At 43.8% G+C, this 66,250-nt stretch overlaps 5 protein-coding genes across 6 annotated transcripts in view; all 5 read right to left on the bottom strand.

The window, feature by feature from the left end:
• The window catches only part of LOC114447005 (TBC1 domain family member 12-like), a 19,977-nt gene extending 9,338 nt beyond the window's left edge, over window positions 1-10,639 (bottom strand). Inside the window, exon 1 of one of the 2 annotated variants that reach the window (XM_028422959.1) lies at window positions 10,544-10,639. Coding sequence is in view for 1 of the 2 variants with exons in the window: in XM_028422958.1 (XP_028278759.1) it covers window positions 4,977-6,334 (1,358 nt within the window). In the remaining variant the exon portion in view is untranslated. Of the gene's footprint in view, window positions 1-4,976; window positions 6,646-10,543 lie in introns of those variants that run through there. The other variant, XM_028422958.1, reaches the window with a different exon arrangement.
• A 643-nt stretch (window positions 10,640-11,282) lies between these two features.
• LOC114447015 (solute carrier family 22 member 15-like) lies at window positions 11,283-20,101 on the bottom strand. The gene is made up of 13 exons (XM_028422973.1): window positions 19,941-20,101; window positions 19,038-19,187; window positions 18,818-18,950; window positions 17,363-17,527; window positions 17,096-17,225; window positions 15,875-15,935; window positions 15,582-15,748; window positions 15,205-15,345; window positions 14,958-15,043; window positions 14,428-14,536; window positions 14,253-14,325; window positions 12,795-12,953; window positions 11,283-12,577 (listed from the first exon to the last, which is right to left on the bottom strand). The coding sequence occupies exons 1-13, from the start codon at window positions 20,022-20,024 to the stop codon at window positions 12,530-12,532; spliced, it is 1,506 nt and encodes a 501-aa protein (XP_028278774.1). The 5' UTR covers window positions 20,025-20,101; the 3' UTR covers window positions 11,283-12,529.
• Window positions 20,102-21,225: 1,124 nt separating this feature from the next.
• On the bottom strand, window positions 21,226-39,982 carry LOC114447019 (solute carrier family 22 member 15-like). Its single transcript, XM_028422981.1, has 13 exons — window positions 39,899-39,982; window positions 39,467-39,616; window positions 39,247-39,379; window positions 38,044-38,208; window positions 37,775-37,904; window positions 32,126-32,186; window positions 28,796-28,962; window positions 28,318-28,458; window positions 28,077-28,153; window positions 27,705-27,819; window positions 27,527-27,599; window positions 22,118-22,276; window positions 21,226-21,480 (listed from the first exon to the last, which is right to left on the bottom strand). The coding sequence occupies exons 1-13, from the start codon at window positions 39,980-39,982 to the stop codon at window positions 21,433-21,435; spliced, it is 1,503 nt and encodes a 500-aa protein (XP_028278782.1). The 3' UTR covers window positions 21,226-21,432.
• A 7,087-nt stretch (window positions 39,983-47,069) lies between these two features.
• Window positions 47,070-48,155, bottom strand: LOC114447016 (trace amine-associated receptor 6-like). Its single transcript, XM_028422974.1, has 2 exons — window positions 48,045-48,155; window positions 47,070-47,880 (listed from the first exon to the last, which is right to left on the bottom strand). Exons 1-2 carry the CDS (start codon window positions 48,107-48,109, stop codon window positions 47,070-47,072), a joined length of 876 nt encoding a protein of 291 aa, XP_028278775.1. The 5' UTR covers window positions 48,110-48,155.
• Window positions 48,156-65,502: 17,347 nt separating this feature from the next.
• LOC114447014 (piggyBac transposable element-derived protein 4-like) overlaps window positions 65,503-66,250 on the bottom strand; it is a 2,399-nt gene continuing 1,651 nt past the window's right edge. The window contains exon 2 of the mRNA XM_028422972.1: window positions 65,503-66,250. This exon is cut by the window's right edge and continues 557 nt beyond it. Coding sequence (XP_028278773.1) covers window positions 65,840-66,250 — 411 coding nt within the window. The 3' untranslated portion in view covers window positions 65,503-65,839.

The following is a 66,250-nucleotide window of genomic DNA, read 5'->3' on the forward strand; positions in this document are numbered from 1 at the left end:
TGGTCTGAGGAGGCACACCTGTAGCTGTAAGAGACGGTACAATGTGGCTCTTGTTTTGTTTGGAACTGGTTCTATGTGTGGCAGGATCTAACCTACAGGACAGGATGTGTGTGTACATAACTACACACAGATGTTATCAAAAAATGTGTTCCTAAAAAGTGACGGGAACAAAAAGCAACAGAACTGCGAATATGAAAACTGCTGCTTCCATCTGAGATGTGGATTAAATAAAGTAGCATTCTGGACTGTGTTTGTTATGCTACCCTCCCTGACCTGCCCTCAGCACTGTGAACCAAACAGCCAACATGGAGGTTTTCCAGCAGAGCTGTTTTCTCATCTGCGTTCCTCTCCGTCTGTCTGGATTTCCTCTGAGACGCTGTGACATTCAAGCCAGCTGCTGAGGCTCACATCCAAACCGAACCAGGCCAGACACAGACAGAGATTTAACAAACACATTGTCCTACACCTGCCAGTCAGATGAGATTTTCCTGCACCGATTATCAAACAGGCAAGACCCCTTTGGCCCAGAAATGCCCTGGTTCCTCTATTAAATTCTATCATCCATCATAAACTGTGTGTGGTGCTCGGAATGCTGCCTGTGTGCTCCTGATTACCAGTAATACATGAAAAACAAAAGATTTCCTCTGCTCTCAGGCTCACTGTAAATCACACTGGATGAAATCATCCTCAAATAAAAGTCCTACTAAGAAAAAAAGACACAAATCTAAAGCTCCTTTTACAAAGCAATGGAGGAGCTAGACTCTTGCACACAAACTCATTCCCCAAGCTGTGTGCCTCTTGTTAAACCACATGTGGTGTAGATCAGTCAGCATCTTAGGTAAACACCCCATAAATGGTTTTTAAGCGTTTATGTTAGAAGGTGAGAACTAAGGTGATGCTGAGGTAGTCCTACAAATAAGCATCATTCAGCTGCACTCAATAAAAAAACGAGCGTCCGATTGTTCTACAATGTACTCCTTTCTGTGTTTAGGCCTCATCAAATTCGTATAGCATTATTTGTTTTGCAAGTTGGTACAGTTCTTGTGTAAAAACATATTACAAAATCATCTGATGTAGTGGGTGATAGTATTCGGCAAATACAACTTCAGATGAATAACAACATATGACCTCCACCACCGTGCTTGACAGTGTGCATGAGGTGTTTCTGTGTTTGGTTTCCAGCAGACATGGTGGTGAACATTAAGACCAAACACCTCCACTGTGGTCTCATGTGTCCATAGGACATTGTTCCACCAGTGTTGTTCTTTGTTCAGATGCAGTTCAGTGAACCTCAGTCCTGCTTCCATGTGCTTTTTAGACAGAAGAGTCTTTCTCCTGGTAACCCTTCAAACAACCTGTACTTGTTCAGTCTTCTTCTAACTGTGCTGTCACATTAACTCTGAGCATGCTCAGTGAGGTCTGTAGCTCTGACATGTAGCTCTTGGGTTTTTATGTACTTCTCTGATCTTGGGGTGAATAATCTGGACGTCCACTCCTGTGTAGACTGACAGCTGTCTTGAATGTTTCCACTTAAATAATCTTTCTCACTGTAGAACACTGAACTCCAAATAGTTTGAAATGGTTTTAGAAGTCTTTTCAGACTGATGTGCAGCAGCTGCTTCTCTAACACCATTGTTTATGTCTTCCTCTCTTGTCATGTTAACACACACCTGAATGCTTCATAGCTTGGCTGTCAAAACATCTGTCGTTACAGAGGTCTGTACACCTACTGATGATCACTTCATCAAGGACTGATGATCAGCAGCACCTGCTGCAGCTCACACAAATCCTATGGAAGCATTGAACATGTTTTTTTCCTTCATTTTTGCTAAACAAATAATGGCACAGTGAAAAAATGTATGTTATTGTTCATCTAAGTTGTATTTCCCCAAAACTAAGACCAAAAGCTGCAGTGGGATGGACAAGAGGAACCTCTACTGAGTCCGTTTATGGCACAGGAAGATGACAGCCCCCATTCTTACTCCAGCAGACATCAATGAGCACAACACCAGATGTACTGCTAACTACAACACAACTGGAAACCAAATGAATGTGACCTGGACATCCCAGTGTTGTGGTTACAGTCAAAAACACAAAACTGACCTCAGGTCCACATGGCAACCAAAATCTAATTAGACAATTTTCACCACATCAGTTTTAGCCAGATACAGTTTTAACTTTTATAGTCATGTCCAGAGTTATAAACATGGTGCCGCTGCTTTTCTTCATGCCGTCCTGTCTGTCAGACAGTGCTGTGTTGTTTGGTGTTGATGTGGCAGAGAACTGTGAAAGCAGACTGAGCTCTCACACTGCTGCAGTTTCTGAGGATTGAACAACAGACCTGAAGTGATCAGCCTCTGTGCCACTGACAACAACGCTTTAATCTTCTCACCCAACCTGCTCAGCACTCCTCTAATTTGTGAAAAGGCTGTGTATATTTCCTGGTGTCGGTCAGAAACAGTCCTTAGCGTTGTTTCTCCACTATCTGTGGATTCCAACCACAGTGCTGTGAAGTAGCTAGGCTGAAATGTGCACAGTTGATTGAGGCTGGGTTAAAATAGTTTAGTTTAAGATTAACATATGGAATCAATATTTTCTCTAAGATTAATTTAAGGTGAAGGAACAACTGACACAGACGAGTACCTGAGAATACTTAAGAGGTCAAACTGTAATTCTAAACCTTTTATTTTAAGCACCTGTGTGAATGGCAGTTTAAAGCTGTAGTGAGAAACATCAGGTGATAATACCACGGCTGAAAGATAAGCTTTTCAGGAGCTGAAACGTTATGAAAAATGCTCACCAGACCAACAGTGACACCTGTGACACCCACTCAGCAGTGTCACATGGAGGTTAAAAGGTGAATCAGCCTCAATCGTAAAAACAAGAGCACAAGAGCGGAGGGAACTGTGAATGTGGGCTAAGCCCTGAGGCAAGAGCCTGAGTCAGTGCTCACTGAGCCCTGATGTATCCCTTACTGATACACACATACATAACTGGGGCATGATTAACATGCAGACTATCACACAGCTATAAGCTCCAGACTGTAAAGGCAAAGATCTATGTCAAATGGCGACGTCGCCTGGACAACATCCTCTTTGGGGTGACTGTAGATGGTGTTTTTAAATCAGATCAGCAGGTGAGCTCAGTGGTCAAGTCTAGCTTCTTTCAACTAAGGCTTATTGCTAAGGTAAAGCCAAACCTTAGTCAGAGTGACTTAGAGAAAGTCATCCACGCTTTATAACCTGGCTTAGACTACTGTAACTCCCTGTACATTGGAATTGGACAGTCAGAGCTTCACCGTCTGCAGCTGGTCCAAACACAGCGGCTCGGCTTCTCACCGGGACAAAAAAGTGCGAGCACATCACGCCAGTGCTTTCCCCACTGCACTGGCTACCGCTGAAGCACAGAATTGACTTTAAGATTCTTTTATTCGTTTTGAAGTGCTTGCATGGGCTGGCCCCGGATTATTTATCAGACCTTGTGGTAGTGCATCGGCCCTCCAGAGCTCTTAGGTCTGCTAACCAAATGGCTCTGGAGGTCCCCCGATCTGTTTTAAAAAGAGGTGACCGGGCCTTCTCAGTCAGGGCTCCCACTAGCTGTGCTTTTAAATCTCTACTTAAGACTCACTTGTTCACCTTGGCCTCTGCCTGAGTATTGGAACTATTATCTTTTACTGTATAAGGTGTGTCATTTCTTTGTTTACCTACTTTTGATCTAGATATTTTGTTCATTTTATTATTAACATAATATAGTTTTATGCCTGTTGCTTTACTGTGGTGAAACACTGATGAGTTTTACCTCTTCGGGTCAACAAAATGTGTTTTTCAGGGGCAGTGAGTGTCACACTGTGACACTGAAAGCTGACAGTAGACTATTGTATAGCTTTATCATTTCAATAGTATCTAGCATAACTTAGCAAAGTAGTTAGCAGCTATTTAAAGTAACGTAGGACTAAGTCATTGCGAGTAGCTGTAAACATAAACTATCCCAAACCCAATCCAAACCTACATGCAGCTGCTCAACTAAAGCCAGATCCTCACAACAACTGGGGATCTGCTAGTTTAATGACGTCCGGACCAGACGGAGGAGGTTACAGGCCGAAAGTGGGCGGACATGAAGAAAGAGCTACAAATAAACAGCCCAGAGGACTTGCATGGCTGCACTGTATGTCAGAGCCCAATGAGATTTGCTTATCTTGCAAATATGTGCCACTACTTATATGACTAACCAGAAGACTACTTTAAATCCACGTTAGTGACCAAATATCAGCAGCGGATTAAGAAGGATGATGATGGTGGGATTGATGCAGTCAAGAAAAACTGATACACATCAATAAAATGATTTATTCAAAGTTTAAAGAATTTCCCCTCTGGGATAAATAAGGGAATTCTGATTCATAATTTAACTTAATATTTTTAATATTGCCTCTAATCACAGCGCTGCACAAACACAGGAAGGTTTCTGTCAAACATTACTGGCCACTTACCAGACTCAATGCAGCTGAGATATATGCGGATTTGAATAAGTGAGTGACTTACATTTTAAACTGCAACTTAAGAAAACACATGAAATAGACAAAATAAGAGCAAAAGGTGTCTGAAGATACTGAACCCTGACTGCTGTTTACGTTCTTTTTAATTAAGCCTTAAATATGTGTTTATTCTTGCAGCATCATTTGCCTGTGCTGTGCAGTGGACTGTTTTATTGTGCTTAAGTACTCAGGTCTTTATTCTGGTGACTGGATGATGATGATGATGATGATGATGATGATGATGATGGTGACTGATGATCAGATATGATCAGGTGCACACAGAAAAGTGAAGCAGTGTTTATAAGTGAATTACCTTGGGTGTCTGTATGGTCAACAGTCTAGCTGACAGGGGCCAGATTAAATAAAACCCGTTTCTGGGAGTTGGCGCTGGGGCTTATCATCTCTACATTTTCACAGACCCGTTTCTTTGCTGTTGGTGTTTTACCTGGTGAAGAACTCTGCGATGCCGAACCTCTTTGGCATCAGCTTGTGCTCCGAGCTGTCCGTCTGCTCGGTCAGGTCCGGCAGCTTGTCCGGGGCGCTCTGCCTGCGTCCCGCCTCCAAAACGTTCCTGAAGTCTTCCTCGTACCCCTCGTCCCCAAAATAAAAGCCTCCGTCATCATCCGGGGACAACGGAGTGGCATCACAGCTTAGTGACACAGCGAGGTTGGGGTTAGTCCTCAGACTCTGTGGCCTGACGGGTAAACATAGGTCACTGCAATCCTCCTCCTCCTCCTCCTCTTCCTCCTCTTCCCTGGTGGGCTCAGAGAGTGGGCTGTCACTATTCAGATTGGAGAGGGTTGAAGGGCAAGGTGACGGTTGTTTGGCACTTGATCCCGGGATGGAGGAGTCTTTTGAGGGATCGAGGCGCTGACAGACCAGCTGCCCCGACCCGGAACCTTTTACTGGCTCCACGTCCAGACAAGTGTCAGTGCTGCTTTTAGGACAACAGTTCGACTCGACCCAGTCACGTGTTGATCCGGCGCTCCCGATGTGGAAACCGCCGTTAGACACTTTCACTCCCTCACAGTCCACGTCGCATAAACCGTGTGTGTGGCCCGGCGGCAGGCCGGAACACAGCTCGGTCCCTTCAGGACAGCCATGCCCCGGGTCGTCAACAGTCCCGTTAGGCATGTTTACATCCGGTTCAGAGAGAGTTACCAACTTGCAAGTACAGTTCCTTTGGTGCATCCCAGAGCATGGCAGCCGTCCAGGGGGGTGTGGAGTCCTGATACAGCCGGGTCCTGTCGCCTCTTCTACCGAGATAACGTCGTCGGACTCCGGGGTTCCCCCTTCGTTTTCTCTCGCGGGGTGCTGCCGCATCTCTTGGGCTGTCTCTGCTGAAACCCGACCCCCGAGCACAGCTGGACAGGAAGCGGCTGCGGTCCCGGCGAACCCTCCTCCTAGCCCGACCATCGGCAACTCCTCCTGACCGAGTGACTCGGTGAATCCGTTCAGGTCTCCGTGTTCGCCACAAACACCCGAACTCACACCGCTGTCAGTCAGCTGAGCGGGGAGGAACGTCCCCGCCGCGACCAAATCCAACATTAGCTCCTTGTTGTGTGTGTGCGACTGTACCGAGGAGTCCCTGTTTACACTCCTCCCGTTCCCGGTCACATAAATATGACCCTTCCCGGCTTCCTGACCCCCGCTGACACCGGCTAGCAGGGCTATGCTGCGGTCTTTGAGTGCGGCGTAGGATTTGTTACAAGATTTTCCGACCCCCCTTTCTTCTGCTTCTGCTTCTTCGTTCTCGTTCAAGTCGACAGCAAACGAGCCTCCGTTCTCCCTTGTCGTCTCCATGACCTCTCAGTCCACCAAGCGAGCCTCGGCCCCGGGCATAAATTCCTGCAACGAATCCTCCTGCCCCGTCGGCCGAGCTCCGCAGCAGCAGGTTCTGTTGTTCTTGGAGGAAGGGGCTACCATTTTAGCCGGGGATACTTCAGCGTTACCTGACACGCAGCACTTCCATATCCTGTTCTTCAAAAAAATTAAATATGTCTACCTGCCCTGCGAAGTTGACGTCACCGCCGAGTAGAAGATTAATTAAATCCCTTTACGTTTTAGCTGGTTGCAGCAGCGGCATTCCGGCTACAGTCCAGCGCCATCTTGAAAATACCCCAACAATGACGTCATTCCTCCCCCAACTCGCTCTCCTTGTTATGATTTGCTGAGAGTTCTACCTTGCCACCTAGTGGCCATTTTCTGTAACTGCGCAAATAAGCCAAATCCATTTTGAAACGACACAAATGAAAGCCATGCAGTTTAACCCTCATGCATTGTTCGCAAACACTACCCTAATGTGTTGTTCGGGGACAAAAACGTCCTCTAACTTTAACGGTTTTAAAAATATATTAGATAAATATTTTTTTGAAATTTTTTTGCATAGACCTTTTAATTAACTTCAGTTCTAATCAACAGTAGTGAAAAAATCATTTTCCCCCAGGATTTTAACCCTTTAATCACCAATTTTATAAGGGGTGGTGCTGAAAATTGAAAAAAAAAAACACAAAATGGCTCATTTTTAATAGAAAAGGTGAATGTGGACTGGATTCTTTTGAACCTTTATTACAGTCTTGGTCATGTCAAACATCAGTAAAAAAATTGACTTGATTGCATTATTAGTTTTTGCACAGCACTGGATTTTCTTTTTTTCTCCCTAATGTGTTGTTCGGGGACAAAAACGTCCCCTAACTTTAACGGTTTTAAAAATATATTAGATAAATATATTTTTGAATTTTTTTTGCATAGACCTTTTCATTAACTTCAGTTCTAATCAACAGTAGTGAAAAAATCATTTTCCCCCAGGATTTTAACCCTTTAATCACCAATTTTATAAGGGGTGGTGCTGAAGATTGAAAAAAAAACACACAAAATGGCTCATTTTTAATAGAAAAGGTGAATGTGGACTGGATTCTTTTGAACCTTTATTACAGTCTTGGTCATGTCAAACATCAGTAAAAAAATTGACTTGATTGCATTATTAGTTTTTGCACAGCACTGGATTTTCTTTTTTTCTCCCTAATGTGTTGTTCGGGGACAAAAACGTCCCCTAACTTTAACGGTTTTAAAAATATATTAGATAAATATTTTTTTGAAATTTTTTTGCATAGACCTTTTAATTAACTTCAGTTCTAATCAACAGTAGTGAAAAAATCATTTTCCCCCAGGATTTTAACCCTTTAATCACCAATTTTATAAGGGGTGGTGCTGAAAATTGAAAAAAAACCACACAAAATGGCTCATTTTTAATAGAAAAGGTGAATGTGGACTGGATTCTTTTGAACCTTTATTACAGTCTTGGTCATGTCAAACATCAGTAAAAAAATTGACTTTATTGCATTATTAGTTTTTGCACAGCACTGGATTTTCTTTTTTTCTCCCATTTTGTCCCATAGACTTACATTATAAACACACTTTTTTTGACTGCACAGCCATGGCACTACATAATCATGCATTCTTGATTGTTGGTGGTTTACCCTGTTGGTAGGAGGTAAAATTTGTGATTTTTACAGTTAACAACTTAATTACCATATTAACCCTTTACCTGCAGGCCTGTGCTCATGTAGTGTAGTTTCTGGCTTGTATATGGAGTTATAGGGAGTATTTTAGCACATAATTGTGTGTCTACACACTGTGTGTGTATGTTAGAGAGGAAGAGAGCCATTTGCACACTGATCTTGTTGTCTGTGAGTACACACAACCACAGAGTCTTCATAGTAAACAAAAACAAAGAAAGTGTTGCTATGCACGTGTGGCCCTTTGATGTCTACAGGTGCAGACTAAACAAAACAAAAAGGCAAGTGGTCTTACATGTGACCTTGTGGTCATTTGATGGTGAGAAGAGCAGAAAGCAACATGAAGAGAGGATTCACTTGTGCACAATCTCTGGAAATGATTGTGCAGCCTGGCTCTATGAAGGGCCAGGCTGTGAAGCTGTGAAGGCTGCACAAGTAGATCCGTCACTTGTTCACAAGCGAATCCTTCATTCGTTCACAAGTGAATCCTTCACTCATGCACAGGTGAATCCTCTCTTCATGCTGCTTGCTGCTCTTGTCACCATTAAATGACCAGGAGGATGCATGCAAGTCCACTAGTGTTTTTGTTTTGTTTAGTCTGAACCTCTCAGCATCAAAGGGCCCGGCACTTACTTTTAGGGCTGCAACAAATTTACTTTACTTTACTTTACTAAACTACTTTTAATACTAATTTTAGTAGGGGACTAAACTGTAGATTAGATTTGGTTAGTCAATGATTATTTATTATGTTATCAAGTTATCTATCTATGGTGTCTATTTAGTAACATGCACATGTACGTATGGTCGTGTGGAGCGCAACACACCATGGAAAAGGGGCACTTAGACTTCACTTAGACTAATTCAGTGATCTCAACTGAGACACTAACCTAAAAGTAAAGTCACTCTACTGGAGGACGTGTTTTCCGAAAGCTAAAAAAAAAAAAAAAAACAGCTATTTTACCCATCCACAACTTCAGACGCCAGAACTCCTGGATGTTTTCATTTTACATGCTTATGCATTGCCGTTGTACGTCTGAATTAGGTACACTTCACTTACTTAGTAACTTTATTTTCCTGACTTTCCTTCCCTGACAGTGTGCAAATGGCTCTCTTCCTCTCTAACATACACACACAGTGTGTAGACACACAATTATGTGCTAAAATACTCCCTATAACTCCATATACTTAAGCCAGAAACTACAGTACATGAGCACAGGCCTGCAGGTAAAGGGTTAATATGGTAATTAAGTTGTTAACTGTAAAAATCACAAATGTTACCTCCTACCAACAGGGTAAACCACCAACAATCAAGAATGCATGATTATTTAGTGCCATGGCTGTGCAGTCAAAAAAAGTGTGTTTATAATGTAAGTCTATGGGACAAAATGGGAGAAAAAAAGAAAATCCAGTGCTGTGCAAAAACTAATAATGCAATAAAGTCAATGTTTTACTGATGTTTGACATGACCAAGACTGTAATAAAGGTTCAAAAGAATCCAGTCCACATTCACCTTTTCTATTAAAAATGAGCCATTTTGTGTGTTTTTTTTTCAATTTTCAGCACCACCCCTTATAAAATTGGTGATTAAAGGGTTAAAATCCTGGGGGAAAATGATTTTTTCACTACTGTTGATTAGAACTGAAGTTAATGAAAAGGTCTATGCAAAAAAAATTCAAAAATATATTTATCTAATATATTTTTAAAACCGTTAAAGTTAGGGGACGTTTTTGTCCCCGAACAACACATTAGGGAGAAAAAAAGAAAATCCAGTGCTGTGCAAAAACTAATAATGCAATCAAGTCAATTTTTTTACTGATGTTTGACATGACCAAGACTGTAATAAAGGTTCAAAAGAATCCAGTCCACATTCACCTTTTCTATTAAAAATGAGCCATTTTGTGTTTTTTTTTTTCAATTTTCAGCACCACCCCTTATAAAATTGGTGATTAAAGGGTTAAAATCCTGGGGGAAAATGATTTTTTCACTACTGTTGATTAGAACTGAAGTTAATTAAAAGGTCTATGCAAAAAAATTTCAAAAAAATATTTATCTAATATATTTTTAAAACCGTTAAAGTTAGGGGACGTTTTTGTCCCCGGACAACACATTAGGGGGTAAAATTTGCCCACAGTGTACCGTTGACCTATGAAAAATTTTAAAATCATATTAACAAAATTTATGTAAAATTAAGCTTATTGAGGAAAAATGATTCAATTTGTCCACATATTGACAAAGTTATGGCCAAAATAAACAGAAAAATTTCTCTCAGAGGACAAAAATGTCCCGAACAACGCATGAGGGTTAAAGTGAAACCAAAGAAATCAATAAAAACCACACTTAGAAGAAAATAAAGACCTAAAATAAGCTAAAACTGCTACAATACCTGTGCATATTTAGTTATCATGATAATACTACACTTACTATACTAAGTACATCAGAAAAAACCATTACATAGAACAAACATAGAGTAAAATTAATAACTAGAAATAAATACTTATGAATAAAATGAACTCAGGCAGCTCTCATGGACACTTCTGATGGGACTTGAGGATGTACTGTGGTCAATACAAAAACCACTTTTCACCAGTTAACTTTTCAATAACTAGTCCTGCACAGGGCCCGAACAGTTTCTGCTCGTTCACCAACCATTAACCAACAAACAGGGAACTTGTTGTCATGTGAGTTCCTGCAAGATCCTCCCACAGAGGGAGTGGCAAAAGGTCAATAACAACAATCCTTAAGTCCAGTTGCCTCGATTTAAACTCTTGGAAAATGTATTTATCTATTTACAGCGTATCCTAACTGACATTTCAGTAAGATTCATTTTAGACACTTTACTTTAATCAGTTACAGGCAACATAACAGGCACAGACTGCAGAATGACTTCTCCCTTTACATTAAACGGATGATATATTTGATTTTAATGGACACAAAGTGCTCTTCGTCTCACTTCATGTGAGTGTGTGTCTTATGTATGTCATAATCTGCATGGGTTGCATTTTCAGCAGACAGCTGCTGGTGTAAATCACTGCTCAGGTGATGTTTGGTGAACAGCTGCAGCTTCCTCTGCCTCTTTATGCTGCCGACCAAATGAAACATCAGGAGGATGCAGGAGAAGTTTACTTTACCACAAATAGACATGGGTACATTTCAATGAGCCACTGTAGGACACCACTGTCTATCTGCATCACATACACTGTAGCAGTATGATTTAACTTAAGAAACATCTTGAATGACTTTTCAGTAAGATTTATTTTAGACACTTCTATCAGTTACAGGCGACATAAGAAGGCACAGACGGAGAATGACTTCACTTTACATTCAACTGATGATATATGTTATCTGTCAGTGTAGGATTTTCCTGAATCTGAAGTCAGTGTTTGACAAATGAATACTGACTTTACATATATATATTCAGCAGAGTGCCTAATGGACTTCATGGTAAACACTACATCTAAAGCTTCTTCCTGTTTTACACATATTAATAGAATATGTGTTGCAAGATTAGACCCCACCAAAAAAAACAAAAAAAAAAAAAACACATACGGATAACAGAAATATGGATCATTGCACAGAAGTCTGCTGGTCATGGAGGAATCAAAGCAGCACAAGAGCTCTCATCTATGAACCCTCTTACATAATCTGAGTTTCATGAATTACTTTAAAACTGATGGAATCTGCTGGAGATGTTTGGTAAAGTAAACAGAACTCTGTTTAGGAAACACTATTTGCTTTGAGTTTTGAATCTATATTTCAGTCTGCTGTCACTGAGCTCAGTTCATTACAGCTATCCGTATGTTTGTCTTCACTCTCACTGAGCGTTGCTGAACACGATGATGACTTGAGCACCAAAAGAAGTGCTTTTCACCGAGTAGCCTTAAAATGACATGTGCACATGTGAGCTTTTAATAACAACATTACTACAAACTAGTGAAGTCATATCACATCAGTCTCTGATTTACACCTGCATTATGAATAATACTTGTCAACATATAGAACATCATCTTACAGTGTCCACCAAGTGTCTGCTGTTAGTGATAGTTAGCTTGTTATTACAATGCTGATCCAGCACACTGTATGCTAACATATTAATCAGACATTGGTGAAAATCCTTCAAACATTCAATGTAGTTCTAAAATACTGCAACTGGAGGAATGTTAAGATTCTTATAAAGAAGCATGTGTGCGTCCTGCTGCATACCCTGTACTGGTTTCCATCACTCTCCTGGAAGCAGCATCTCTGGAATGGAAGTCATCTTTCCTGTCTGATAAGGCACAAACACCCCTGGACGAGGACATGAAACACAGGAAGAACCTTCCAATCAGCCGACTTTCCCTCATCTTCCTCTGCTGAGTGGTGCTGCAGCTCCGCTCATAATGTTGGGTGAGCCTTAAAGGCATCGTTCAGCATTTTGAGGCAGCATTTCCACAATAGTGAGGTGCAGATTGTAAGATCTGAGGACGAAGACAAGGCGCTGGCTTCAGTTGTTGTGGTTGGATTTCAGTTGGTTGTCTTCATACAGCAAAGGCTGGGGACAAACAAGACATGATGAGTAAACTACAACTATTATCTGTGGTTTTAGGTTTTTACTTCAGGAACAAATAGTCAATAATCAGCCATGACATATTCACATGTGATCAGCAGTCACATGACAAAACTTGAGTGGGTTGTGGCTGTTTGAAGGAAAGTCTCTTCCTGCCTGTGCAGCAGTTTGTGAAGCATTCATCCGTGCAGTGTTGTGTCACCTTGCTCTCCAGCACTCTGCCCAGGGTGGGGCTGTTGAGGTCGTCCAGGGTTTCTGCTGCAGGTTTGTTGAGTGTTTCAGGAAGGAGGAGACCCAAACAGCCTGCAGACAGGCCGCTCAGGCAGAACACAGTGAAGGGCATGGAGGTGTGGAGAGCCCGCTGAAACACACACAATATATACTAATCAATGCTTGATTATAGTTGCAGTGATCTACATCACCACTAGGGGTCACTATGTCCTATAGTCAGAAAACCAGGATGCAAAAATCCACAAGTACAAACAAGTATAAAAACCTCGAGCCATTTTTAACAACATCTCCGTGGTGAGTACAGCTGAGAGCTGCGACAGTCGTACAGTGCAGGCTCAAATTTATCTGAAGTCTGAAAGACTTTTGAAGAAGTTCATCTTTAGGAACTAAAGTGATCCTTAATGAAATAAATGACTACATTTAAAATGCACAGCAATAATCTGATTGTAACCTGAATAAAGTTATATTCTGACTAAGACACTGCCACGTCATATTTGAGTCATGTGTCGTATGCTGATCTTAGTTGCATTATTACAGCATGTAAACACCTTTATCGGGCTGTAGTATTTTCACACCATTTTACGGCAGTTGCTAGCAGCTTTGGTTTGTTGAAGGAGCCTCACGTCATTTTCTCTCCAGTCCTCTTTTCCCCCTGGGATTAAGAAAGTATTTCTGATTCTGATCTGTGAACTAGACCATCAGTACACCAGGGCTCAACAGAGACAAACTCTAAAAGACAACACAGCAAACATTCTGAAGTCGAAAAGGTTATTAGTTATTTAAAATCCACATTATAAAAGAGCTGGGCCCCAAATGTATTGATCTTAATGCTGAGGGTACCACGCTGCGTTCAGCTACTGAACAGTATGACTGTCATCACATTAGGTTTACTCCTTTGAGGCTTCGTTTTTGCTAAATTAATAATAATAAAAGTTGTTGATCTGTGATGGCGTTGTAGTGGGTTAGGTAATCAGATTATTTGTATGTTTGTGTTTCACACCATACGACCACACAACCATACAACCATAGAATCATCAGGGGGGGTTCTAACTTTGAACATGGCCATATCTTCCAAAGGTCCTGTCAGTTGCTGGATGTTTGTGAGACGGAGGGCTCAGGGCCTGCCATTAGTGCAGAGCCCCATGTGACACAGATACACAAAATGACATGTCTGGTTTGACAGACACAGTAATAAAGGAGGCACACAACACAGAAAATAAGCCTTTTCTATAACAAATGCCATTTACCAATAGATCAACATCTGCTGGTTCTTTGTAAACCAGACACTTTCACATTTCAACATATACTAATATTTCCGTCATTTGTAATTGTGTCCAATTGTTGGGGGGGGGGGGTGTCAATGAAGTACTTCCTGTTATTGAGTCATTCTTCGTAAAGTGCATAAAGTGCAAACTACACCCAGCCTTACCATGGAAGGAACAAACGGAGCAAGGATCCCTCCAACTCTGCAAGACATGGAACAAACTCCCAAACCAGCGTTCCTGAAACACAAACAAATTCACAACTGAGTCCTGTAAAATAACAATAAAACCCTCACCACCTTTAGAGGAGAAAAGGAATATGTACCTGTGTACGCAGCTCACCTCACAACTGTTGGGTAGAGTTCAGATGTGTAGATGTAGGTGATGTTGAAGGCTGCACTGACCATCAGTTTTCCCACAAGAGCTAAAGATGTAACGTTGATCAAAGTCCCTGAGAACACACACACTGTTTGAGCTGCCATTTTGCATTTTTGGAGAAGAAACGCTTGCTAATGCAGCAATCACACAGTGTTCTCAACCATTCCTACCAGTATATAGGTACTTCAAACCTACACCTCTGCTCCCTTCAATGTGAATGTAAAGTGAATTATGCAAAAAGTTTTTATCTTAATCTACACTCAGCATCTGATTATCATCTTGAGTAAAGAAGACAGAAGAAGCACTACAGTGGTGTGGTTGTGATAACTCTGTTTGTTCAAAGACAGTGCAGTTACAATGTTTTCACAGCTGTTGTTTCAGCTTGAAGCCTGCACTTTAACCCACTTCTTCCTATTGATTATTAACGTTCACCAAAGCTGCACCCAGACATTGGAGTCTGTATTTCTCTGTAAAAGCTGGTTTCAGCATCTCACCTGCGTTTTCTGGGATGAACATGGTGCACAGGCAGGCGGAGCCAGCCAGACACAGGAAAATGGCCATGCTTTTCCTCCTCCCAGCCCTGATTAAGGCAAAAACACACCAGCCCATTGAATATAGCTAAATGCAAAATGTTAAATCATTGCCCCAAAGAAACTTGGCACTGTGAGCTCAGAAAGTCAGCATAAAAAGTGTGCATTGTTACAACGTGTGTGTCTGTGTGTGTGTGTGTGTGTGTCTTACCAGTGTTTGTTTATTAGGAAAATGCAGATGGGGTATGCTGGCAGTTCCACGAGGCCATACATGGCTACGTTAATGTAACGACTACCAGACATCTCACTGGCTCCCAGAGTCAGACCGTAGTACACCAGACTGCATGCATACCTGTGACACACAAAACAAGAGGCCAGAAACAATGAATTGCTAGTGCAAAGGTTTAAGTGCATAAATAGAAACTACTAGACAACACTACTAGATGCACTAGATTAATGCACATGAGATACACCTACTGAAGGCTAAAGGCAGAAGGGTTATTTACTAAAATCCGTACAAAAAAGACAGTGACACACAAATACAGTGATACAATAAGGGTACAACTCCACCTTATGAGTGACACTCACCAGACATACATGAGCACCATGGTCCGCTGGCGGAGGACTGGATGAATCACCAGCTGCAAGACACCTGCGTCCCTGTTGTCACGGTTACCAGCTTTAGGTAAACCAACCCGTTGCAGCATTAGCTGATAGGCAGTGTTTCCATTCCTGAGTGCCATGTATCGCAGAACCTAAAAGTCAAAACAGTCACAAAGCTCAGTCACCGAGTAAGAAAAAGCTCAGTGACAGACACATATTTAACTCTCCTACTGATCTTCCACATGTCTCCATAGATACTGTCATTGTAACATACTGACCTCCTCGGCTTGCTCTGTCCGGCCCTGAGAGTACAGCCAGCGAGGAGACTCTGGCAGAGTGCTGGAGAAAAGAAGGAGACAGAGGGCAGGCTTTATCTTGTGTGACATTTTGATATCATCACTTCTCAGTGCAACAAGAAGCTACTTCCAGCCACTCAAAACTCCTACAGGTGTCCGTACAACATGTTATAGTATGATGCAGGACAGACGCTGCAGCGTGTCAGTTAGGTCAGCTGTGCAATTCTTCACATGCATACACAGCAATTCTACCCCCTTAACATATGCATATACACGCGCTACAGATGTGAAGCACAGGTAGGTTCCCCTCTGGAGAGCTCATTGTTTCCTGAGTTTTAAGAAACACTGAATGATTGTGTATCTGTGTGCGTCTGCTCATCCCTTTCTGTAAGAAGCTGAGAGCAACATGTAAGCACAAGCAGCAGAAGCAAAATAACAAGTAAAGTAATAAGACGTAAGATAAGTCGTTACTTTGGTCGAAAAGCAACACTTACAGAGGAGATTTGCCAACTTAGTAGAAGCATGTTAAATAAGTGATGTTAACAACACTTCGTTATTCATCTCAGATTTCCTCAAACAGGGTCAGCAGTTTCAATCTGCAACATGCATACCCGTAGGGCTGATATCTGGTCCAAAACTGATATTTACAGTACCTTTGATAACAACATTCTGGAAACACAACCGTGCTTGGTTTTTTGGTGTACCATAGGTAACAAAAGCCACGTATGAACTGAGACTATAGGCATGGGTCGGTTGAGGAGAAATCGTTGGTACCCTTGTCATGGTTTGGGGCATGTGTGTTCTGTTTGGTTCAGGACATGTGCAGCATGTAATGCAGGAATGCATTTTCCCCCATTGCCACAGAGACGAACTCTCTTGCTAAATCTGGCGACTTTTGAAATCCTCTTGGCGACTAGTGACAAATCAAGTGACTTTTTCTGGTACTGTCCTCAATAGGCAGCAGGTGTGACCATGAGCTCCCCCCCACCCCCCAAAGCACTCACAGGTGGTCAGTCTCAGCTGCAGTCAGAGCAGAGAGGAGACCCACATCATTCTGCGTCCAATAATGCGCAATGCTGCCGTTGGTCCCATTATTATTATTGAATACTTTTTACTGCAAAACACAGACTTTTCTTATGTTGTGTTTATTTTGGTTTTAGGTAGATGCGGGCAAAGGCTTGTGTCTCTGAGGGTCCTACTCACACAGACAGAAGGAACAACAGGACACCGGATGAGTTGGCTGCCATGGCCAGATTCCTCCATGGTTGAATAAAGTATCCCAGAGCGCCAAACAAGGCAATGCCGACTGCAAATGTCATACTTGCAAGAGTACCTGAAGAAAGAAAAACTGTTCAAGGCATGGTATCTATCTCCTGCTACTTACAACAGCTGTACATTCATAATAATACATCAAGAGGAAAAGTGGCCCAAATCCTCCACATATTCAAAATAACTGCTGAGTCAGCATACCTGTCATGGCCCAGTAGGACTTGCCCACATACTCCTGAGTGAGGACGAAGCACACAAGGCCGATGCCGCCATTCATCAGACCCACCAGGAGACGAGACACAGCAAAGACCTCGTAGCTGGGTGCCATGGCGGTCACATACCCAAAGACCACCTCAAAAAACAGACCTAGAAGGAGGAGAAAGACAAAAGAGAGGAAAGAACATTAAGGAGAATGAGGAGAAGCAGGAAAGAAGAGAGACAGCTATGGTTATGGATCATGCCTCTACATTTAGTGCAAAGCACAACTGAGGACAACAACCACACCCTCAACACAGACAAGACTAAGGAGAAGATAGTGGACATGAGGAAGGAGAGGAGACCTCATCAGCCACTGCTTATCCAGGAACTGGAAGGGGAGAGGGTGAGCAGCTTTAAATATCTGGGGGTCCACATCAGTATATATACTGACCGTTCACATGACGGACATGAACACACTAACTGCAATATTTATATTTATTTATTGTACTATGCACCTTAATATTCGATAACTGCACATGTGCCATGCTGTTTACCTCCTGATCGTTTTACACAATGATTCATCAATGATTCAACAGCTGATGCACACATGTACATTTATATATAGCTCTACTTACTCCCATAGCTTATATATATTTTATGTGTACTTATATGCATGCTCTTCAAATTTCTTTTTGTAAATTATTCTATTTTTGTTGCTACCTTTAATTTATCACATTATGGCATTCAGTGTGAGCAGCAAAGTAAGAATTTCACTGTACAGGGAAACCAGTTTCCTCACTGTGCATATGACAATACATGCTTTGAATCTTGAATAAGAGACTGGGGCAAAATATGATTATTAATGATTATACTTAGAAAAATATTCTGTGATTCTCCTAGGCTGTTGTTTTTTCTTCTGGCTTGCAGGCCGGATTAAACTCTGTCGGCCTGGGGCTGGAGGTTCCCCACCTCTGCTTTAGATCAACAAAGCCTCAAATTACTTGGTGTAAAGTAAACAAACGGCTAATATTGACAGAGCTAGACAAGAGAGTGAATGACAAAAACAGATTCATCCGTTTCTTTTACGTGCCCATACTGATTATTCCCAAATATCTACATAAATTAGAGTGGTCTTAGGGCAGCCATGGCACTGAAACTGCAGCCGAAGTTTTGTTAATAATTGTATGAACAGAGAATTATTAGGAATATTTTAAGTTATTTTCCTTTTTGTGATTATTACTTTATTAGTAAACGGGGAGACAGACACAAAGCTATGGAGCAGGGAAAGAGAAAGAGGGGACAACATGCTAAGGGCACCAGCTGGAACCTTCCCTTCTACAGTTCAGGACTTTGGTCTCTAGATCAATAGTAGATCAATAGTATTGTTGTTTTACAGGCTTGATGCAAACACATTACCAATATAATCTTCTAAAATTGGTTTCAGCTTCCTTTCCTTACCTGTCAGGTAGACGGGTCTCCTGCCGATCTTGTCAGAGAGGGGCCCAAAAACAAGATTCCCAACCAGAAGGCCAGCAAAGAACAGCGAACCAGCAAGACTGACCTTATAGGCCTGCTGCTTGATGAGAAACCACTGAGGGACACAGACGGAAAAACATGACAGATCTTCTGTTCGTGGACTTTGACGTGGACATAAGCTGTGTCTAAGTGAAACATTCACCTCTGTCACTATGGTGTTGATGTCTTCTGTGAAGATGACGTGTTGGAGCTGCTCCTGCTGGCTGGATAGGTCACTGTCCTGCTTCTCGATCCGGTACTCTGGTGTAGCTCCAACCAGGACGATCAGCATGCACTGACAGGCCATATACACCTGAAACACAATGTCAATATCTGCATCAACAACACTGTATAAACCCTGTGCGTCCAGAAAAGGACGTAAACAAATGCAGCCTCTAGAAAGTGCAACGGAACACGTGACTCTCAACTTTACTTTCTGAATTCCATGTTAGCCTAAACAAACAGGATGCTAGCTAACTGAGTGATGGTTTAACTCATGCTAAGGATGTTTTGGACTGTTGCAATAGGCGTTCACGTTAGAAATATTCCACAAGAACCTTTTAAAACCATGGGACATACGCTGTTATGTGTGTATGAATGTATCCAGCGCATAGGATGCTGTTTACACAGGTTTAACAGGAGATAACCAGGTTTGGCATGGTGTGCCGAATTTAAGGCTTCACGCAGTTTAATAAAACAAAATACTCTTTCGTGAGCTGCACCCTTAATTCCCCTTGTCGACAAACGTTGTAACATTATTCATTACTATTACTAACAGTAAATGTTGGAATGAAGTCTGGTGTCGAAGTTGCCAACAAAAGCACACTTGCACTTCTGCCAAGCTAAATTCGTGTCAATGAACAATGTTACAGTGTTAGGAAACTGAACTAGTGATGTTTCGAGGTGATATTTAGGCCGTGAACAACATTTATTTCATGGTGTCCGAATTAAAAAGCCTAAAATCCCCCCGGCAGCGCCTGGGCGCCACGTAGTTCGACCGCTGCTGCAGTTAAAGCTGTCCGGCTTGTTTCTTGTCTGTACAGCGTTCATTTGAATATTCGCCTACCTGTGCAAAGACCAGGACAGCCACCGCTCGTTTCTGGTACGGTCCAAACTCTCCGACAGTTTGAAAAGCTTCTTCTAAATCCATTCCCAGCGACTCTGGTTTAACATCACCGCCGAGGCGGAAGGATACGTGAGATTGACCCGCGTTAACTTCCGGCTTCGCTCCCTCTTAGTAGTGATGTGTCGGAAACGTACCGGCGCTTATTTCCTTCTCCTGTATGCAGACACTGTACCGACAGGAAGGTGCAGTTTGACCACGAGGTGGCGCTATAAGTACAACAAAAATGTGTTTTGGCTCATTTCTGATGATGTGATTTGGTTCTCATCATACTGTTCATAGTCCCTTTGATGATTCCTGCCAAATTCTAATAATTTGGCCGCCATGTTGCATTCTGCTGAAACCTAAACTCATTTTTCACAGGCCACATATTTTACCTTCAGACCATTGCTGATAAAACTTATCACTTGGTTATTTTGTCTCCAAAACAGTCCGCTCATTTCTCGGCAGGGCTTTGCTGGATCAAAACCAAAGTTGGTCACATGAGCCTTGACCCCTTCTCAAGTGGTCACAGCAAATTTGGTGCAATTTGATCTTTAGTTAATCTATAACAATGAGCTTATTTTTCCACGAATGTAAAGTGAGTGTTTAAAAAAGAGAGAAGCGTGTTAAAATGTTCATGCCTGTCTGAGAAAGGTGTGTAAAGTGTGCAGTGAGGGGTTTTACAGCCTTAAAACATCTATAGTAATAGTAGAAAATAAAGCTGACTACTTCACGGATTTCGTCTATTGCGGGTTATTTTTGGAGCGTGACTCCCTGATTAACCAGGGACCACTGTATTCTGCATGGGTTGCATTTTCAGCAGACAGCTGCTGGTGTAAATCACTGCTCAGGTGATGTTTGGTGAACAGCTGCAGCTTCCTCTGCCTCTTTATGCTGCCGACCAAATGAAACATCAGCAGGATGCAGGAGAAGTTTACTTACTTTACCTTTACTTACATTTCAATGAGCCACTGTAGGACACCACTGTCTATCTGCATCACATACACTGTAGCAGTATGATTTAACTTAAGAAACATCTTGAATGACTTTTCAGTAAGATTTATTTTAGACACTTCTATCAGTTACAGGCGACAAGAAGGCACAGACGGAGAATGACTTCACTTTACATTCAACTGATCATATATGTTATCTGTCAGTCTGAAGTCAGTGTTGGACAAATAAATACTGACTTTACATACATATTCAGCATCTCTGGAATGGAAGTCATCTTTCCTGTCTGATAAGGCACAAACACCCCTGGACGAGGACATGAAACACAGGAAGAACCTTCCAATCAGCCGACTTTCCCTCATCTTCCTCTGCTGAGTGGTGCTGCAGCCCTGCTCATAATGTTGGGTGAGCCTTAAAGGCATCGTTCAGCATTTTGAGGCAGCATTTCCACAATAGTGAGGTGCAGATTGTAAGATCTGAGGACGAAGACAAGGCGCTGGCTTCAGTTGTTGTGGTTGGATTTCAGTTTGTTGTCTTCATACAGCAAAGGCTGGGGACAAACAAGACATGATGAGTAAACTACAACTATTTTCTGTGGTTTTAGGTTTTTACTTCAGGAACAAATAGTCAATAATCAGCCATGACATATTCACATGTGATCAGCAGTCACATGACAAAACTTGAGTTGGCCGTTTAATATACTTTCTACAGTTAAGCAGATGTAAGAGGCTGTAAAAATTCTAACAGTTACATATTCACATGTGGAGCTCGCTTTTTTCCCTCCAAGAGTTACTAACACCATCAGGCTCTAGTATTAGCATTATTTCATGACTTATAACTTATAACTCATAACTGTGTTATAATACAAAAAAGTAATTTTAAATTAATTCATTACAATTTTAAATGTAATTCAATTTTATATATTTTCTGGCATTATAACTGTCATAATCCACAAATGACATTTTAGTGCTCTCCACTCCTAGCCACGTTTGTGCTGTTACAAGACACAATGAATAAATGTGACTGCAGTGTCTAACATCAGCCCAGACAGCTGAACATGAGTCAGCACTCGTTTCTAGTGAAGCAACATAACGTGGCTGCTTAGACGCCCGCTGCTGTTTGAAGGAAAGTCTCTTCCTGCCCGTGCAGCAGTTTGTGAAGCATTCATCCGTGCAGTGTTGTGTCACCTTGCTCTCCAGCACTCTGCCCAGGGTGGGGCTGTTGAGGTCGTCCAGGGTTTCTGCTGCAGGTTTGTTGAGTGTTTCAGGAAGGAGGAGACCCAAACAGCCTGCAGACAGGCCGCTCAGGCAGTACACAGCAAAGGGCATGGAGGTGTGGAGAGCCCGCTGAAACACACACAATATATACTAATCAATGCTTGACATGTGTTAAAAAGACATAGTTGCAGTGATCTACATTACCACTAGGGGTCCTTAAGTCCTATGGTTTAAGTACATCTGCTAGTCAGCTAAGCTGACAGACCACAGGGCTCAGCTATTATGTGTTACAGGAAGATATTTAGTTCCATTTGAACAGAGTCAGAAATACATACCAGGGTGCAAAAATCCACAAGTACAAACAAGTATAAAAACCTCGAGCCATAAGACTCTGCAACTCCTCATCTATGTGTGACTGATGACTCTCTGAACTGTTCAGAACTCTTTCACTCTTATTCTTGTACATGTTGTTGTATATTTTTGTTAGGATGGATTTATTTTGTCATCTCCTTCAGTGGTATATTTTCCCAATAATTTAAATTTTTTAAATATATTTTTATAAATTCTCCAACTATTATAGATTTGTACATAGTACGCTTAGCGCCTGCACATTGCTGTGGTAACAGTGAAATTAACTAAGTATATCAGTCATAACATGTTTGATGTTTGCCTCAGATGATGTGTTGAAATCATCAGTCAGTACAGTCAGGTCTGTGCTAGATAACTTTGTCACCTGGAGCAAGAGCAACCACCTACTGCTCAATGTGACAAAGACAAAGGAACTAGTGGTGGATCTGAGGAGGACAAAGGCTCCAGTGACCCCCACCAGCATCCAAGGGGTCAGTGTGGAGGTGGTGGAGGAGTACAAATACCTGGGGATGTACTTGGACCACAAACTGGACTGGAGTAAGAACGTGGATACTGTTTACAGGAAGGGCCAGAGTCGCCTCTACTTTCTGAGGCAGCTGAGGTCCTTCAACATCTGCAGGACGATGCTGAGGATGTTCTCTGAGTCTGTGGTGGCCAGTGCCATCATGTCATCATCCGGTAATCATCGTGAGTGGCTTAGCTTCCTGATAATCCGTTCACCTCATTCTCCCGTCATTTTTGGCCACCCGTTGTGGTGTGTGGTAAGGTGCAGCATAGCCCCCTGTGGGCCACCACACGCCACTATCATGCTGTGTGTCCTTCTCCCTCCTCCTTTCTCCTCAGGTGCTCTGGTGAACCCTGCATGTTGATCTCCTACCTGAAAACTTACACAACAGAAGAACAGGTCATCATGGATGCAGCGGGTTCCCCTCCTCCGCCCTCCCGAACCCTGGGCCCTCAGGGAGTCCTTCTGGGCCAGTTTGACCAAACGCTGCGGGCGATGCAAGCAGAGAACCGTGACTTGGCCACTCAGGTACATGAACTCACCATGCAACTCAGAGAACTCACCTCCCATGTCCTTAGCTCTACCGCAGCTGCGGCCTCTCACCCGCCCCCTCCCAGCCATGACCGAGACCTCCACGTGGTTGACCCAGAACCCTACCACGGGGCCCTACGGGGTTGCCGTGGGTTCCTCCTCCAGTGCGCCAACGTGTTCGCCCTCAAACCTGCAGCCTTCGCCACGGATCGGGCGAGAAACCTGTACATCGTGGGTCTCATCCTTGGCCGGGTGCTGGAATGGGCTGAGATCGAGGACGCCGCGGCACCCCTGGCACACCTTCCGCATCCCGTCTTCCTGGAGAGCTTCAGAACGGTGTTCGAGGTCCCTGACAGTTCGGGTGACTCCACCCAGCGCCTCCCCCAGCTTACCCAGGGCACCGACACCGTCGCATAATTCTCCGTGCGCTTCCGCACCCTGGCGCGAGAGGCCGGGTGGAACGAGGTCGCTCAGAGAGGTGCATTCCTGAAAGCACTCTGTGACGAGGAAGTCCTGTCACGAGTGTAGTATCCGCACACACACACCGGTTTAGACTCTATTTCAGAATCAGAATCAGAATCAGAAATTCAACCATTCCTCATTTGGACGGACCACAAAAACCTCACCTACATCCAGTCGGCGAAGACGCTAAACTCCCGGCAGGCTCGCTGGCAACTCTTCTTCAGCCGCTTTAACTTCACCATCACCTTCAGACCCGGCAGCAAAAACACCAAACCAAACGCAATCTCCCGCCAGTTCGCCAGCTCTCCCTCTCCGTCCAAACCCGAAGCCATCATCCCTCCTACTCTGGTCATCGGCTCACTCACCTGGGAGATTGAGGCCGTACTTTGCCCAGGTCTGATCAAGTAGGCTCTATAGCCTGTCGCGGAGAGGGGATCGATGGACGGTATGTCAACAAGTCACTCTCCTCCAGTATCATTCGTCCATCTTCCTCACCACTAGGTGCCGGATTTTTCTTTGTCAAGAAGAAAGACGGCACGCTCCGTCCGTGTATTGATTTTCGGGAACTGAACAAAATCACGGTAAGGAACAAGTATTAGCTCCCCCTCATGAATTTGACCTTTGAGCTCCTCCAAGGGGCACGGAAACTAGACCTACGTAATGCTTATCATCTGGTCCGAATTTGTGAGGGGGACAAATGGAAATTCTCCTCGAGAATAAGCTCTTTGTAAAAGCCGAGAAATGTGAGTTTCATACACAGTCCATTAGCTTCTTAGGCTTTATTGTTGAGACAGGACAGATCAGAGCAGACCCCAAGAAGATCAAGGCTGTTATTGAGTGGCCTTAGCCAGCCTCGAGACAGGATTTGCAGCATTTCCTTGGGTTTGCTAATTTCTACTGCCACTTCATCCGTCATTATAGTCAAATAGCGGACCCACTTACTCAGCTCACCTCCACTTCCAGACCCTTTATCTGGTCCCCTCAGGCTGAAGCTGCCTTCACCTCACTTAAGAACCATTTCACCTCAGCTCCCATTCTAGAGCAGCCAGACCCTGCTGGGCAGTTTGTGGTCGAGGTAGATGCTTCTGACTCCGGGGTGGGGGCGGTTCTGTCCCAGCACACCGAGAGGGACGGCAAGCCCCATCCCTGCACCTTCTTCTCTCGGCGACTCTCTGCAGCTGAAAGGAACTACAACCGACGACAAAAACCTCGCCTTCATCCAGTCAACTAAAGTACTGAACTCTCACCAGGCTCGCTGGCAGTTGTTTTTTTCCCAGATTCAACTTCACCCTGTCCTACTGCCCCAGTAGTAAGAACACCAAGCTAGACGCTCTCTCCCACCAGTTTTCACCTCCGGAGCCCGGCACTGAGCCTGAACCTGTCCTTCCCCCTTCTCTCGTCGTCGGAACTCTGACCTGGGAGATTGAGACTAAGGTCCGGGAGGCCCAGCACAAGGAGCCTGCCCCAGGTAACGGTCCAGTTAACAGTCTCTATGTACCTACTGCAGTCTGCTCCAAGGTGCACCCGGGTGTCCGATGAACTATGGACCTCCTACGTCGCCACTCTTGGTGGCCTTCCTTGGAGGCGGATACCAGAGACTTCATTAACGCCTGTCCGGCTTGCTCCTGCCGCAAGACCTCTCACTGCCTTCCTTCTGGCCTGCTCCGTCCTCTCCTGGTGCCCGGCCACCCCTGGTCCCACATTGCACTGGACTTTATCTCAGGGCTGCCACCCTCAGAAGCTAACACTCATTCTGACTATAATTGACCGTTTCTCCAAGGCTGCACACTTCGTCCCTCTTGCTAAGCTCCCCTCAGCTACTGAAACAGCGGGCCTTCTGGTCACTCACGTTTTCCGCCTGCACGGCATTCCTCTGGACATCGTCTCAGACCGTGGTCCTAAGTTCACTTTCGCAATGTGGAGATCCTTCTGCCGGGCACTCGGGGCGTCCGTGAGTCTGTCATCCGGTTTCCTCTCGCAGACCAACGGGCAGACGGACTGGGCCAACCAGCACCTTGAGTCCACCCTTAAGTGTGTAGCTGCCACCAATGAGTCTTCCTGGAGTGCTCATCTTCCCTGGGTAGAGTACGCTTATAACGCCCAGCTCTACTCTGCGACCAGCCTAACCCCCTTCGAGGCCTCCGTGGGTTACCTCCCTCCCCTTTTTCCCGCCCAGGAGGAGGATTTGGCTATCCCCTCGGCCGAGCACCACCTCCGCTGCTGCTGTCGGATCTAGCGGCAGACCAAGAGGGCGCTCCTCCGGGTGACGGAGCACAACCAGCAGGTGGCCAACCACCACCGTACCCCAGCTCCCGCCTACCCTGAGGGACAATCAGTCCTCCTGTCCACCAGAAACATCCCTCTGCGCATGGAGTCCTACAAACTCTCCGCTTCATTGATCCCGTATGCTCAAGGTCGTCAACCCTGTCGCCATGAATTTGGCCTTACCCTCGTCCATGAAGATTCATCCAGTGTTCCATGTCTCCCAAGTGAAACTGGCCTCCAGCAGCCCCCTTCAACCACCCTCCACTCCTCCCCCACAACCCGCATGATCGCCGGTGTGGTCAGCCACCTGTTGCACTCCCGCCGCCATGGCAGAGAAATCCAGTACCTGGTTGACTGGGAGGGTTACGGCCCTGAGGAGCGCTCCTGGGTCCCACGCTCTGTCATCTACGACCCGTCCCTGGTCCGGGACCCGGTGGTCTGCCGGGAGGCGTCCGTTGAGAGGGGGGTACTGTATTGTGGTGAGAAACTCTCATGCCCCCTTGTGGATTTTTGGTTCCTTCTGTTTTCCTGCTGTGCTTTGTTTGCTTTCTCCAGGTGTCTTCAATCACTCCTCCTTCTTGATGGATTTTTAAGCGCTGCTCCTCCATGGGTGCAGCGCCAGTTCTTCACGTTTCCACATGTAGTCGCCAGCCGTGACGCCCAGCCGATCCTCACCCTGGTTCCGGACTGCACCTCGCCCATGTGGTAGATTTTTGTTAGGTAATCAGATTATTTGTATGTTTGTGTTTCACACCATATGACCACACAACCATACAACCATAGAATTATAAGGGGGGTTCTAACTTTGAACATGGCCATATCTTCCAAAGGTCTTGTCAGTTGCTGAATGTTTGTGAGATGGAATTGGCTCAGGGCCTGCTATTAGTGCAGAGCCCCATGTGACACAGATGCACAAAATGACTTCTCAGTGCAATTTCTGGTTTGTAAACAGTCCGTAGACTTACCACAGTTATAAATGAGGCACACAACACAGAATATAAGCATGCCTTTTCTATAACAAATACAATTTACCAATAGATAATCAACATCTTCTGGTTCTTTGTAAACCAGACACTTTCACATTTCAAAATATACTAACTATTTCTGTCATTTGTAATTGTGTCTAATTGTTTGACTTTGTACCAGAAAAGCTTCTGCCAATGTATTCATACGAGGATGGATGAAGTACTTCCTGTTATTGAGTCATTCTTCGTAGTGCATAAAGTGCAAACTACACCCAGCCTTACCATGGAAGGAACAAACGGAGCAAGGATCTCTCCAACTCTGCAAGACATGGAACAAACTCCCAAACCAGCGTTCCTGAAACACAAACAAATTCACAACTGAGTCCTGTAAAACAAAAATAACTAAACCCTCACCACCTTTAGAGGAGAAAAGGAATATGTACCTGTGTACGCAGCTCACCTCACAACTGTTGGGTAGAGTTCAGATGTGTAGATGTAGGTGATGTTGAAGGCTGCACTGACCATCAGTTTTCCCACAAGAGCTAAAGATTTAACATTGATCAAGGTCCCTGAGAACACAAAAACTGGTCAATCTCTCTTGTGGGGGAACTAATAAAAGATTATCTTAGAACTCACTGTTTGAGCTGCCATTTTGCATGTTTTGTAACTGCAGTTACAATGTTTTCACAGCTGTTGTTTCAGCTTGAAGCCTGCACTTTAACCCACTTCTTCCTATTGATTATTAATGTGATTTTTTTCACCAAAGCTGCACCCAGACATTGGAGTCTGTATTTCTCTGTAAAAGCTGGTTTCAGCATCTCACCTGCGTTTTCTGGGATGAACATGGTGCACAGGCAGGCGGAGCCAGCCAGACACAGGAAAATGGCCATGCTTTTCCTCCTCCCAGCCCTGATTAAGGCAAAAACACACCAGCACACTTTTAAACAACTAAATGCAAAACGTTAAATCATTGTCCATGTCCAGGACTTGGGGCAAAGAAACTTGACACTGTGAGCTCAGAAAGTCAGCATAAAAAGTGTGCATTGTTACGTGCGTGTGTGTGTGTGTCTTACCAGTGTTTGTTTATTAGGAAAATGCAGATGGGGTATGCTGGCAGTTCCACGAGGCCATACATGGCTACGTTAATGTAACGACTACCAGACATCTCACTGGCTCCCAGAGTCAGACCAAAGTACACCAGACTGCATGCATACCTGTGACACACAAAACAAGAGGCCAGAAACAATGAATTACTAGTGCAAAGGTTTAAGTGCATAAATAGAAACTACTAGACAACACTACTAGATGCACTAGATTAATGCAAATGGCTAAAGGCAGAAGGGTTGGGGTAGGTTATATCCAGTTGTATAATATAATGTATAATATTTTTCGTTTGTGATAACTTCTGCATTACAATTAATAACCTTGAAGTTGTTCTTCTGTTCTCCTGTCCTGCATGGACTTATTACTATAAACAGTACAAAAAAGACAGTGACACACAAATACAGTGATACAATAAGGGTACAACTCCACCTTATGAGTGACACTCACCAGACATACATGAGCACCATGGTCCGCTGGCGGAGGACTGGATGAATCAACAGCTGCAAGACACCTGCGTCCCTGTTGTCACGGTTACCAGCTTTAGGTAAACCAACCCGTTGCAGCATTAGCTGATAGGCAGTGTTTCCATTCCTGAGTGCCATGTATCGCAGAACCTAAAAGTCAAAACAGTCACAAGGCTCAGTCACTGAGTGAGAGGGAGTATTAAAACTCTGCGATATGTGTTATCTGATCTTTTAATCGCAAAATTAAAGATTAAATTAAGAAAAAGCTCAGTGACAGACACATATTTAACTCTCCTACTACTTCCACATATCCCCAGATGTGGCCAGGTGAGTTATTTTGGCGGGCGGTAAGGCACCCAGAGGGTCTTTAACTGCCAGAACCCCACAACGGGGCATCACCTTACCACACAAAGTGACATCCAATTCTAAATAGCCTACATATGAAATGGATAGGCCATTCGTGGCTCGAAGTCATAGCCAGTGACAGGACTGAGGACGGTCCTGACCCCAAGGGGTGAAATGCTCCAGAAGAAGACTTTCTATAATGGTGGACACCATGGAACCAGTGAGGCCATCTATCAACACATCAGTGTTAGGACATGTTGACATCAAACTAGCAACCTCACCAACATGAGACAGTGATGCCACCTATCAACACACCAGTATTAGGATATGACCACATCAAAGTAGCAATCGCTCAGTGACCCCCGTGCGCAGCGCAGGGTTAGCTAGAACAGAGGGAGCTGAACTCACCCCACCAGGGTCCACCTGGGAAGCACCCTGTTCACAAACACTAGCTCTCTGAGCCGCTGCACCTCCTCCTCCAGGACAGCAACAGGTTAGCCACCAGCAGCTGTAGTAAACCGGCAAATGCAGATGCAACACTTAAACACAAAACCAATAAACAATAACAAAAAAAATAAAACAGGGGAAACAAAACAACCAAAGAGGGACACGTCCTTGCCCTTTGTAAGTGTGGCCCTGCCAACAACGCCAGAATCTGACAGAGCTCAGGAGGTAGGGGGAAGACTACTTTGCTAACAACACCACCTGGAGAGGTGGGGACCTCAAACCCAGGAAATAAGGAACGCACACAGGTTCAAGTCACTAGAACAGTCACTAGAAAAGGTCCATTCGGATCTTCTCCACCTTCTTCTCAAAGTCCTGAGAGTTGTGGATGTGATGTGCTGTGTTACCTACCAGTGGTGTCAGGAGTTCAGCCCAACCCAGACGACACCATGGCCTCATTTGTTGTCACCTCCCTGTTCACCTGCATCCCTACATCAGAAGCCACAGAGATGGTAAGGAGATGCCTCATACAAGACAGCACACTCAAGGATAGAACCAACCTCATGCCAGACCACATCTGTGACCTGCTGGACCTCTGCCTGACCACCACTTACTTCCAGTACAATGGGAACTTTTACAGACAGAAGCACGGCTGTGCGATGGGATCACCCGTCTCTCCTATTGTGGCCAACCTCTACATGGAAGAAGTGGAGAGAAGAGCCCTAAGCTCCTTTCCTGGAACCACCCCGACCCACTGGTTTAGATATGTGGATGACACCTGTGTAAAAATCAAGACCAACGAAGTGGAACGGTTCACAGAACACATCAACGCAGTGGACAACAACATCAAGTTCACTCGGGAGGACACTAGGGACAACAATCTGGCCTTCTTGGACTGCACAGTACACATTGAGGAGGACAGAAGCCTCAATGTGGAAGTGTACAGGAAACCCACACACACGGACCAGTACCTGTTGTTTGATTCACACCACCCACTGGAACACAAACTGGGAGTCATCAGGACCCTGCAGCACACAGCACAAACTGTACCAACCAGCTCAGAGGGGAAGAAGAAGGAGCAACACCACATCAGGAAGGCCCTGCAGACCTGTGGCTACCCGAAGTGGGCACTCATCAAAGCCACAAAAACAAGACCCCCCAACAACAAGAAGAAGGACAACAACCAGCGGAGAAAGAACATCTCCATTCCATATGTATCAGGAGTATCAGAGAAACTCCGCAGGAGCTTCAACAACCATGACATCCCGGTCCATTTCAAACCACTGACAACACTGAGACAGAGACTGGTTCACCTGAAGGTGAACCCAGATTCCCAGGGAGAAACACAGCAATGTGATATATGCAGTCCAGTGCAGTGAGGAATGCTCTGATCTGTACATGGGAGAAACTAAACAACCACTCCACAGAAGAATGGCTCAGCACAGGAGAGCCACCTCCTCAGGACAAGACTCAGCTGTTCACCTCCACCTCAAAGACAAAGGACACTCCTTTGAGGACAACAATGTTCACATTTTAGACAGGGAGGAAAGGTGGTATGAAAGAGGAGTCAAGGAAGCATCTATGTTAAGCTGGAAAAACCTTCCCTTAACAGAGGTGGTGGCCTCAGACATCATCTTTCTTCCACATACAATGCAGTGATTCCATCCATTCCAGGAAGTTTACACATACTCACAGCAAGAACAAAGGGCTGTCAACCAGTCCACCTCCGGCAGTTTCATAGTCGTTAGCCAGTCGTTAGACACACCTGGCCCAGTCAGCCAGATCATCACAGGTAAGTATGGAAACATTTAGTGGTATTGTTTTTTACGTTTTACCCAGACCCACCCACATAGGTCTGTAACCACATATAAACCATGTTTCCCACCAAACAGTTAGAACTGATGAAGCTGCTTGGATGAGCAGCGAAACGTCTTCAAGAAAACTCCAACAAGCAAGACGCCTTGCTTCAATCTTCTCTACGTATGATGACCTGGACTGAGAATCTTCATCAACAAATCAGACACAAAGAAAAAACACAAAACAACCTCAAATAAATAAAACCAAATGAAAAAAATAAATACGTATGCTACGACCAAAATATATTCTAATTCAATACAAAACAAGTGCAAATATTAGGACTAAGCCTATAGAATAATCAAAATAATCACAAATAACAATCAAATTGACCCAAACAGTAAGTGAGCCGGTCCCATCGCCACCACATGCCAATGCCACAGGTGGAATCTAGGCAAAAGAGGACTGCAGCCCCACCGCATACACACTGCCACAACGCACTCTGGGTGCAAAGGGGTCCCGCTTTCACCGCAGCCACCGTTGCAGGCTACTGCTGCGAGCTTCTGCCACCCATGAGGAAGAGAGACAGGAGCACAGCCACCTGCCTGCTTAAATAGGTCCGGCGCCACCCTGCAATCAGCACACCAAGATGACAGGAAAATGCCCCCAGCGACTGGGAGGAAATAACTCACCTGGTCACACATAGATACTGTCATTGTAACATACTGACCTCCTCGGCTTGCTCTGTCCGGCCCTGAGAGTACAGCCAGCGAGGAGACTCTGGCAGAGTGCTGGAGAAAAGAAGGAGATGTGATGTGAAGCACAGGTAGGTTCCCCTCTGGAGAGCTCATTGTTTCCTGAGTTTTAAGAAACACTGAATGATTGTGTATCTGTGTGCGTCTGCTCATCCCTTTCTGTAAGAAGCTGAGAGCAACATGTAAGCACAAGCAGCAGAAGCAAAATAACAAGTAAAGTAATAAGACGTAAGATAAGTCGTTACTTTGGTCGAAAAGCAACACTTACAGAGAAGATTTGCCAACTTAGTAGAAGCATGTTAAATAAGTGATGTTAACAACACTTCGTTATTCATCTCAGATTTCCTCAAACAGGGTCAGCAGTTTCAATCTGCAACATGCATACCTGTAGGGCTGATATCTGGTCCAAAACTGATATTTACAGTACCTTTGATAACAACATTCTGGAAACACAACCATGCTTGGTTTTTTGTTGTACCATAGGTAACAAAAGCCACGTATGAACTGAGACTATAGGCATGGGTCGGTTGAGGAGAAATCGTTGGTACCCTTGTCATGGTTTGGGGCATGTGTGTTCTGTTTGGTTCAGGACATGTGCAGCATGTAATGCAGGAATGCATTTTCCCCCATTGCCACAGAGACGAACTCTCTTGCTAAATCTGGCGACTTTTGAAATCCTCTTGGCGACTAGTGACAAATCAAGTGACTTTTTCTGGTACTGTCCTCAATAGGCAGCAGGTGTGACCATGAGCTCCCCCCACCCCCCCCAAAGCACTCACAGGTGGTCAGTCTCAGCTGCAGTCAGTGCAGAGAGGAGACCCACATCATTCTGCGTCCAATAATGCGCAATGCTGCCGTTGGTCCCATTATGGCTTACAGAGTGGGATGTAAATAGCATATTTCAATGGCAAAACTTGAAAAAGAAAAACAAACAAGCAAGGTGTGTATGTGTACGTGTGCTTGTCTCCTCACTCTGGCTCTCTCCAAAAAATATTACTGACAATAGGTTACATTTCTTTGGTCTGAAAACAGTGCAGAGAAAAACATCATGAGGGAGTGAGCAGAGAGGGACTGGATCAAGACAGGGAGCAGACAGTTAATCTAGTTTCAGTCCATAATATTATTAAAAGCAATAGAACACAGATTAAGCTCATGTCAGTACAAGAGAGGCAGCACTTCAGATCAGGACTGTGTACACCTTAACAATAAGGGACACACTTTTGAGGACAACAAAGCACACATTTAAAACAGGAGAGAGGATGTGTTTTGAAAGAGGGGTTAAGATAAGCTTCCCTCAACAAAGGTGGTGGCCTCAGACATCAACTTCCATCCACAACAATTGCCATCTAGCCATGTCAAAGTGGTACTAAAATCTGTCTCCAGGAAGTTTTACTCTAACTCACACTTCACACAGTTTTCAGACTTTGTATCAAGTTCAGTGCTCAGTACAGATAAAGTCATTATAGTGGGAGACTTTAACATTCATATGGACATCGACTCCGACTTCAACTTCCTTCAACTCACTCTTGGATTCAGTTGGGTTCTCTCAGTTAGTAAATTAACCCACACATAGGCCTGTCACAATAAAAGACACTGTCACAGTCACACCCTCGACCTGGTTCTCACCTACGGCCTAGAAGCTGAGCTAGTGTGGTCTCAAAATCCTGTTCTTTGAGATCACTCAATAATAACATTCGACTTCACTCTTCCAGACCTATTGGCATCTGAGGAAAAGGTCTACTACAGCAGTTTGTCTGAAGACGCCTTATCACAGTTTAGGACAGCAATCCTACCAGTACTCCCCACAGTCCCATGTAGAAGAACTAAAGGGGGTACCTTTAGTACCTAAAGGGGGGTACCTAACCCTAACCCTAACCCTTAAATTTTACTCCTGCAGAAATGGACTGTTTTGTCAACAACACTGCAGACACATTACACTCAGTCTTAAACAGCATTGCTCCACTGAAGAAGAAAACTACAAATCAAAAGAGGCTAGCTCCGTGGTACAACTCAAATATCCGATTACTGAAACAGACTACAGGAAGGATTGAGAGGATGTGGCAGTCCTCTAAATCAGATGACTCCCAGAGGGCCTGGAGAGACAGTTTGCTGACGTATAAGAAGGCCCTTTGCAAAGCTAGGACAGCCTACTATTCATCACTAATAGAAGAAAACAAGAACAACCCGCGCTTTCTCTTTAACGCTGTGGCCAGGCTGACAAAGAGCCACAGCTCTGTGGAGCCTCGCATTCCTGCAGCTCTTAGTAGTGAAGACTTCATGAACTTCTTCACCGATAAAATCACCACTATTAGAGGACAAATCAACCACGATTTTCCACAACTGCCAAGGATACACCACTACTTCTGGAAATAGATCCTGATCTAACTCTGGACTGCTTTGTGCCCATCGGCCTCCCTGACCACCAGCATCAGTAAGTCTAAACTTACTACCTGTCTTTTAGACCCCATCCCATCTTGGCTCCTCAAGGATGCTATTCCTCTGATTGGAGACTCTATATTAGGACAGATTAACCTGTCTCTGGAAACAGGATATGTACCGCAGGCTTTTAAAACTGCTGTGATCATTCCGATACTTAAAAAACCTTTACTGGACCTGGAGATCTTAGGAAACTACAGACCGATCTCAACCTCACCTTGACACTTGAAAGAGCTGTCAGCTAAATGACCACCTGCATAGGAACAGTCTGCTCGATGCTTTCCAGTCTGGATTCAGAGCCCATCACAGCACAGAAACAGCACTGCTTAAAGTCACTAATGACCTCCTCATGGCATCGGACTTGTCTCTGTACTCGTTCTACTGGATCTCAGTGCTGCCTTCGACACAGTAGATCACCGTACCCTGCTACACAGATTAGAACACGAGATTAGGATTACAGAAACAGCACTGCACTGGTTTAAATTGTATTTATCTGACAGATTTCGCTTTGTTCATGTTAATGATGTTTCCTCCACAGGTCATTGTTTTTGGACCTAAACATCTCAGAACTAGTTTATCAGATAATACTTTCTCTCTTGATGGAATTACTTTGGCCTCCAGTACGACTGTGAGGAACCTCGGAGTTATCTTTGATCAAGACATGTCTCCAAGACCGCTCCATTGTATCTGCAGGACCTGATGGTACCGTATGTTCCTAATCTTTGTTTTAATTACCATCAAATTACTATTACTACTTATGGACTGACAATATATAGAGATTTTCAATTATAATATAATCAACGTTTCATCTTGCTGTCATGTTTGCTCTGTAACTTATCATGTTTGCTGCATGTTGGGTCGGGTACTGCTCAAGGTTGCCACAGTGCTCTTCAGGGGGTTCAGGCTCTGGGTCTCACGCTTTGAGACAATTTCTAATTGTAACATGCGCTATATAAATAAAACTGAATGGAATTGGATTCTCTCATGACAACAATTGACCCCAACTTGGGGTTGTTAGCCAGGCTAGAACAAAAATAGTCAGTTAGAAAAAAACAACTCAGATAAGGCTAACCACACCAAAATCTATATTCCCCACCAAAAGAGGTGATGAAGCTACTTGAAGGAGCACCATCTTCAAAGTACTCCAGTTAAGCCTTAAGCTGGATCCATACTCCGCGAGACAAAGACATTTTTCCCCCGTGCAGACGTTACGCCCACAAAATGACGTCATGTTTTGTCTCTGACCGCCCGCTGATCCGCACTCCTGTGCACAGGGTCCGGGCCGAACTTTGTCTTTCAAGGCTGTGCGGCAACCATGCTGTGATTGGTCGGAATTTATTGTGGGCGTGATGAAAGTGGAGAAGCGCAAGAGCCTCTCCAGGTATATAGGTAGGTGTATAAACAGCACTGATTCAACAGATTTAGATAAGACCATACCGGTTTTGCATGATGAGCAATAAAAGAAAGAAAGAAAGGCAAGTCAGGGTGATTTGTCACCAATAACTCCAGACAGCCATTCACACATACCAGATGGTGACTGTTATTACCATTCTATATACTCCTACATACCCGGGCATAACAGGCTCGTTAACAATGTCTGTATATCTTTGCTATTGTTACTTTTAATGTCGCATCTTCACAGCTCATCACCGGACAGTTTGAAGTATCGCAGGCACATTGGAACACAGTAGATGTGCAAATGTGGTCATAAAGGCACAAACACTGAATCTTTGCTATTGTTACTTTTAATGTCGCATTTTCACAACTCATCGCCGGACATCTCACGCTGTTGCAGGCACCCTCTCTGTATAATACCCTCTTGCCATGGCACAAGTCCTTGTGGTGTGTTAAAAAACTCAGTAAAGTCTTTCCTTATAGTTTAGTGGGCGGGCCGTATGAGGAGTTCTGCACACACACGTCTCGCGGAGTGTGGTACCTCAGTGCGGAAAAGACCTTTTTTTGTATCTCTTACCACCCATGGAGCGCGTTCTCCGCTCTTTGTCTCGTGGAGTATGGAACAGCCTTTACTTCACACTGGTGGATTAAAATATGACCCGGATGACTTAGAACCTTCATCAAACACTCTATTAAATTTAATTCAATATTTAATTATAATTAATGTATGAATATAGCTCCTTTTACATTAAAATGTGTCTCTAGGCTGTCTTCTACGTCACAGAAACCCAGAGCCTGAACCCCCTTAGGAGCAACAGTGGCAGGGAAAAACTCCATTTTAACATTGAGAAACCTTGAACAGGACTCGGCTCATAAGCAGAACCTTCCTGTCAGAGATGTAACAAAGTAGGACTACTTTACTACTATACCTAAGTATTAAAAGACGGATCAGTACATTATTGGAGTATTATTTTTTATTCATCCTACTTCTACTTGTACTCACTACATCGCTTTGATGAGTTCAATACATTTTCTATAAGCAGCATTGTTACAGACTTTTCAAGCCGTGCATTGTCTGTGCAGCACAGAGGCTTAACAAGCACATACTGTACCTGCCTGTGAGGGAGGTGGAGACCGGGAGGAGGGGGAGGTTTCTCAATGGAGAAGTGAGGTGGTTTTATACATTTCGGGAATAGACTGGAAACAGTTTGTCAGTGGTATGTTTGTTCTTCTTTTATAACTATTAGAGCTCATTTTGAATCCACAGAGCCTGGTGGCTATTTGACTGTAGGTGTGTTTATTATTACTTCAAGGAATTTGTTTAAGTTAAAAGAATGTTTGTTCTGTGGTTCTACACCACTCCCTCCATCTACATAAGTAAAGAGACTGAGAATCCATCCCCGGGCCCTTGTTGTACAAGTCAAACCCACAACCAGTGACACATTGGAGCGGTACCTCCATTACAATTACAGTATCACTGCCAGAGCAGTATGACTGCAGCTGAATATAAGCAGGTTTGGTGGAGCTGCTTTATCATTGGGGCATCAAGCTGCCTCAGTTTGCTGCAACGACAGAACCACTTATTAACTACATAAGTAAAGTGACTGAGCAGCACCGTTATTCAACAAACTCCATACTTGTACTGCTCATGAAATACTATATTAATCCATCCCGTTGGTTTTGTGTCTCTAAAAAGTCTCCCATGCTACTGCCTAAAACCTATAATATGTTGTGTTTATTTTGGTTTTAGGTAGATGCGGGCAAAGGCTTGTGTCTCTGAGGGTCCTACTCACACAGACAGAAGGAACAACAGGACACCGGGTGAGTTGGCTGCCATGGCCAGATTCCTCCATGACTGAATAAAGTATCCCAGAGCGCCAAACAAGGCAATGCCCACTGCAAATGCCATACTTGCAAGAGTACCTGAAGAAAGAAAAACTGTTCAAGGCATGGTATCTATCTCCTGCTACTTACAACAGCTGTACATTCATAATAATACATCAAAAGAGGAAAAGTGGCCCAAATCTTCCACGTATTCAAAATAACTGCTGAGTCAGCATACCTGTCATGGCCCAGTAGGACTTGCCCACATACTCCTGAGTGAGGACGAAGCACACAAGGCCGATGCCGCCATTCATCAGACCCACCAGGAGACGAGACACAGCAAAGACCTCGTAGCTGGGTGCCATGGCGGTCACATACCCAAAGACCACCTCAAAAAACAGACCTAGGAGGAGGAGAAAGACAAAAGAGAGGAAAGAACGTTAAGGAGAATGAGGAGATGCAGGAAGGTAGAGAAACAGCTATGGTTATGGATCATGCCTCTACATTTAGTGCAAAGCACAACTGATGTTAAATGGTGCTCCTTAGATCAGGGGTGGGGAAACTTCAGTTTAGTGAGTTTGTTAGCGGCAGGAATTAAAGGTAGGGTAGGAGATTTTGAAAACTCAGTGAGAGTCAGCCAGATTTCAAAGTAAACACACGCCCCTTTCTCTCGGAGCTCACCCCGAAGCCACGCCTCCCAACCAGTCTGTGACTTCGGCCATCATGCACGTACCTCTCTGGTGCGCGCAGAGCAGGAAGAGAGTGACAACCAGCCAATACTCTACACAGGGTCGCCTCGTTGGATTGGCTGATGTTTTTAGTGTTTTATAGCTTCCACAGATGATTAATATTCATCATTTTAATGAGAAACTGACGAACTAATCGGTTGCTATCGGATTGTAAAGAGAAGTTACACTAATTTAACAAAAAGTGCATCAGAAGGAAATCTCCTACCCGACCTTTAAGTGTACAGTATGGAGTAAATCAATGAAGCTGCAGCCCTGCAAGGACATATTTATAAATAATTATAAATATGCATGGAATTTATCAAATAATTATTATACTTTTTTGTGTATTCCCAAATTTCTACATAAATTAGAGTGGTCTTAGGGCAGCCATGGCACTAAAACTGCAGCCGAAGTTTTGTTAATAATTGTGTGAACAGAGAATTATTAGGAATATTTTAAGTTATTTTCCTTTTTGTGATTATTACTTTATTAGTAAACGGGGAGACAGACACAAAGCTATGGAGCAGGGAAAGAGAAAGAGGGGACAACATGCTAAGGGCACCAGCTGGAACCTTCCCTTCTACAGTTCAGGACTTTGGTCTCTAGATCAATTGTAGATCAATAGTATTGTTGTTTTACAGGCTTGATGCAAACCCACTTTAAAACATTACCAATATAATCTTCTAAAATTGGTTTCAGCTTCCTTTCCTTACCTGTCAGGTAGACGGGTCTCCTGCCGATCTTGTCAGAGAGGGGCCCAAAAACAAGATTCCCAACCAGAAGGCCAGCAAAGAACAGCGAACCAGCAAGACTGACCTTATAGGCCTGCTGCTTGATGAGAAACCACTGAGGGACACAGACGGAAAAACATGACAGATCTTCTGTTCGTGGACTTTGACGTGGACATAAGCTGTGTCTAAGTGAAACATTCACCTCTGTCACTATGGTGTTGATGTCTTCTGTGAAGATGACGTGTTGGAGCTGCTCCTGCTGGCTGGATAGGTCACTGTCCTGCTTCTCGATCCGGTACTCTGGTGTAGCTCCAACCAGGACGATCAGCATGCACTGACAGGCCATATACACCTGAAACACAATGTCAATATCTGCATCAACAACACTGTATAAACCCTGTATGTCCAGAAAAGGACGTAAACAAATGCAGCCTCTAGAAAGTGCAACGGAACACGTGACTCTCAACTTTACTTTCTGAATTCCATGTTAGCCTAAACAAACAGGATGCTAGCTAACTAACTAACCAGGTTTTACATGGTGTGCCAAATTAAAGGCTATTTTACGTAGGTAATAAAAATACTCATCAACAAATGATTTGTTTGTTCCTTGTCTGTATGATTTAATTTCACCTACCTCTGCAAAAACTAGGACAGCTACCGCTCGTTTCTGGTATGGTCCAAACTCTCCAACAGTTTGAAAAGCTTTTTCTAAATCCATCCCAAGCGGCTCTTTGGTTTAACATCACCACCGGCTTCGGTCTCTGCTGGTGATGTGTTGGTTACAACTGTCTCTTTGAAGTGAACTCTGTTTTTTCTCTTCAAGCTGCACATGATTGGTCAACTACACGATGTGTGGTTAAGTCTGTGTGCACGCGCCAAACAAGAGGGGGGGGGGGTACAGAAACAACATACCTGCAGGGAGAGAAAGAGAACATGACGGAAAGGTGGGAAAATGAGTGACAGTTAGTACAAAGACAAGTGTTCGGTTTATAATCTCATATCAAGCAGCTGCGCAGGCACATAGAGCTGCTCACTCATTAGTGCAGTGAATCTGTGTGTGTGTTGTTTCACTCAATAACTAGTTAGTTTGATTGCTGCAATACTATTAAGCTTTTTCTAAAATGTTCAGCCCATTGAAAATGAATGGAGAATGTTCTCCAAACTCCCCCAATGTTCACCTTCAAATGCTTTATGCTACAGAAACGGTTAAACTATCATTCTGTTCGACTCTATTTGAACTATTTTAACTATTCAACAATTTCTAAAATTAAACTACTCACATATTGTTCAACTATTAAACTTGTATTCAGATGTTGGCTCTTGAATGGTTTGTGAACTGGAAGTAAAAATAAAATCTTAACTCTTAGCATAGCTATGCTGCTATAGGCCTACGCTGTCGGGGGCACAAACATGATCCACTGAGCAGTTTCCCTCAAATCCCCTCTCACCCTCTGACCTCTCCTCTATTCACATTAGTCTGGTTCATACTGGTAATCCATCTCTACACTGTGACTGCTGTCTTCCTCATAGTTTGTGCCTCGCTCTCGCTCTCTCTCTCTCTCTGCTCATTGACTTCACCAGCCTCTGCTGCTCATCTTTGCTTTAATTACAATAAAATTACTATTACTACCAATGGACTTACAATATATAGAGAGATCCATTATAATATAATTTCATCTTGCTCGTCCTGTTTGTTCTTTGTAATGTATCATGTTTGTGCATGTTTGTTCCTCTCTCTGTAGCTCTCTGTTCTGTGTGACAGCGAAGCTGTCTGAGCCTTTTGGAGAAGGCGCTCCGTTGTCTGTCCAGTACAGGGAGGAGAGGGTGGTTGGGGTGATCCATGATGGATCACAGTTTGTTCAGTGTCCTCCTCTCCACCACTGCTTCAAAAGTCTCCTGTCTGCAGCCAATGACAGAGCCTTTCAGTTTGTTCAGTCTGTTGGTGTCACTGGCTGCAATGCTGCTCGCTGCAGCAGCTAGATGACGGCATCATCCACCCCAAGACGCGGCTGGTAGGCAAACTGCAGAGGGTCCAGACAAGATCTCACCTGCTGCCTAAGGTTAGCCAAGTGTCAAAAGGGGGAGGGTGGTAAACTGTAGTCTGGTCTGGTCTGTCTGGTCTAGTCTCACTGTAGGAGGAGGAGGAGAGAGCTGAGAGGTGGTTGGAGAGGGAGGGTGGAGGTATGGTTGGAGCAGGGGAGGTATAGAGGGGACAGAAGTGGTCTGAGAGCTAAACCTGTTGAAGTTGGTGTTCAACTCATTAGCTCTCTCCCTGTTGCCATCAGTCAGTCTCCCTCTCCCCCCACATCCTGTGATCTTCTTCATTCCAGTCTGGATTGCAAACAAGATTTGTTCATTTGCACACAAAAGTGATTTTCCTCTCCTTCAAGCCCATGATGCAAAAATGAGTAAACCCCACAACAAACATCTAGTATTTTGTATGAGCACTGTGATTTTTAAGGACAACACCAAGTCTTCTAGGCATGGAATAAGTTGGCATTCTTCAAGAATAACCTCTTTTAGAGCATGGATGCTGGATGGACAGTGATGCTCAACTTGTCGCTTCAGAATTCCCCACAGGTGTTCAATTGTGTTCAGATCAGGACTTATGACCATACATGGTCATTCAATCACCTCCACCCTGTTCTTCTTCAGAAGTGTTTTGGATCATTGTCATGTTGGAAAAGTGCATGACGACCAAGTGCACGGAGTGATGGCAGCATCTTTGCCTTCAGTATAGAGCAGTTCCTTGTTGAGTTCATGATACCATCAATGAAATGCAGCTTCCCAACACCAGCAGCACTCATGCAGCCCCACATAAGGACACTGCCACCACCATGTTTCACTGTAGGCACCATGCATTTTCCTTTGAAATCCTCACCTTTACGACGCCATACAGTTTTATAACCATTTTGTTCATGTCCACATTACTCCATCAACAGTCTGCAGCTGATCCTGAATGCAGCGGCTAGAGGGATCATATCTCTCCTGTTCTAGCGTCTCTTCACTAGCTCCCAGTGGGCTCAAGAATACACTTCAAGATCCTTCTTCTAACCTACAAAGCTCTTCATGGACTTGCTCCATTGGACCTGATTGTACCATATGTTCCTAACACGCAGGATCCATAAGTCCATTCTAAAGATTTATTTTACAGAATGGTGTTATCTAAACACAAGGAAAATACATAAACACAAATTAATAAAAGGCAAGATAAATATCAGCTTTTCCAGCCCAAAGTCAAAACATCAAGAATCCATCCGTATGTCTTCAAAAGAGGTTTAATCTGGTCTGGTCACGTCCCTTTGTTCTCTCCTGGTTTAGGAGTAAAGGCTTTGCAGGCCGAAGGGGGTGTGATTATAAAGCCTCTCTGGGCATGTCCATAGAGAGCAGGGCAGCTCTGGAGCTTGTGATTTTAACAGAGAGGCAGACACTGCCTCCACCTTTAAGACTACACTTAAAACGTTTCTGTTTAGTAAGGCATACAGTTAGCCTTAAACATAGTGTGTAGAGCTGGTAGGTATAGTTATAGTCGCCTCAGCCACAGGTATAACAGCTGTCATAGGGCCGATAAAATCTTAACTTTTAGTTCTTCCTTGAGAGACGGGTCCTGCTCAAGATTTCTCCCGCTTAAGGAGTTTTTCCTTGCCACAGTGCTCCTAAGGCTCTGGGTTTCTGTGAAGCACTTTGAGACCATTTCTGATTGTAAAATGCACTATATAAATAAAACTGAATTGAATCCTGTGGCACCAAATGACTACAGGCCAATAGCACTGACCTCACATGTTATGAAGGTCATGGAGTGGCTGGTGCTGTCTCACCTCAGACCCCTGGTGAGCCCCTTCCAAGACCCACCGCAGTTTGCATCTCAGCTTGAGGTCGGGGTTGGTGATGCAGTGACATATCTGCTGCAGAGAGCTTACTCTGGACAGACTGAACACCACAGTGCAGGTCATGTTCTTCGACTTATTTTCTGCTTTCAACACCATCCAGCCGAGACTGTTGGGGACTAAGTTAGTGAAGATGCAGGTGGAGGCTCCCCTAGTCTCGTAGATTGAGGACTACCTGACAGGCCGACCACAGTTTGTGAGACTGCAGAGCTGTGTGTCTGACACCCTGACCAGTAACACTGGGGCTCCTCAAGGAACTGTGCTGTCTCCCTTTCTATTCACCACCTACACAGCTGACTTCCAGTACTGCTCTGAGCTGTGTCACTTTCAGAAGTACTCGGATGACACAGCCATAGTTGGTTGTGTGGAGAACAAACGGGAGGATGAGTACAGGGGAGTGTGGAGTGTTTTGTCAGGTGGTGTGGAGAGAATCACCTGCAGCTGAACGTGGCCAAGACAAAAGAGATTGTGGTGGACTACCCCAGTCTGTATCAGTGGGGAAGATGTGGACATAGTCTCATCTTACAAGTTCCTGGGTGTCCAACTGGACAATAAACTGGAGTGGTCGGCTCTCACCTCTCCAGCAGCTCCTTTCGTGTGGACACGAAGGCGGATGCTGCATTCCGCCACCTAAAGTCTTGACTTAACTGTATGTTCCTCACAGCACACGCTCCAAGGTTCTTCAGTGGGCCTATTCCTCCCACCTAACCTGCCATCCTGGGGCCCGCTGGACCAAATCATTTATTCACCGCAGGTTCTGGTGGCCCGGCCTGGCTAAAGAGGAGGAGTTTGTGGCAGCCTGCACAACCTGCGCCCAGGCTAAGTTCAGCAACCAGCCACCGGCTGGCAAACTTCAACCCCTCCCTGTGCCAGGTCGGCCTTGGACTCATATCGCCTTGGACTATGTTACAGGTTTGCCCCCTTCTAAGGGAAAATCTACAATACTCACCATTGTTGACCATTTCTCTAAAGCTGCACACTTCACAGCACTCAGCAAGTTACCTACTGCCTCTGAAACAGCCAACTTCCTCATCAAACATGTCTTCCGTCTCCATGGCATCCCCAGTTATATAGTTTCTTATCGCGGGCCCCAGTTCATCTCGCAGGTTTGGCAGTCCTTCTGTGCTGCCTGTTTGGCGGTCCTTCTGGGGCATGCTCACTTCCGGCAGTGCAGACACATCTGGAGGGAGGCCCTACCTGCCCTGCTCTGTTTGTTTGCTCAGAACAAGAGGCTGGCTGACCGTCACCGCTCCAAGGCTCCGTCCTATGCTGTGGGTCAGTCGGTTTATCTGTCAACTGCAAACATCTAACTTCGCACTGAATCCAAGAAACTGTCTCCACGATTCATTGGGCCCTTTGAAATAATAAAGATTGTGAACGCGGTATCTGTCAAGCTTCGCCTTCCAAGTTCCATGAAAATTTACCTGGTGTTCCACGTCTCGCAGTAGAAGACCTACACCTTCAGTCCTCTCCAACCCACTGCCACTCCTCCGCCACCTCCTCGACTCATTGAAGGTCAGCCAGCATACACCGTCCAACAACTCCTGGACGTGAGATGCTGCTCCTGCAGTATCTTGTTGACTGGGAAGGATATGGCCCCGAGGAGAGGCCCTGGATCCCCAACTTTTGCATCCTCGACCCTACCTTTATCAGGGATTTCCATCGCCACCATTCGGATAAGCCAGGAAGTGCACCTAGAGGTGCACGTTGAGGAGGGGGTACTGTCAGGAGTCAGGTTTGAGCCAGGGCTTTTATTTTGGTATTTTGTTATGTTATCTTGATTCTAGCTTTATTTCCGGTTTTGTTAGTTACTTCCTGTTTTATTTTGAAATCACTGATCGTCCCTCTCATTTCAGGTGTCTTGACTTCCCCTTCCTAGACCTTCCGCTCTTATTCCTAGATGCCACTCAGCCTGGTCCAGTCCAGCCTTTGCCTGCCTGCCTATGAACACCTACTTTTTCGGATTCAGCTATCATGGTAGTTTTTTGTTCCATTTTTCAATATTCATTTGCAAGCCTTTTCCCTCCTGAGTGAGAGATTTCAGTTAATAAACTGTTTTATTGTAAGTCTGCGTTTGGACCATCTGATTACACACAACACCGTCTTCTTTAGTGTGGTGTGCTGGGGATCAGGCATTAAAGCAAAGGATGACAACAGCCTGGACAAACTCATCAAAAAGGTGGGGTCTGATGTTGGCTTTAAGCTCGCCAACCTGGAGGAGGTGGCAAGGGACGGAGTGCTGGCTAAACTGCTGTCAATCATGGACAGTCCCTGCCACCCTCTCCACAACTCTGTGGACAGACTGAGAAGCAGCTTCAGCTGCCCCGCTGCTCTAAGGAACGGTACAGGAAGTCATTCCTGCTGTCCACCATCAGGCTCTATAACTCATGTGTGACTGTCAGAGCTGAGCTCATAAACTCGGACTAAAGCAGGTGCATTTCAAACTGCGTTGTGTTTTTTATCTTGTCCTTGATCTGCTTGATGTGTGTGTATGTGCATTTTCTTCTTCTATTGTTGCTGCCATGTGCGTGTATGTGTATAAGAGATAAGAGTTAATGTTAAGTTAAGAGTTAATGCTGCTACTACAACTCAATTTCCTAATTAAAATTAATCTTAATCTTAATCCTCATCAGACTTTACAAGATCCTATTAGATAAATGTGTCACCTATCAAAATTTTCATTTGTTTTCCTGCCTGTATTTTTTCTTGCACTCAGGATGTCATCCAAAACATTTGAATCATCAAAGTTGTCCTGTATTTCTAATAGTCCCCATTCTTGTTTGATGAAATGTTTTGATCCTCTTCAAATGTTGACTACTGTACTTGGGTTCATCATAAATAATGGTAACAATAGCTGGATCTTCCTCTGCCCCCCACTTGAACCCATGAGACGTTGCTAACTCTTTTTTTCTGTGTTGATGAATTGAGTTATTGATCAATTCAATTAATTCAGTATTTGTGTGTGTTTGATGTTGTACAGTTAGGTTCATGCTTCCAGGTTCACTCCTACTCATACAACCCTCAGTGGAAAACACCTGTTTCGATAACTGTACGTTATTTAAGTTAAACATTCTCCCCTTCAAAGGATCATTATTAGATCACGTATGTGTCAGTCTCACAATCTTGATCTTTAAATCTATGTTGTTATGAGTGTATCAGGAAAGTTAAGTATAAGAGTTTAATCTGGACTCCACTGTTTCAGTTGTACAGAGCTGGAAGCCTCTCAGGAAAAAAGAGCTTGGACATATCATGAGCATCCACAGACAAAATGTAAACTAAAGTTGATGAAGCAAAGTAATGTTGTTTGTGTATGTATGAGTCTGTGTGCTTCATTTGTTCACAGAAATTACAAATTCAGCGTTGAGTCTGACACGTCGGTCTGATCCATTCCTTTGCCACGACCCCCAGGGTGCTGCCCAGTGAAAACACTGTCACTGGGCAGGTGAGACAGCCTGTCTCACTTTTCCTAATAAATAATGAGACTGACACTTAAAGATTTGATGAAATTCCAGTATAAAGCAAGTTATACTGTGAGCACATGCATTTAATGTTGGTCTTTTATGAACAGGTCATTACATTTTAAATTCCACCATGAAACAATTGCTCATAGAAAGACACACTGGATATAACAGAATCTGATCTGCTTTCTTAAACCTGCAGCAGAAGTATCTGCTCCACATCACATTCTATAATCGTCTGGAAGCTCAAGCTTCGAGTGAATGACGTGTGATCCTCATTACTATGTATGTAATGACACAAATCAATTCATGTGTGTCATGTGAAAAACAGCACAATCAGTTCATGGTGCTTGGTGACTTTTTCTCAGGGAAACATGTTTTCACTTGCTGGATGTGACACACTGAATGACACTGACATATTGATCTCCACACAGCAGAATGATCTCAGTGCACAGCCTCTCTACAGTATGCTGGCCTCCCTGGAGCCCGGCTGCAGAATTTGTAGAGTCACAATGTGTTTAACAGATTTTCTGAACCAGGGGTAGAACAGTGCATAGATCACAGGGTTCAGACAGGAGTTTGAAAAGAGAAGACACAGCAGAAAGGCCACAGCAGTGGGAGAGTTCGCTCCTGAGAGATATGCACAATAGTATGGGCAGTAACACATTAGAAACACAACTACAAGAATACCCAGAGTCCTGGCTGCTTTCAGCTCAGACTTCCTCCATGTCAGAGTCCCTGAATGCTGCAGACTGACAGCTGTAATGTGAGAACGCATGACACGAGCCTGAGACACAGCCACCACAAAGACTCTCATGTACAGAACTATGATGATGGTAAATGAAGCTACAAAGACTAAAACAAAGTCAACCATTCCTGTAATGTAATCAACAACAAACACACACTCCCCATAGCAGGAAGTGTGTGTGTCATTTTGCATTAAGTCATCTTTTACATAGATACTACAGTAGAAAGCCACACACAACCAACACAGAGAAATGCACATTTTAACTCGTGCCAAAGTGAGTCTGCTTGGATAATGCAGAGGGTCACATATAGCCACATGACGATCAACTGATATCAGGACCATGTTTACAACTGAAGCACAAATAGTGACAATGTTGACATATTTAGAAAGTGAACACATGAAGTTACCCAGAAACCAGCAGGCTGTAGTTTTCATGATTTCACTCGGCAAAACCACAAGGCCCACAGTAAAGTCTGAGACAGCCAGAGAGAGGAGGAGGAGGTTGGTGGGTGTGTGGAGCCGCCTGGAGACAGAGAACATTGTTAAAAAAAATTGTTTAAGGCATTAAAGTGAAAATGTACATATTTAATGTTTAATTAAACATATAAAAATACAATCATGAACAAATTGTAAGCCTAACATGTCTGTATAATCCCTTCAACATCATTTGTGAGCTTCAAAACGTACCTGAAGTGAGAGACTGAGATGATCACAAGCAGGTTGAGAGCTACAGTGGGCACAGATATGAACATCAGAAAATGAAGAAACACAACATCAGTGTGAGAAAAAGTCGGCTTCCTGCAGGAGGTGTTGAGGAGCTCTGGAAAACAGAGATCTGATCCATCACTGACCTCCTTCATCAGAAATCTGGAGGGAGCTGCAGCTGTGGCAGCTCTCTGACCAGAAGTCTGTCATACACACATTTATATCTCTTTGTGGACACACTTGCTCACTGCTCTGACGTCTCTGTTGTCCCTCCTCCCTCTGTACACATGATGTCTTCATCATACTGTGATGTTGAACATTGAAGGGCCTCTGAGGTTCACTATCCTTGTCACTGTCCCTCTGCTCTTACTGAACTAAATTTGCCTGAGTAACAGCACAGCCAGTGTTCCACAAAAAAGTCATACACCCATTCATACAAACATCATGTCTCAAGTAAAACTGAAATATTTCCCCCTGCAGTCCCTGCAGCTGAAAAACACCCCCACAGCATGATGCTGCCACCACCATGCTTCACTGCTGGGACTGTATTGGACAGGTGATGAGCAGTGCCTGGTTTTCTCCACACATACCGCTTAGAATTAAGGCCAAAAAGTTTGGTCCTATCAGACCAGAGAATCGTGTTTCTCACCATCTTGGAGTCCTTCCAGTGTTTTTTTTTTCAGCAAACTCCATGCAGGCTTTCATGCGTCTTACACTGAGGAGAGGCTTCCGTCGGGCCACTGCCATAAGGCCCCAACTGGTGGAGGGCTGCTGTGATGGTTGACTTTCTACAACTTTCTCCCATCTCCTAACTGCATCTCTAGAGCTCAGCCACAGTGGTCTTTGTTTTCTTCTTTACCTCTCTCACCAAGGCTCTCCTCCCTGATATCTCAGTTTGGCTGGACACCTAGGTCTAGGAAGGGTTGTGGTCAAAACATAATCCATTCACTGCAGCAGAACTTTTTTTGTAACCATGGCCAGATTTGTGCCTTGCCACAATTCTGTCTCTGAGCTCTTCAGGCAGTTCCTTTGACCTCATGCTCTTAATCATTTATTTTTTTATCTTATTTTATTTTAATCCATGCATGCTTCTTAGTACATGTGAATTGTTTTGTGAAAATTTTTTTTTATGTACGTACTGATCACTAAGACAGATTCCTAGTAATGTGAAACCTCTTCACTTACACGGCAATAAACACACTTCTGATTCTGAGCTGTAAGGTCTTATAGACAGTGTGTGTCTTTCCTAATCAAGTCCAATCAGTATCATCAGACACAGCTGGACTCAGATGAAGGTTAGAACCATCTGAAGGATGATCAGAAGAAATGGACGCACCTGAGTTCAATATATGAGAGTCACAGCAAAGGCTCTGATACTTAGGACCATGTCATATTTCACTTTTTCTTTTTTAATACATCTGCACAAATGTCAACAATTCTGTGTCTTTCTGTCAGTGTGGGGCGCTGTGTGGACATTAATGAGAAACAAATAAACCTAAATGATTTTAGCAAATGGCTTCAATCTAACGACATGATACATTTAGGGGGTCTGAATACTATCTGTTCCCACTGTAAGAGCCATGTTTGAGTAATTGTAAATAGGCATCAGAGGCATTAGGGGGTGCTAAAGGGGTGGCGCCCGTGGCAGTGCCACAGGCTGCCACAGGTGATTTAAGTGGGGAAAATTAAAGCATCCGGTGCTGATGAATGGGGAAGCAAACAGTTTTTTGACTGTATGAAGATTGCTTTGTGAACGGTATTATTTTGTTGTTATGAAGTTGAAACTTTAATTTATTTAATCTGAGTCAAGAGTTAATAAACCAATATTATTTTACAGCAAGATAGAATCCTGTTTCATTCATTCAAATACACGTCAAACAAACATTGGGCATCAGCCGGTAGCTGCATTGGGGAACTTCAACATCTGCCGTTTACAGAACTTGTGAAACTGCATTAGCAGACCAGCACAGACATTGTTTCATTTGCTCCAGCTCATCACCAGTGAATGTGATGGGCAGAGACTTGTTGATCAAAACTGGAACCTCCATTATGTGCTCCCCAGATGGACTAACAGTGACATTCACTGATGAACAGAACTTTGCCTGCTCCCTGAGTGTTGGAGTAACTGGATAGTGGCTGATGACACCACTTGATGGCTTTTATAGAGGCCGCGTCCTCCTGAGGATCCTCCGGAGGATCCTCCACCGTTGGTAAATGGGACGGTCTGGCCTTCAAAGCACTTCCTGATTGTGGCGCGACGTCATAAATTTTGCCCCGGGAAAAACAAAAGCAGCGACAGCGACACAACACGGACTACACAACAAGCGGGACAACAGTGTGGATTTAGACATTTGGAATATTTTAATATATTTATTTGTTGTTGGAGGAAGAGGAGAGGCGGCTCCAGCGGCAGCAAAACCTGTGACGGCTCATTTTCTTCAGGCTGGGAGAGCGCAGTGGGGAGGTGACGGTAAGCTGCTGTTTAACCATATTATTGATCATAATTAATATACCGGTTACTGAGCAAACGCTAGATATATAACCAGTAGATAGACAAATATGATTAAATGTAATTTATATTTGATTCAATTGTAAGACTTGATACAGGGTTCTGTATTAAACTACTGCTTTAATGTGTCATTAAGCATCAGGTCTGTCACTGCACCAGAGAATTACTGCTGGGTGGAGGAGAGTGGGGCTCCCTGCAGGACCAGCTGTCTGTCCTGGAGGAGGTGTACTGACCATCATCACCTTTGGAGGGTGAGGATACATATTTTATAGCTTTTCATATTTTAAGCTGCGTTGGAAGCCGCTCTGTGGAAGTTATTATTTTTATTTTCTGCCTTTTTAAAAACATCTTTAGTAACATGGCAGCCGCCGATCGTCAGCTCTGCAAACCCTGATGGACGATGTGGTGGACAGAGGAGACAGACACCCCCCTCCCCCAGATGATGTCCCACTCACAGCCAGAGGACTCCAAGGTCTTCACCGTGGCATCATCCAGTCCAGCAGCACCAAGGACTCCTGCTCAGCCAAACATTTATATATATGTTCTTTGTGAATAGTATTTTCTGCTGATTTTTATAAATAATAAACTGTACATTTTCATAATGCCCACTGGTAAATAGTTAGAAATGTTCAAACTGTGTCTTTGTAAATATTGTACATAACACAACACACACACAATAAATGATTTACTGTGGTCACTGAGAAGTTGTTCAAACGTTTACATTAATTATAAATAGGTGATGAAACACATAATGTAACAAGGTGAGAAGAGTTTAAGAACACAGAGACAAGAACGATTTAATACACAATTTAATAAGTAACATTTAAATAACACAGAACATAAAATCACTGCTGTCCACATCCTCTGTATGAGCTGAGGTCTGTCCGTTCATTCTCTCTCTCCCTCCCTCTCTCTCTCTCTCTCTCCTCTCCCTCTCCCTCTCTCTCTCTCTCCCTCTCTCTCTCTCTCTCCCCCCTCTCCCTCCCTCCCTCTCTCTCTCTCTCTCTCCCTCTCTCTCTCTCTCCTCTCCCTCCCTCTCCCTCTCTCTCCCTCCCTCTCTCCCTCTCCCTCTCTCTCTCTCTCTCCCTCTCTCTCTCTCCCTCCCTCTCCAGTCTCATCTCCTCCATTATCAATTGTCAGGTTTTCTTCTGTTTCTCTCTGCTCCTCCTACAACAAAATGCCAACAGGCAGAATGACCGTTTGATATAATAACGATAATATTGCTCCTCACGTGAACTATACTTTATACTATACTACAGTAAACAACAAGAAACAACATTCAATCAAAGCGTTTACTTCACAGCGCCTCGTATCAACAGGACGTCATGTTTGTAAATATAAAACTCATTTTTTTAATGCCGCTGTCACTACTAGCATTTTAAAACTCTGGAACTACTGCTCTTTACTTACATTTAAATGTGAATTCGGCACTCCTGCCGCTGCCGCTCACTTGGTCCGTCATCGTACTATTGGACAAAAAGTAGGCCCGCAAAGCATTGTGGGATATTTAAGGCCACGAAGGATGGTAGCGATGCATCCTCCAAATTCAGGCAAAAGGAGGACGCATTTGGAGGACGCATTTGAAGGACCCTTCGACTTTTGGAGAATTGGGACAGCCTTCGCGCAGCTTTGTGACGTAAGCGGCCTTAAAATGCGCACTCCGAAGGATGCAGACCCTGAATTGGGACACAGCTAAAGACTATATACACAGGGAGCAGGGAAGACAATGAGACACAGGTGAGACACGTTAGGGAGGAGCAGGTGATCACCGGGAGGAGGAGGGAGAACACGAGGAAGGGGAAGTCAAGACACCTGAAATGAGAGGGAGAGCAGTGAGTACAAAATAAAACAGGAAGAAGCAAACATCAAACCAGAACGACTGCAAAACAACAAAATAAGAGCCCTGGCTCAAACCTTGACACCTTCATCTAAACATTAACTGATCAACAAAGAACCGTTGGGTTTACCTGACTGTCAGCTTGTGACAGTACAACGAGAGAAAAGCGGTTTCTTTGTGTGTGAGGTACAGTTAGCATTACTAATAATAATAGTATTAGTCACATGCGTTCATGATTCCAGGCTCACTTTCATTCATACAGCTTTTTGTTTAAAGGCCCAATAACTTTAATGTTTCTCTCATGTAAAGGATGGTTATTAAATCATGTGTCCCTTTTACAATCATGAGCTTTGATTCTCAAGGGAATTACACTGAAGATGTGTGAGTGTGTTGCACATGCTAACGTCACTCATAGTCCATCCTACCTGAACACATGAATGTGATCCTGTTTTTTTTTATAGAAACAAATCACCAAAACAAAAGGTTTCATGCTAGCTCAGGACAAAGGTAGCAGACAATCTGTCCTCATCCTAGTGTTATTTTATCATTACATTTTAAAGGTCACTGTATGTTAACAGATATTGAATATAACAGAATCTGATCTGTTATCTTAAAGATGCAATATAATCAATTATTCACTACATCATATTCTATGTTTCTCTGAAACTGAGGCTTTAAATGTTGAACATGTGATGCTTCCCTTTACTAAAGTATGCTCACAAATGGACATAAATCACAGACAAGCTGGAGAAGCTTTAGTTCTTTTTATATTGAAATGATTCCTGCTGCAACACAAAGGGTTAATGTAGTCGTGTGTGAAACGGCACAATCAGTTCATGGCGCTTGGTGACTTTTTCTCAGGGAAACATGTTTTCACTTCCTGGATGTGACACACTGAATGACACTAACATATTGATCTCCACACAGCAGAATGATCTCAGTGCACAGTTTAACCCTTATGCACTGTGGGCAAATTTTACCGCCTTTCGTGTTGTTCGGGACAAAACGTCCTCTAACTTTAATAGTTTTAAAAATATATCAAATTTTTTTTGCATAGACTTTTTAATTAACTACAGTTCAAAAGTAGTAAAACAATCTGGCCTGTGCTCATGTAGTGTAGTTTCTGGCTTGTATATGGAGTTACAGGAAGTATTTTAGCACATGGCTTTGGGGTGAGCTCCAAGAGAAAGGGACGTGTGTTTACTTTCGAAATCTGGCTGACTCCCACTGAGTTTTCAAAATCTCCTACCCTCCCTTCAAGACTTGCATAATGTGCACAAGGATAATCTGTATTTGTTATAACTAGGTGAAGACCAAATGAATCTTGTTGAAATACAAGGATAATCTGTTCACACACACATCGATGTGTGCAGTGAATCATGCACATCAATATAATATAAAAGTTAACATGGAGGTCTGTGGGTATTGAGTTCTGAGAAAACTTTCTTAGGTTTCACCAACTATTGCATCACATGTTGGTGTGGTGGCTGCATATTGTTTTTTTCACACCTTTGATTGCAGCGACCCCTCAGAGGTTGAGATGTCATCATCAGAACCTCATCAATGCAGGTGTGAACACACTTTCTGTCTGGAGGGGGTTCAGAGTGCTGCCATTAGGAGCAGCTAACAGGCTGCAAAACACAGAAAAGCTCATGGGACTCGGGGAGTGCTGTGTGTGTGTGTGTGTGTGTGTGTGTGTATTTGTAATGGTAGTGGATTAGAGGGTGGGTATGTCTGTTGGGTCTTAGTGACAAAACAAAAACAAATTAACAAAGTAATCTTTCCAAACACTAACCAGTAAGGTTGTTGAAACTGAATAAAGTTGTGCTCATTAAAACTTCACAAACAGGTCCACATAGAATTCACCTGGACTCTGTCACATGTTGCAATTGTTGTGACCTCCCCTGGTCACCCCGGATTGTCAGACTCCGTCTTCTGTAATCAGAACATTGAGTGAAAGACAATACACTTGGTTTATAGTTTCGCCTTTTGCAAAAGGGAGAACACTCAGTGAACACAGGCCTTTCAGTCTGCTTCACTCCCCTCCATAAGTGCTCTGCCCCTCCCTGGATACAGGTTCGTTTTATTCAAAAGTAGAGGTACATTTGCATAATAGATAAACAGTTTTACCATATTGGGAAATGTTACCCTTTTATTCCCACCTACCAATGATTATAATTGGTCTAACATATTTCTGTGGAACACTCTGTATCACTCCTATGTTTGACTATTTATCTTACGTCCGATGCCTTCCAGTGCTTCGGTCTTCACCGCATCAAAAGGGCTCCCGGAATGTCAATATCCTCCCTAACTCTCTGTAAGGGAGTATGTATGTGTGTACAGAGAGTCTCCCTTTTTCTCTGAGTGAAAGCATACATAAGAGTACAACAAAAGTAAAATATCTCTGTATCATGTCAGTGTGTAGTTATCCTTATATAATCCCACACAATACTTTCATGTTATTCAGTCCAAACATCAGCAGCTACTTGTTACTGGTTTTCTCTCTGTGAAAGAAAAAAGCAAGAATGCAACAAAAGTTGATGGAAACAGTCCAGGAAGTTGCTGCTGATTGTGTGTGTCATCCCTTATTCCCCACGTGCTTTAATGCTACATGGATTCATAGGCACAACTGAAGGAAGTTCTTGACATGTTTCATGAGTGAGGCCTTACTGACAGCTCACATTCACACAGGCACACAAATAAAATGACACACATGCTGCATCTTGTGGTTTAGGCAGCACCCATTTTATTTCCACAGAAAATATAAGTATTTAGGAACCATCTACAGTAGTGTGAGTGGAGTAATAGAGGATAAATAAGCATGATGAGAACAGAATTCCATTTACAGTTAAGCTGCACTTTTACTGTAAAGACTGTTAAATATGTTGTTGTTGTCTCAAGTGTTTCTGGACGATTTTTCCGTGACTGGATGCGTGCACATTTCTGACATCTTTTCTCCTCAAAACACTGTTTATGAAAGCAGGCCTTGCACACTGTAAGAAGGGTCAGGGTCAGGATCAGGGTCAGGGTTTCAAGTGCTAAAACTACAGTTAATAGGACACCCACGCTACACAGGCCACAGCGGCCTGGTTGGCATAACCATGGCAATAGGAGAAATACACAGACCTCACTGTTGTTAACATGATTGATGGCAGCGTGTAGCACCGCTCTGGCCTGTGCCCCCAAATGACCTTTCCTCACCCTCATGAGGTCATCCATAGAGAAGTGACTCTACAACTGCTCCAACAGATGATAACATCATAACATCTGTTCCTGTTGTTCCTAGATAAAAAAACATGGTAAAACCGTTCAAAAGAACGTTCAAAAGACCATTAACGGTCTTTTCAGCATCTAGGGAGACTATAATAGCTGGGTTCTTATGAGTATTAAGATACTGAACAACATTCAATGCATGGTGTACATTATCCACGCCATATCTAGATTTCACAAATCCTGCCTGGTCTAATGAGTTTGGGAAGGATGTTTTCAAGCTTCCGAGCCAATACTTTTGCTGATGTTGTAATCCACATTAAGGAGACCGATCTCTTCTCTTTAACGCCGTGGCCAGGCTGACAAAGAGCCACAGCTCTGTGGAGCCTCGCATTCCTGCAGTTCTTAGTAGTGAAGACTTCATGAGCTTCTTCACCGATAAAATCACCACTATTAGAGGACAAATCAACCACAATCTCTCTGTGACCGCTGAGGATACACCGCCACTTCTGGAAACGGATCCTGATCTAACTCTGGACTGCTTCGTGCCCATCGGCCTCCCTGAGCTGACCACCAGCATCAGCAAGTCTAAACCTACTACCTGTCTTCTGGATCCGATCCCTTCACAGCTCCTCAAGGATGCTATTCCTCTGATCGGAGACTCTATATTAGGACAGATCAACTTGTCTCTGGAAACAGGATATGTACCACAGGCTTTTAAAACTGCTGTGATCATTGCTATACTTAAAAAACCTTTACTGGACCTGGAGATCTTAGGAAACTACAGACCGATCTCCAACCTCACCTTTATCTCCAAAATACTCGGAAGAGCTGTTGTAAGTCAGCTAAACGACCACCTGCATAGGAACAGTCTGTTCGATGCTTTCCAGTCTGGATTCAGAGCCCACCACAGACCAGAAACAGCACTGCTTAAAGTCACCAATGACCTCCTCATGTGGACGTGGACTCGTCTCTGTACTCATTCTACTGGATCTCAGCGCTGCCTTCGACACCGTAGATCATCGCATCCTGCTACACAGATTAGAACATGAGATCAGGATTACAGGAACAGCACTGCGCTGGTTTAAATCATATTTATCCGACAGATTTCATTTTGTTCACACTAACGATGTGTCTTCCACAGGTACAAGGGTTAACCACAGTGTTCCACAGGGTTCTGTGCTCGGACCGATCCTGTTCACCCTCTACATGCTCCCTCTAGGAAACATCATCCAGAAGCACGACATAAACTTTCATTGTTATGCTGTATTTATCCATGAAGCCTGAAGAAACGGAGCTGCTAGTCAAACTACAGGCGTGTCTAAAGGACATAAAGGACTGGATGTCCTCCAACTTTTTACTATTAAACTCAGACAAGACTGAGGTCATTGTTTTTGGACCGAAACATCTCAGAACTAGTTTATCAGATAATACTTTCTCTCTGGATGGAATTACTCTGGCCTCCAGTACGACTGTGAGGAACCTTGGAGTTATCTTTGACCAAGACATGTCGTTTGTCTCTCATATTAAGCAGGTCTCCAAGACCGCTTTCTTTCACCTGCATAATATTACTAAGATCAGGAGCATCCTCTCTCAGAGTGATGCTGAAAAGCTCATCCATGCTTTTGTCACTTCAAGACTGGACTACTGCAACTCTTTATTGTCTGGATGTCCACATTACTCCATCAACAGTCTGCAGCTGATCCAGAACGCAGCAGCTAGAGTTCTGACAGGAAGCAGCCAAAGGGATCATATGTCTCCTATTCTAGCGTCTCTTCACTGGCTCCCAGTGGACTCAAGAATACACTTCAAGATCCTTCTTCTAACCTACAAGGCTCTTCATGGACTTGCTCCATTGTATCTGCAGGACCTGATTGTACCATATGTTCCTAATAGGACACTCAGATCTCTGAGTGCAGGTTTACTTGTAGTTCCTAGGATTCATAGAAGCAGAATGGGAGGACGAGCTTTCAGCTATCAGGCACCGCTATTATGGAACCAGTTACCAATCTGGGTCCGAGAGGCAGACACTGCCTCCACCTTTAAGACTAGACTTAAAACTTTTCTGTTTAGTAAGGCGTACAGTTAGCCTTAGACCTAGTGTGTAGCACAGCTATGCTGCTCTAGGCCTACGTTGTCGGGGGGCACAAACATGATCCACTGAGCAGTTTCCCTCTCACCCTCTAACCTCTCCTTTCCTCTCCTTAGTCTGGCTCACATTGGTCTCAAGACCTGGATGCTGACCTGCAGTCCGGCCCGTGAAGTCTCTCTTGCTCTACGTTGTCGGGGGGCACAAACACGATCCTCTGAGCACCCTGTGACCTCTCCTCTACTCTCCTTAGTCTGGATCATACTGGGTAATATCGTCTCATAATCTGTGTTTACTGTCTTCCTTGTAGTTCTGTGCCTCGCTCTCGCTCTCTCTCTTTGCAGGTCTCAAGACCTGCATACTGACCTGCAGTCCGGCCCCTGATCTCTCCTGTGCTCATCGACTTCACTAGCCCCTGCTGCTCATCCTTGCTATCAAATTACTATTCCTACTTATGGACTAACGATATATATAGATATCTATTACAATATAATTACTGTTTCATCTTGCTGTCATGTTTGCTCTGTACTGTATCATGTTTGCTCCTCTCTCTCTCTCTCGCTCTCCTTCATCCTCTCTCTCTCTCTCTCTCTCTCTCCTTCATCCTCTCTGACTAGCAGCAGGACTGGTTCCCCCTTAAGTTGACGGGTCCTGCTCAAGGTTTCTTCCTCTTAAAGGGAGTTTTTCCTTGCCACAGTGCTCTTAGGGGGGTTCCTGTGAAGCGCTTTGAGACAATGTCTGATTGTAATATGCGCTATATAAATAAAACTGAATTGAATTGAATTGAATTGAATAAGTCTATTTGATGAACAATCCAAGTGGTTTTTAAGATAAGATAAGATAAGATAATCATTTATTAGTCCCCCGCAGGGGAAATTCACAGTGTTACAGCAGCAACAGCACACGTAAGAAGAAAAAAATATATAGAAAAATAGAATGAACACAAGGTGAATGAATGTTTGATTAAATAACAGAATAAAGTGACTAACAGAATAATAACAGAACACAGTGACAGTACTGAACCGTTATTGCACATTACGATCTGGTATGGTAAAGATGACAGTTTACATTATATACATAAGAGCTGTAGAAAAAATAAAGATATTGCACTGCATGACCAAGTTAATATACAGGAGGCAGTGTGGTCTTAGCTAGGAGTGGATATATACACACATATGCATATGTACACACACATATACACACAAGCTACTGTGAGCGGCCTGATTGTAAAGTCTGACGGCAGCAGGTAGGAAGGACCTGTGGTAGCGCTCCTTCACACAGCATGGATGGAGCAGCCTGTCACTGAAGGAGCTGCTCAGTGCTGTGCATGAGGTGGGTGGTGTTCTCCATCAGGGAGGATAGCTTTGCAAACATCCTCCGATCCCCCACCTCCTCCACAGGATCAAGTGGGCCCCCCAGCACAGAGCTGGCCTTCTTAATCAGTCTGTTCAATCTCTTGATGTCTGCTGCCGAGGTGCTGCTGCTCCAGCAGACCACTCCATAAAAGATGGCAGATGCCACCACAGTGTCATAAAAAGTCCTCAGGAGTGGTCCCTGTACACCAAAGGAGTCTCCTCAGGAGGTGGAGTCTGCTCTGGCCCTTTTTGTAAAGTGAAACTGTGTTGTTAGACCAGTCCAGTTTCTTGTTCAGATGAACACCCAGGTACTTATAAGAGTCCACTATCTCAATGTCCAGTCCCTGGATGTTCACTGGTGTGGGGCAGGAGTGGTTGTGCCTATGGAAATCCACCAGCTCCTTGGTTTTACCCATGTTGATCTGGAGATCACGGTTTCCGTGGCACCATGGATGAGTCCTCTGTACTCCCTGTCATCCTCGTCTGTGATGAGGCCGACCACTGCAGAGTCATCAGAGAACTTCTGTAGATGACAGCTGGGTGAGAGGTGACAGAAGTCTGCAGTGTATAGTGTAAAAAGGAAGGGAGCAAGAACAGTTCCTTGTGGGGCTCCCGTGCTGCAGATGACCACGTCAGACACACAGCCCTGTGCCCTCGCAAACTGTGGTCTGTTGGTTAAGTAGTCCAAGATCCATGATGTGAGGTGGTGGTCCACCCCTGACTGCACCAGTTTGTCCCCCAGGAGAGTGGGCTGGATGGTGTTAAACACACTGGAAAAATCAAAGAACATGATCCTCACAGTGCTCCCAGCTTTTAAAATATTATTAATAGCAGGCATAAGAATTGCGTGAATTTCTGGCCAAAATGTCTTATTCCGGACAAAGGAGCAGAAAGAATCACTATTCAAAAGTGACAAGGTAAGTCTCCAAATACAGTTCTTGGAATGTTAAAGTCTGGATTAATATGCATGTCTACTGAGGCATGATCTGATAAAACGATGGAGTCTATATGGAAATCATGGACAGAGTGTAAAGAGTTTTTGGGGTTAAAGAAGTAGTCCAATCTGGAGTATGAATTGTGACGGTGTGAATAGAATGAATAATCCCTCACTTTGGGATTTAGATGTCATCATACATCTATCAGTCCTGTGTCACTGTTAGATTTTTAAGGATTGTGGATCATCTTGTTTTAGATATGTTTGCAGAGGAGGATTTGTCCAGAGAGGCATTCATAATACAATTAAAATCACCAGCTGGAAAGCCTAAACTATTGCAATGTTGGTTAAACAGTAGAATCATCTGCGATACAAATTGGGGTGAATCGAAATTCGGGGAATAAAGAAAGACTCAAGCCTTGATTAGGATAAATCTCCCCTCCTTTTCTTTATAGTCCAGGATGATAAGAATGGCTGTGCCTCTAGTGTTTTTTCAGATACGTTAAAATCTTTTTCCTCTTAATTACATGTCTTCTGTAGCCGACACCGTTTCTTCGGCTTCTTCCATGCGCTTTTCCAAGTCCGTCACTAGGTTAGAGAGAGCAGTGAGCTCTCCACCGAGGTGACAGACACTTTTATGTCGGTCAGAGCGCCGTCGATTGAGTTCAGCCGAGCACCAACCGATTCATCCATGTCATTACCACCCGAGGCCACAGATTTTATTTCAGCCAGGATTTGCTCCATGGTGACCTGGTTAATTAGCGACAGTTCCGAGATGTTAGCATTAGCTTGCTGGGTCACATTAGGGGAGCAGGAGTCTACTTGTTGGGGAGGTTTCTTCTCACCTGTGGTGAAAAAATAGGGAACTCTTTGTCAAGCTGCGATTTTGGCAGAATTCAAATAAGAACGTTCGGTTTGTGAGGAGGGAGTAACTAAATTGTAAAAAGCCCAGAGAGGAGCAAAGTCTCAAGCATCCATCTTGGTCCGGATCACGTGATCACCGTAACAGAGTTTTTTGATGGACTCTGCAAACACAGAGGGATGCAGAGGTCACACTTTGTTTATGACTGCCTGTGCTGGCCTGTTGTGTCTTTGTGTTTCATGTGTTGGACTATTTGTGTTAGCTATAATTCTGTACTCACTGGGCACTACCTCTGTACCACAGCCTGCACACAAAAAGTGTTGCAAAGACACAATGTCACTTCGTCTGGAGGAAGAAGAGACAAGCAGTGAGCTATTAACATTAATCACAGTAAATCTTCTGGCCCCTGTTTCTTGAATCTGCTCTGATGACCTGTGTGCTGGCTGAACAGTGAACATGATCTGGACGGGCCTGTGAGGAGTCTGTGTGTATCTGTGTTCTTGTCTTGCAGTGTGTGTGTGCTGTCTCTATCTTGGAGATCTGCCCATTGAAGCTCTGAGCCCACTTCACACTTTCCAGCACCTCCAGCACCATGTCTACCACAATGAAACAGGAGTTTTCCTGCGCACACAGACATCCTCATTAGCCTCTGCACCATTGTTGTGTTTCTAAGTAAGATTAAGGGCCTCTTCTGTGCAACCTGCCATGTTGGCTGGCCAATATGTTTGTAGGCTAGAAAATATGAAGCCAAATGAGAAGTGTTCCTCTCAGTTCCTCCCTCCCTTTGGAATTGCTACTTCCAAAAGTAAGTGAAAAGTAAGTAACAGTTCCTGTTTCATGTCATTCACCACCAAGTATCAGAAACATAAAACTACGCAAACAGCTGTACACAAGCTGCAGACATGTAGGCCAAAGCACAGCACAAAGACACACACAAGACAGTCTGCCTTCACCAACACATCTCATAAAACATATTGTGGCACCCCCCAGTGGAACAACCAAAATAATACAGGCTGCAGCTTTCATTTCTATCATCTGTTTTGTATTAGCAATTTTTAGATACTGCAAATGTTTTTTACTCTTTTATTGTTTTTTTTTCCTTTCTCTAAATCTTAGGATTTTCATAGCCAATCAGAATTTTCACTTAACTTTTGCATGCCTTTACCAAACAGTGTGTCTGTACACTCTCAATTAACATCTATCTAAGACCTTAGAATTCATGTAGAGAGGGACCATCAAACACATCACTGTGAACTTGAACCCTTTAGGTATAAAATGTCAACACAGCATTTATTAATTTATTTATTAAACACTTCTTTGAGGTGTTATCATATTTAGCTCGGGAATTCTTTCAATTATAGTGAAGAAAGTGCTTTTTGAGGTTACTGCTCCCTATGACCAAAAGGTCAAATCCAAATGAAGTATTAGGACAGATCAACCTGTCTCTGTGTACCGCAGGCTTTTAACACTACTGTGATCATATCTGTACTTAAAACTGGACCCAGACTTCTACAGACTACAGACCAATCTTTAACCTCACCTTTATTTCTAAGATACTCTAGGTTCTAGCGTCTCTTCACTGGCTCCCAGTGGGCTAGAATACACTTCAAAATCCTTCTCCTAACCTACAAGGCTCTATATGGACTAGCTCTATTTACTCATAGTTCCTAGGATTCATAAAAGTAGAATGGGAGGACGAGCCTTTAGCTATCAGGCACAGCTACTATGAACCAGTTACCAATCTGGGCACTGCCTCCACCTTTAAGACGAGACTTAAAACCTTTCTGTTTAGTAAGCATACAGTTAGCCTTAAACATAGTGTGTAGGGCTGGTAGGTATAGTTATAGTCATTTGTCGACATGGCCTCAGCCACAGGTATAACAGGTGTTATAGGGCCGGTTAAAACTTATCTTTTAGCACAGCTATGCTGCTATAGGCCTACGCTGTTAGGGGGACACAAACATGATCCACTGAGCAGTTTCCCTCAAATCCCCCTCCCACCCTCTGACCTCTCCTCTATTCTCATTAGTCGGGTTCATACTGGTGATTCATGTCATAAACTGTGACTGCTGTCTTCCTCATAGTTCTGTGACTCTCTCTCTGTTTGCAGGTCTCTCTGCCTCCAGACCTGCATGCTGACCTGCAGCCTGGGCCCTGCATACTCCTGTGCTCAATGACTACACCAGTCTTTGCTGTTTATCTTTGTTTTACTTTCTATCAAATTACTATTACTATTTATTGACTGATGATATATCAGATATCCAATATAATATAATCACTGTTTCATCTTGTCAACATCAAAAACCTGTCCTGTTTGTTCCCTGTAATGTATGATGTTTGTGCATGTTTGTTCCTCTCTCTCTCTCTCCTTCATCCTCTCTGTCCTGTCTCCCTCTTCTCCTCTCTCTCTCCTTCATCCTCTCTGTCCTGTCTCCCTCTTCTTCTCCTCTCTCTCTCTCTCCTTCATCCTCTCTGTCCTGTCTCCCTCTTCTTCTCCTCTCTCTCTCTCTCCTTCATCCTCTCTGTCCTGTCTCCCTCTTCTTCTCCTCTCTCTCCTTCATCCTCTCTGTCCTGTCTCCCTCTTCTCCTCTCTCTCTCCTTCATCCTCTCTGTCCTGTCTCCCTCTTCTTCTCCTCTCTCTCCTTCATCCTCTCTGTCCTGTCTCCCTCTTCTCCTCTCTCTCTCCTTCATCCTCTCTGTCCTGTCTCCCTCTTCTTCTCCTCCTCCTCTACCCGGCCAACTGGCAGCAGGAAGGTTCTCCTTGTGAGTCGGGTCTTACTCAAGGTTTCTTCCTGTTAAAGGGGAGTTTTTTCTTGCAGCTGTCTCTTTTAAGGGGGTTCAGGCTCTGGGTTTCTGTGAAGCACTTTGAGACCATTTCTTATTGTAAAATGCACTATATAAATAAAACTGAATCGAATTGAATCAAAGGGTTCAGGCAGGAGTTAAAATAGCACAGATAACACACAAAGAATGCAGATAATTCACTGAGTGAGTTGTACCCTGTGAGAATAAAACAGATGCTTTTATCTTTCATGATGTTAGAATCACAGAGGCCTGGACTGAGACATGAACATGGATGGTCCAAGCCTGAGACCACCACAACTGTAATAGGAGCAATACAGTTTTAAATAAAGTCAACATCTCCTGCAATGTACAGTAGCTCATGACAAATACACACTCTGCATAGCAGGAATTGTACTTGCCTGGATGGGTTAGGTTGTCCTTTAGTAAAAACTGCTGTAGAAAGCAGAACAGAGCCAACAGACACACAGTTTCACTCTCCTCTCTGTGACTCTGGGATGATGGAGAGGGTCACAGATAGCGACGATAGCAAACTTTATTTATATAGCACCTTTCACAGATAGGATCACAAAGTGCAGTTAAAACCAAAATACCATATTAAAATGAAATAAAAACAACACAATAAAACCCAGTCAACTAAAAGCTTGTCTGGATAAAAGTGTTTTCAGCTGCCGTTTAAAAGAATCAACAGTCAGCCACACGGATAGAGAGGGGCAGGGCATTCCAGAGTCTGGGAGCCAGACTGAAAGGATTGGTCTCCCTGGGTTTTAAGGCGGGTTTTTGGAACCTCAAGAAGGTGTTGGCAGGAGAGTCGAAGAGTGCGTCCAGGGGAGTAACACACCAGCATGTCCGTGATTGCCCATTTAACGCTCTGAAAGTTAGGGTTAAAAATGTAAAATCAATTCTGAATTTAATGGGGAGCCAGTGTAAGGAAGATAAAATCGGGGTAATGTGTGACCGTCTGTTTGATCCTGTCAAAAGCCTTGCAAAAAACCAATTGCAGGCGTTTGAGTCTAGAATTGTTAAAACAAGTAAAAAGTGAATTCTTCGCATCCTTGACGAGATAAAAGCATGGATAATCATCTCTAGATCTGCATTTGACAACATCTGCCTTAACTTTGAGATGTTTCATAGTTGAAAGTTCTTTACAAGTTGTTTTGAGAGGCCATCAAGGGACAAAGATTTATCGAGCATAACTCCAAGATTCCTTAGACTTGGTTGAACTGACGTGCCCAGAGAACCAAGATGAGGAGTGATGACAGACACAAGAGTCTCTGTTTTTTGTCATCATTTAGCCAGTTTTTGATGCAAGAGACACAATTTATCAGTTCTTGTAGTCGATCTAGCTCTGTGTCTTTACAAGAACAATACAGCTGGATATCATCAGCATAAAAGTGATAAAACACATTTTTAAAAGCACTTATGATCAGACCAAGGGGGCTAATATACATTAAGAATAAAAGTGGACCAAGAACAGAACCTTGAGGAACACCGCAGGACAGAGGGGATACATCAGACAAGATGTTATTAACAAGAGGAGGAGGTGATGAGGGTTAGGGTCATGGCCATGTAATTAAACACAGAACACACAATGTCACCAAGGTACCAGCACTCTGCTCTTATGAAGATTGCTCCTGGCTCAACAGGAAGCCCATGAGAAAATCCGAGACAGCCGAGAGAGGAGGAGGATGTTAGTGGGAGTGTGGAGCCACCTGCAGGAGACAGAAAGACATTGCTAAACCAACAAATGACGAAACAAACCAGATATTTGTCAGTCAGGCTGAAACAGTGATCTCCACCTGAAGTGAGAGACAGATGATGACGGGCAGGTTAACCCTCCTGTTGTCCTCATATCCTCTATACACCCCGTGTCCTCCCGGTCAAAATGACCCGTCTTCACTAAATCCACAATAATATAAGCAGTTTATTCGATTTTTAAACACCAAATTTTATTTTGCTTGAAGAAACATTAACCACAAAACATGTAAATACTTGAGTTTTCCCTTTTCACCTGCATTTCTATAGTTTTAGAAACAAAACAAATATTCAAAAAGGAATATCGAATGCCTCTTAATTCATCGCAATGAGTTAGATTCTTCTGATTTTTTTGCCAGTGAACAATGTAAGAAAATATACAATCCAAAAAACAATATAACCCAACTAAACAACAATAATTCAACTAATTAGCACATGTAGGGCAGTATGCAAATGCACAGCTCTTGCAGATATATTTCTTACACCTACTGCACACAGTATGTGTTTTACAGTCCTTCTTTGGCGGGCAGAACTGACATCTCTTTCTTTTACTTGCCCCGGCTGGGGCAGTGGCTGTGGCAGCTGGATCCTCAGGTTGATCAGGGGTTCCTGCACTCTGTATAGCTTTGACAACTGCTGCAGAGGCTTCTGTGCGGGGGAAATGCTTCCTCCTTTCAATAAGTGGTGTTACAAGTGCCTTTCCTAACTGCTCCAGGAACACCCTCCTCTTGTTCTGCTTACGAGGCATCCAGGTTGGGTTGATCTCTCTCCAAATCACAAAGGCATTGTAAGAGGAAACATCAATGATGTTGTGGAAGATGACCAGGGGCCAGCG

The sequence above is a fragment of the Parambassis ranga genome, chromosome 15 (assembly GCF_900634625.1).
Source record: "Parambassis ranga chromosome 15, fParRan2.1, whole genome shotgun sequence".
Taxonomy (NCBI): domain Eukaryota; kingdom Metazoa; phylum Chordata; class Actinopteri; family Ambassidae; genus Parambassis; species Parambassis ranga.

Excerpts from the sequence above, each read along its gene's own strand:
- LOC114447015 (XM_028422973.1), bottom strand. The coding sequence starts at position 20,024 with ATGGATTTAGAAGAAGCTTTTCAAACTGTCGGAGAGTTTGGACCGTAC. Across the intron at positions 15,936-17,095 it reads CTGTTGTTCCTTCTGTCTGT|CACTCTGCCAGAGTCTCCTC; the intron begins GTGAGTAGGACC and ends TCTTTTCTCCAG. Across the intron at positions 12,954-14,252 it reads CTCCGTTTGTTCCTTCCATG|CGGGCTCTCCACACCTCCAT; the intron begins GTAAGGCTGGGT and ends TGTGTGTTTCAG.
- LOC114447019 (XM_028422981.1), bottom strand. The coding sequence starts at position 39,982 with ATGGATTTAGAAAAAGCTTTTCAAACTGTTGGAGAGTTTGGACCATAC. Across the intron at positions 28,459-28,795 it reads ATGGTGCTCATGTATGTCTG|GTATGCATGCAGTCTGGTGT; the intron begins GTGAGTGTCACT and ends TGTGTGTCACAG. Across the intron at positions 27,600-27,704 it reads CTCTACCCAACAGTTGTGAG|GAACGCTGGTTTGGGAGTTT; the intron begins GTGAGCTGCGTA and ends TTTGTGTTTCAG.
- LOC114447016 (XM_028422974.1), bottom strand. The coding sequence starts at position 48,109 with ATGTTCATATCTGTGCCCACTGTAGCTCTCAACCTGCTTGTGATCATC. Across the intron at positions 47,881-48,044 it reads ATCTCAGTCTCTCACTTCAG|GCGGCTCCACACACCCACCA; the intron begins GTACGTTTTGAA and ends CTCTGTCTCCAG.